This window comes from Dendropsophus ebraccatus, chromosome 2 (assembly GCF_027789765.1).
Source record: "Dendropsophus ebraccatus isolate aDenEbr1 chromosome 2, aDenEbr1.pat, whole genome shotgun sequence".
NCBI lineage: Eukaryota > Metazoa > Chordata > Amphibia > Anura > Hylidae > Dendropsophus > Dendropsophus ebraccatus.
Window position 1 is genome coordinate 107,051,411 of NC_091455.1, and position 72,089 is coordinate 107,123,499.

The following is a 72,089-nucleotide window of genomic DNA, read 5'->3' on the forward strand; positions in this document are numbered from 1 at the left end:
TAATCCTTACCAATGACAACTGTGAAATAGAAACAAACAAAAAACATACTTCGGGAGCGGTATTGTTTTTGGAGCGGGAATAGATACTCAAGATTGTAATATTCACAATTGGTGAGTGGCGATTCCTCACCACTTACTAGAACACAACGCCCAGAACTAATATCACAATGACTTGGTTAGGTTCGCTTCACCCTCCAGAAGATCACAGGCCACTCCGGTAGTAATCATTAAGAATAAAAAATATAACAAAAATGGGGAGCAATCAAATTTTTTATCCAGCCTACGTATTCATGAAGGTACTGCAATCACCATAATTGGTATTCACTTATTGAAGGGTAGCAGTGGCGTAACCACCACCATAGCAGCCATAGCGGCCGCTATGGGGTCCACCACATTGGGGGTCCATCCCTGCAATACAAAAAGCCCCCTGAGTTGTCTTCATACTACCAAGGGAGACACTATGTACTGGGGGTTGGGGGTTAGGATATAGGGGAGATGTATATTTTGGTGTTACTATATGCGGGGGGATATGAGCTGAGATGCCTACCAAGGGGGACAGGGACACTAGAGGATAAGCCTGCCATGGCGGACACTAGGGAGATGCCTACCATGGCGGACACTAGTGGAGATGACTACCATGGGGGGACACTATCTATTGGGTGGGATACCAGGGGAAAGGCTTAACATATCCTATGTACTAGAGCTAACAAACAGTGGGATGGAGGAGAGAAAGGGGGGCCCAATTTAAAAGTTTGCTATGGGGCCCAGCCCTTTCTAGTTACGCCCCTGAAGGGTAGATAAGTCCGACTCCCCTCCGTAGCCAGGAACGTTTGTAGTCTCAGCTGTGCTGCACTTTTCACACCCAGGTCTCAGTTGGGGAGAAACAGTTTCCTGTTTTATGCACTGGGAGTGTAGTAAATGTAATAGTAACAACTTTTATTATGTCCAACGCGTATCGGAAACACTTCCTTCGTCAGGGATGTGAATTAATAAGACACATTGTATACTTTTAAAACCTCCACCCCATTCCAGTTTCTCTTTCCTTTTACGTCACTTCCAGATTAACAATAAACTGTATAATACAATTAATACCCCAAAAAACACTAAAACCATGTTATAAAATATATAAATATTAGTGATGAGCGAGTACTAAAATGCTCGGGTGCTCGTTACTCGAGGCGAGTATTTCCCGATACTCGAGTGCTCGTTTCGAGTAACAACCCCCATTGAAGTCAATGGGAGACTCGAGTATTTTTGCAGGAGACTCAAGTTCGGTGGAGGGTAGGTCGTGTGAAAACCTGTCAACCTCAGAAATTGATGGAAACACAACGGAAATGGACAGGAAACAGCAGGGGCAGCATGTATGCATGCCTCTGAGGCTGCCTAATGGCAGCATTATGCCTAATTCTGTGCAACAGCCTGGTTAAATCAGAGGGACAGCAATGCATTCTGGAACCTGTAGTACTGAGTACATTTGCTTAACTAGGAAATACAGAAACACAAAACAGAACAAAAAAAACACATAACAAATGGATTTTTGGTAGTTTCAAAACTGGGATAGATAGGTAATAAATAATGCTATATGCTTCTGCAGAAGTTTCATTTTTTCTTGCCTCGATCCGGAGTTCCCCTTTAAGAAAAAATAAGAAAATATTAAATTAAGAAAAAAAGTACAATATATCTATACATGGTGTCTTAGTAAGGGGTGGTGTGGTACATCATAGTGCAAATGCTTAAGGGGGAAAGCAAACATCCTTCTAAACTATCAAAGTGGTAAAATTGAACTCAAACTGTGCAATTAAACAACAACAACTAAGGAAAAGTGAGATAAGTGTAGAACTTTAAACTTTTACAATGTGAACTATGAACCGAAAACAAACAAGACAAACAAAACAAGTGCTAACAAACAAGCATGAGCACAGCTAGATAGATTTCTCTCTCATACTGTGCAAACTTACAATATGTATAAATCCTAACAAATTAAACTGAAGGGTAACCATCATTTCCAAATTTCTGACATGTCACCAAACTTGTTAGGGTCCAAGTGCTGACCCTAACCCTACTTGCATAAAGGAAGGGGCAGAGGGCCCTCAGCAGAGTGCGGCATCTGTTCCTTCCTGATCATCACTTCCCGGATAGACAAACAGAAACAAAAAGGTGACAACCTGACCACCTCTGCCCTATTTTGGCAACTGTTGGGGGTAAGAAGGCTGACATGTCAATATGAAATTTATAGTCACGTCAATCGTTCTATGAAGTGATAGTTACCCTCCACTTTAAGGCACAAACAGCATTAACAAACTGTTAACTGTGGCGGTGTGTATCCGAAACTCCATTTCCTCACTCTCCTCCTCACTTTGAGTTACATCCATGACAACAACCTCTCTGTCTGACAACCGGGTCTCATCGTCATCATCAGACACCTCTTCCAACCCCGCTTGCAAGTCCCCACTTTCATCACCCACTGAATGCGTGAGCTGCATAGTTTGAGCATCAGGACAGATCGACTGCTCCAGTTGCTCTGACTCAGGGAAGGGTCCAGAAAAGAGTTCCTGGGAGCATGGTGGTGGATCTGAATCCCTTCTTTCCCTGGAGGGGCCAGGCTGTGATACCCCCTTTCAATGAGCAATGAAGTTTTATAAAGGTGTACTACAAATCCCAGCAATACAGTGTAGTACCCACTAGTTTAGGGGGGGCTGTACGGTACTATCTGGTAGTGGCTGGACCTAGATACACGCTGTGATACCCCCGTCCAATGAGCAGTGAAGTTTTATAAAAGGTGTACTACAAATCCCAGCAATCCAATGTAGTACACCAGCCCCAAAATAAAAAAAAGAGTACACTAAGCACTTCTTAGGGGTCTGTATGCAAAACCTAATGTCCCCTTTCTGCCAGCAGCCGATCACCACAGTGTGCTGCTGAAATCGTGGTAGCAGCACTGCAACTCCTAGCCAGCAGTCTGTAGTAATACTATTAAAAAACGATTTGAAGCCCTGAAAAGGGCTGTGTGTTTGTAGAGATGAGTGGAACTTTAGGACTTTTGATCCGAAAGCCGCTCACTCCAGTGCAATGTCTGTGATCCCGGGTGCATGGTTGCGCTCCCGGGAATCTGCGGCCGGGATCTTCCAGGGAATTCAAGATACATTCCCTGGAAATCCAGGGAATGTATCTTGAATTCCCTGGAAGATCCTGCCCGCAGATTCCCGGGAGAGCAAATATACCAAAAGTCCGACAGTTCGCTCATCCCTATTTGTTCGTATTGCTAATATTCCCTGCCTACTGGAACGCTAAAGCCTACACTGACGCTCTCCCTGAGAAGCAGCAGCTCTGTCCCTGATCTCTCACAGCATGCGTCTGAAGAGAGTACTGCTGACTGCGCGTTTTATATGGCAGGGTCATCTAATCTGGCCAACCAATCGCTGCTATCGACATGTATGTTTCCACGTGATCGCAGGATGTACCAAAGAGTCTCCTGCATGTTTATTGGCTGAAAAATAGCGCCCAAACTTACAGGCAACGGATGATGAGATTTTCTCGAGTATCGCGAGATGCTCGTCCAAGTAACGAGTACCATCGAGTACCCTAATACTCGATCGAGTACCAAGCTCGGACGAGCATACTCGCTCATCACTAATAAATATATAAAATCATGTTATACACTAAAACTATATGAGAACATTATACCCTTTCAATTATCTCTTTAAGACCATTTGGTACTGTTATTTAATTTGAAATTCCAAAAACTTTCTCTTTTACAGAGCCTAACTAACCTATGTAACTGAAAATTATTTTTCTCTATTAGATACATTTTTAAAAGGCTATAATCTGCACCATGATATTTTTCAAAATGGCTGGATACAATGTGTTTAGTAAATTTATGTTTAAAGGGAACATGTCACCCCCCGTGCCGGGGTGACAGACTCCTGACCCCCCGTTAGAGCCCCCTATACTAAGGTGATCCCGCCGGGTCCCGCTTCTGGATCCGGTCGGGTCACGGAGATATCAGCCGCTGCAGCCTGGCGCGCGCTGAGAGATGAGTCCAACGCTCATAGAGAATGACAGAGCGCTGGACTCTCCTGTCATTCTCTATGAGCGTTGGACTCATCTAAATAGCGCGCGGACCGGGCTGCAGCGGCTGATATCTCCGTGACCCGACCATCTCCAGAAGCGGGACCCGGCGGGATCACGTGAGTATAGGGGGCTCTAACGGGGGGTCAGGAGCCTGTCACCCCGTCAACGGGGGTGACAGGTCCTCTTTAATATTAAACCTAAGTGTATTTATTCTTTTTTTGCAGTGTTTGGCTTGTTCTTCCCACGTACTGGAGGTCACACAGTCACTTCAGGACGTAGATAACATATTCTGATCCACAATCCAAATAGTTAGAAATTGTTATTTCTTCTCCGCAACTTGAGCATTTAATAGTAGTAGTTCCGTTACCCACATAAGGACATGTTTTGCTTATTTTTTTTCTTACATTTAAAAATTCTAGTTCTCCCAGCTGTTTTTTGTTTTTAATATTTTTCATGCTTCCTTCTGATTTGAGTTTTGGATAAGAAGGGGCTCTCTGTTGCCCTAACGTTCAAGCTCTCCTAAAGATCATGTTAGGGCTCTGACCAATGATGTCACTTAAATAAGGATCTTGTAATAAAATAGACCATTTTTTTTTCATTTTATATATATATATATATATATATATATATATATTTATATTTCTGATTTTGTGTGGTTACTGGAGTATTTTGTAATGAAATTAATTCCATTATTCTCTCTTTTCCTCATTCCACTATTTTCTTCCCGTTTTTTTTTAATCAATGCATATTTCTATCTATCTCTCTTGCTTTCATTCTGGCTCCTTCTATAATCTTTTTCGGGAATTTTTTTTTGCAAGAACCTTTTTTCCAGAATTTTTGTCTGTTCTTTAAACACTCTTTCCTCTGTGCAATTCCTTTTTATTCTCATCATTAGCTGAGGTTCGGGTTCATATGAACCTGAACTATCGGCTTCTGATTCCTGCTGTCTGCTCCCTGCGTGGAGAGGGTAAATACAGCCTGAGGACTGCCTAGAAAACTGGGATGCAGCCCATAGCTATGGCTGTATCCCAGTTTTCCAGGCGGTCCTCAAGGTTGTATCCACCCTCTCCATGGAGCGGGCAGACAGTGGGAATCAGAAGCCGATAGTACAGGTTCATTTGAACCCGAACCTCAGCCGGTTCGCTCATCCCTACACATCATCTGTCCATATGGAATATTTTCTTTTCAAGTTTTTTTATATTCACTTTTAACTCCTAGTTGCACCAGGACGTTACTGAACGTCCTGGTGCCATTAGGGGAGTTCTGAGGGGGGTTGCGCGGTGACCCCACTCTGAACTGCCGCGATCCCGGGTGCTATATGCAGCCCGGGACCGCGGCTATTAGAGGGCACGGTCCGAGCGCTGCGCCCGCTAATTAAGTATTTAGATACAGCTGTCAAAGTTGACAGCTGCATCCAAATACTTGCTGTCCCCATACTTGGTGGTCTACTGTGGGGGTCCCTGCATCTGCTTTGAGCAGATGGATAGATCTAAAAACGCTACCTCCTCTCGACTAATATTGTCACTGAATTCCAAGCCCCATAAGTTATTATTAATAAAAACCATAAACTCTTTTAAATTATTTTCAGTCCCTTCCCAAATAAGTAACAAATCATCTATAAATTTACTACCATAGATAAAATCTCTCTCAAACATCCCCATATATAAATTTGCGAAAACGGGTGCACATTTAGCACCCATTGCGGTCCTGAGGTGCTGTAAATAAAATTCATCTTCAAAAATAAAATAGTTGTGTTTTAAAATAAATCCTATGCTATTTACAATGAATTGCTTCTGTCCCTCTGGCATTGCAATCTCCCAATAAAACATCTCTAATCGCTATTAAACCTTTATCATGGGGTATGTTTGAATAAAGGGATGCTACCTCCAATGTGACTAAAAAAATATTTTCAGGTTCCCATTTTATTACTTCAGTAAATGACCTGAATCTCTCAAGTATGATGGTAAAGACACTACGTATTTTTGCAACAAGTGATCCACATACTCCCCCTAAATGACTCGTGAAAGATCCCACTCCGGCTATAATCGGTCTTCCGGGTGGCCACTCTATATCTTTTTGTAGTTTAGGGAGAAAGTAAAAATAAAGGGTTGAAGGATTAGTGACAATCAGGTATTCCTGCTCTTCCTTAGAATTAGTGAAAGGAGTAGATACTGAAGTTTTATCTATCAGTTTTTTCTGAACACTGGTCCAGGATCACTTTCTAGACTATGATAATAAGTCTCATCCCTTATGATTATGACAGTGCTAACAGATTAGATCTACATTGTTAAAAAACATTCAATACAGCTGTGCCAGAGGTATGGAGCCACATACATGACAGGTCTGGAGTTCTTCAGAAGGCCCCAATCAAATAAGGAAAACCCACAGGCACTTGACGATTATGTCACTGGGCTGCAAAACCCACATATTCCTTACATACAGTACATTGGCCATGATTTCATTTTGGGATATAAGGGGTTAATCAATAATTATTGAAGATTTCTCCAATCCTAGTAGTGAAATCAGGAGCCTAGTTGTCATGTGACAGCAAAGTTCCTACAATTACTATGGCAGCTTATTCTGATCCCCTTATAATAAGGTATATGGGTAGAAATCAGGAGCCTAGTTGTCATATGACAACAAAGTTCCTACAATTACTATGGCAGCTTATTCTGATCCCCCTATAATAAGGTATATGGGTAGGAATAAAGCCTTTTAGTGACCTTTAGTGAACCTTAATACTAGTATTTTTGGCATCTGGGCCATTCTTAGTATTCTTTACTGGTATCATAGGCATCAAGAATAGTTGAGAGACTCCATATGATTGATTCCTTTTTACTTTCTGAATCATTTGTAATGCATCATTTTATTGCTCTCATGTCAAATCTAGTTGTTTTTGCCATTTTAAGTTGTGATTTATAATCCTATCAGATATTGTTTTCTTTAAATAAAAGTATAGTTCAGACACTTATTGTTTGATTTGATTTATTGTACATATAAATTATTATACACACTTCAGTTAACCAAACCACAATCCATAGTTTGTAACTGAATGACATATGTTTTTGTAAATAATAAAAACACTCATTTTAAATCAAATTTTCACTATAAATGACAGAAGGTTTTTTAGTCCTCGGATTAAGTAACCGATTAAAGTGAAAGATACCAGAATTCTCCAAAAGCTTGAGTTGCTGAGTATCCCAGTCTTATTACCCTAAATTGGTAAATTACCAGAGCTGACACACTACCCACCCAAAAGATGGAGGAATTACCAGTGTCCATTGTAGGATACAATGGAAAAAGGGCTAAATAGTGGTGTATAACTGAAATCTTATACAGTCACTAATTTATAACTCAAGTCCTATAAATGCACTACTGTGAAGGATAAAGAAAAATAATGTCTGTTACAGATTGCAATTCAAATATATATATATATATATATATATATATATATATATATATCCATTTATTTCATAGTTGGCGTTTAGGCAGAGAAAAAAACAGTGTAGAGTGGGGTCCCTATGGGGGGGGGTACTATTTTTTCTCTGCCTAAACACCACCTATGGAATAAAGTAATATAATATTTGAATTGCAATCGGCGATGCTTTTTTCTATGTTGATGTATATTACAAATAATCTTTCATTTTATATGGGTTCTTGACATGGGAAATTAGTTCCAAATATGTTTGATCTAAATTTCTCTAGTAACTAATATTTACTATTTTAGCACAAATCTGTTGATGAATTTGGATCTGTGAAGGTAAGGAAAGGCAGGGCAAGTAAAATCGTGATTTCTTTATTACAGGTACAAACACAAAAAAGCACTCCAAGTATATGAATAAAGAAAAAACATTGCACTCACCAATTGTAGCAAAATTTCTTACAACTTTATTTCAAAAGTCATGCAGGTCATTCAGTGTGAATAAGCAATCAGGTAATTGGTGAGTGCCACAAATGCTTTGAGTGCATCTACAAACTATTTAGCAACACATTGAGCACCACATACTGTATAGGAAGTTGTCTGTTGGAGTCACAAACATATAAAACATTGCAGAGGGTAGTATGCCAGCACACTTATCAGCTATAGCTGTTTCCCATGCAAGCACGCTTTGTCAAGGCTGTAGCTGATTAGTGTTTTAATTAATGTTTATTAATGTTTTATATGTTTGTACCTGTAATGAAGAAAAGTCACATCTTTACTCAGTGAGTGCCCTGTCTTTCCTTACCTTCACATATTGGCAACTATCAGCAGGTTAGACAAATCTAATGATAATGAATAGAGAGGGACGGTTGGGGGTGGGCTGGATCGGCGCTATGGGGGTGTGCAGTTCTCCTAATGGGTTCCCCAGTGCTCCTAACAGTCTCTAGAACAGAACCAAGGAGGAAGGTAAGAGATATACCTTCCTCCTCGGCATCTCCTGTGCAATAGAGACATATCAGCAGGTTAGATTAGTCTAATCTGCCGATAGTTCCCCTTTAAAGTGACTAATCTATGGGCTTATCATTGGGACTTTCCTAGACTGATTACATGCATAGCCTCATTGTTTGAACACTGACAATTCCTGTCTCTTTGTACTTAGTTGGGCCTCTCCTCAGGTATGAGAAATATAATGCAAAATGCACAGTTTACACTCATTTTTTTGTGTAGGCTTTGTAGTAAATTTATTAGGAAAATATAAATCCTTCTGGTCACACCTCCTTTTGGGAGCAAAAACTCTTAGCATGCATAAGTCGTAATGTGTCACTATTGTTTAAATTTTTTTGCAGAAATCAATAGCACAGGCGGTTTTAATAAACTTTGTAATTGGGGTTATTATCCGAAAAATGCATTTCTATAATGAAAAAGCAGTTTGAAGGTCTTCCCTTTGTCTTCATAATTGTTTGTGGAGAGGGGAGGGGTTGAGGGAGATGAGGCACCAAAACAGGCTACATCACTTGGTTATCTCCTTTGACGTCAGCATTGACCTCTCTGACCTCTGAATTCCAGCTTCACACAGCTCCCCACTGTGTAATCATTTTTCTTTGCTCTCTGCTGGTGGCCAATCTCCCTCCTCCCCCCTCCCCTCTCCATAGAACAGACAGGGCCCGGCTGATGTAAAAGAGTAAGGCTGCATTCCCACGTTCCTGATGGATCATGGACGTGGAATGCATGTACCGGAGCCCCCCCGCGCCCGGACAGCATCTGTAATTAGATGGTGGGAGCGGGGGGGGGACTGTATTCACAAGCGCCGCACTGTAGTAACAGCACCACGCGGCTGATTAATTACAGCGTGGTGCTTATTAATACTTCCCCCCCCTGCTCCCAGCATCTAATTACAGATGCTGTCCGGCCGCGGGGGGACTCCGGTACATGCATTCCACGTCCGTGAACCGTCAGGATCACGGAACGTGGGAATGCAGCCTAAGATTTCCTGATTATGAGCAGTGGATAAGAGAAAGGAGGAATGGGGAGGGGGACTTGGGGAAAGTCTTTTTGAATGCAGATAATGGCATATTTGCCTAATAAACCCAATTACAAAGTTTCTTAAAATCACCAGTACTATTGATTTCTGCAAAAAAAAAAAAAAAAAAACGACAGTGACAGTTTAAATACATAAATAACATAAATGCCAAGAGCATTTATTTAAATAACATAAATGCCAAGTGCCAACCTTTGGTGCAAATAGGAAGAAATATGTGGCACATGAAAAATAGTAAATTCTCCGCTTTGTAATTATTTTATGTAGCAACCAACTCCAAATTCCTCAAGAAAAATAACATATTGTCAACATAGAGCAAAATCTTATCATTATAATGCTTATAAACATATCTTCTTATGCCTTGTTTTTCACATATTGTTTGTACCCCCTTGTTGAAAAAATGGGGTACCCTTGTCTTATTTCCATTTTCAAGTTTAGAAATGAGCAATCCTTTCTATCAAAGCAAAGCTTCTGAAAGGAGTTTTAACATTTAGACACTAAAATGACCTAATATACCATATTTGACAGCATTTTAATTGTAATCTCAGCATATCTTTCCCCTGAGTTTGGGGTGCTGGTCTACTAATTTAAAATACTTTAATGTAGATAATCCCAGTCTAAAGCCAACCTTTTTTTCTAGATAGGATTTTGGATTACAGTTGAAATGGGGGGAAATTTATTTAAGGGCAAAATATTTTTTAACAGTTTTTGCAATTAGGTCAACAATTGCCTCAGGAAATTTAACTGTGAGGTTTACATGATATGATTGGTTTAAGTATGTTTTTGTAGTTATAATGCTTGAAAAAGCCCTCTATTAAAAACTGTATTCAGCCAATAGAAATTTTAAGATCTTGTCAGCCAATGCCTCACAACATCCACACAGTCACATGTCCGCTATTGGCCAATAGAAGATGCAGGAGATGGAAGGTCCTTAACGATTTTCTGTTGATTCTCATGTAACGCAGCAATGATCTTTACCATTTTAAGGCCACAAATCAGTGAAGTAGTAGAGGTCAGTCAGTGAGGTAGCAGAGCCGATACCCACATGACACAGCAGAGGTCAGTCAATGTTGTAGCAGAACTGATACCCGCATTACACATCAGAGCTGAGCCAGAGATGTGGCAGACCGATACCCATGTAACACAGCAGAGCTAAACCAGTAATGTAGCAGAGCTGATACCCACGTGACACCGTAGAGCTGAGCCATTGATGTAGCAGAGGTGATACCCACATGACACAGCAGAGCTGAGCCATTAATGTAGCAGGGCCAATACCCGCATGACACAGCAGGGCTGAGCCAGTGATGTGGCAGACGCGATACCCGCATGGCACACCAGAGCTGAGCCAGTGATGTAGCAGTTACAATACCCGCGTGACAAAGCAGAGCTGAGCCAGTGATGTAGCAGAAGCAATACCCGCATGACACAGCAGAGTTGAGCAAGTGATGTAGCAGGGCCGATACCACATGGCATAGCAGAGCTGAGCAAGTGATGTGACAGGGCCAATACCGCATGACATAGCAGATCTGAGCCAGTGACTTAGCAGGTCCAATACCCGCATAACACAGCAGAGCTGAGCCAGTGATGTAGCAGAGGCCATAGCCGCAGGACAGACCAGAGCTGAGCCAATGATGTAGCAGAGGCTGATACCCGCATTACAAGGCAGAGCTGAGACAGTGAAGTAGCAGAGGCGATACCCACATGGCACAGCAGAGCTGAGCCAGTGATGTAGCAGAGGTGATACCAGCATGACACAGCAGAGCAGAGCCTGTGATGTAGCAGATGCCTATACCAGGATGACACCGCAGACCTTAGCCAGTGATGTAGCAGAGGTGATACCCGCATGACACAGCAGACCTGAGCATGTGATGTAGCAGGGCCGATACCTGCACGACACAGCAAAGCTGAGCCAGTGATGTGGCGGGGCCGATACCAGCATGACATAGCAGATCTGACACAGTGATTTAGCAGGGCCAAAACCTGCATGACATAGCAGATCTGAAACAGTGATTAAGCAGGGCCGATACCTGCATGACACACCAGAGCTGAGCCAGTGATCTAGCAGAGGCTGGTACCTGCATTACACAGCAGAGCAGAGGCAGTGATGTAGATTAAAAGTACGGTACCAAAGTAGCTCTTTAAAGGACGGTACCAAAGTAGCTCTTAAATGGACAGTACATAAGTCACTGTTGTAGGGATAGTACATAAGTCACTCTCAAAGGAACAGTACTAAAGTAACCTTTAAAGGGACAGTATTAAAGTTGTTCTTAAAGGGCGGGGCTAAAGTCACTCTTAAAGGGACAGCACTAAGTCGCTTTTAAAGGGACAGTACTTAATCTGGTCTCAAAGAGACAGTATATTGGTCACTCTTAAATTCTTGGCACCAAATTCATTCCTTAAGGGACGGTACCAAAGTAACTCTTAGAGGGAAAGTACCAAAGTCGCTTTTAAAGGGAGGATATCAAGGATTAAAGTTTCTCTTAAAGGGAAGTCAATTTTCAATCACTATGTATTTCCCTGGAAATGCAAATCTAGTTACAAATAGTGCTCCAACATCTTTTATTGTTATACTGTTAGTTTTAATGTTATTCCCCTGGATAGGCATTTATGTGACTTAGCTATGGGCATGGACCAAAGAATCACCACACCAGTGAGAAATTACCATTACCATTACCATGCTCCCTTCCGACATCTGCCCTTACATGTCCATATGCTACATGTAAATTTTTTCTTTCACAAATAAACATAAGAATGAAGAAACAAATGAGACAAATGCCATTTTACAATCTGGTAGTTAGGTAGATAAGTATAAAGTATGGTATGAATTGGAATGCTTACTGTGAACCCAGCATTTCCACCCATTATCAAGCATATGACTTTGAAATTAAATGTTTAATAACTAGAGATGAGCGAACCTCGAGCATGCTCAAGTCGATCCCAACCCGAACTTTCGGCATTTGATTAGCAGTGGCTGCTGAACTTGGATAAAGCCCTAAGGCTATGTGGAAATCATGGATATAGTCATTGGCTGTATCCATGTTTTCCAGACAACCTTAGAGCTTCGAACCCGAACCCGGTTCGCTCATCTCTACTAATAACCTTAAGTGGATGTTGAGTTTCTTTGTCTGGATTAGAGAGCTTTTTTTAATCTATGTAATACAATAATACCATAGGTGTATCTTTTTGCATTTGCAGATGCACCTATGTTTAGTAGATAGTACTTTCAGTTTCAGTGTAAATCCATATAAATAATTAAACGGTTAAGATACGATAGATAGATAGATAGATAGATAGAAAATAGAAAACCGCAGCACTCCAGATAAATTCAAAAAACTGTGGTATTTATTTTCACCCAAAAACTTGCGACGTTTCGCTCTCACTGAGAGCTTTATCAAGCAGTGTGTCACATGTGCTCAAAACATGGTATAAATGTGTTCACATACAAATAGGATGATTGAAAAGCAATCAATAAATTAAGTGTAATACATATAAAATTCATACAATATAGAGTGTTAAAAATAAAACGTATTGGAATAAATCACAATGTGTAAAAGTGACAATCGTGAAAAAACAATACAAGTGCCAAATAATAACCTACTTTACAGAAAGATATACATAATAGAACAATTGGGTACACAGTGGGGGGGTCACTCACCAGGAGACGTTAACAGGTGTAACAATCAGGCAAGTTCATAATGCATAACATAGAGGATAATGGCGATAGTATCGTGCAGCGGTACAAGCGGCGTCTCAGTAGTACCACTGCGCATGTCCATGTGGCTAGCCAATCAGAGGCCCCGTGTACGTCACTGGGCGGTTCAACAAGTTCATTGGTGCAGCCCACATGTTTAGTAAACATAACTACATGTGTTGCCGTGAAGACTGTAGCTCATTAAATAAACATAAATTGTAAATGGACAAAAACTCGGTCATAAACACTCACACCTCCATTACCCGGCTCTCCAATTAGCATGGGAAGCGAGTCCAGCCCGCCGGCACATAACTAACCTCGGGTCAGCCATTCACCGGTACGACTAGACAAGAGAACGCATTAGTGAAAACCGCAGGAATACCGGCACCGGAACGCCATGCGATCCACTTAACATTCACCCCATGGGGGCCAGGCTTAGGAGAAAAACAAACACACCACCGAGTGGGGAGTGTAACAAATAAATAATCCAAGGTGTGGAAAAAACGCTACAGTGTGCACAGCAACATGTTTCATGCAGTCAAAATTTCTGATGTTATGTCGTCATCCTGGATCTTGTTAACCCCATGTGTCCCACAAGAAAATTGCTTGAAACTTTGAATCTAAATGAAAAAAAGAGAAAATAATTAAAAATATGGAAATATACAAATATATACAGAGCAACATGTTGGTACAATGGTGAAGTAAACCCAAGGGTAGGCAATGACAGAAGACAACAAAGGAAGGGCAGAGCGGCTATCTGAGGTATCTAGGTAGTATTTTATAATCGACATTGAGACCCTTAGGTTTAAGGGAATCAAGTTCGTGGATCCACCATAATTCTTTTTTCTTGAGCATGGCGAGCCTATCTCCCCCTCTAGTAGGTACAGCAATTTGATCGATGATCATCACTCTGAGATCACTCTCAAGGTGGTGTTTTTCAGTAAAATGCTTAGGCACAGGAAGATCCATCCGTTGTGAACGGATGGTATACCTGTGTTGGTTGAGTCGAGTCTTGGCATCATACGTGGTCTCACCAATATACAACAAGTCTCTTTTTTTCATTTAGATTCAAAGTTTCAAGCAATTTTCTTGTGGGACACATGGGGTTAACAAGATCCAAGACGACGGCATAACATCAGAAATTTTGACTGCATGAAACATGTTGCTGTGCACACTGTAGCGTTTTTTCCACACCTTGGATTATTTATTTGTTACACTCCCCACTCAGTGGTGTGTTTGTTTTTCTCCTAAGCCTGGCCCCCATGGGGTGAATGTTAAGTGGATCGCATGGCGTTCCGGTGCCGGTATTCCTGCGGTTTTCACTAATGCGTTCTCTTGTCTAGTCGTACCGGTGAATGGCTGACCCGAGGTTAGTTATGTGCCGGCGGGCTGGACTCGCTTCCCATGCTAATTGGAGAGCCGGGTAATGGAGGTGTGAGTGTTTATGACCGAGTTTTTGTCCATTTACAATTTATGTTTATTTAATGAGCTACAGTCTTCACGGCAACACATGTAGTTATGTTTACTAAACATGTGGGCTGCACCAATGAACTTGTTGAACCGCCCAGTGACGTACACGGGGCCTCTGATTGGCTAGCCACATGGACATGCGCAGTGGTACTACTGAGACGCCGCTTGTACCGCTGCACGATACTATCGCCATTATCCTCTATGTTATGCATTATGAACTTGCCTGATTGTTACACCTGTTAACGTCTCCTGGTGAGTGACCCCCCCACTGTGTACCCAATTGTTCTATTATGTATATCTTTCTGTAAAGTAGGTTATTATTTGGCACTTGTATTGTTTTTTCACGATTGTCACTTTTACACATTGTGATTTATTCCAATACGTTTTATTTTTAACACTCTATATTGTATGAATTTTATATGTATTACACTTAATTTATTGATTGCTTTTCAATCATCCTATTTGTATGTGAACACATTTATACCTGTCAGGAATGTGACTTTGCGCTCCTCGGTCTGTACTGGGCGACCGAGGAAGCGCTGAGCCTCTGGTTGTTTTTTGTTTGCAGTCCTGTCTGAATGCTGTCTTAGTTTCCCAGCCACACCCGCATTGCCTGTTACACTCTGGCAGTGCAGGGGTTACTCCTTATAGACCTGTCCAGCTGAGCTGGGTGCTGGGTTCAGGGCTGATCCAATCAAGTGCTGGACCCAGTCCCTGATTCCAGATAAAAAAGCAGCAGGCTCTTCATTTCCCTGCTGGCTATTGAGTGTTACTCAGCTAAGCGCTTCAGCTCTCCTGGTTCTGCTACTTCTGTTGCCTGACCTATTGCTTGATCTTCCAACCTGCTTTGTCTGCTGCCTGCCCTGACCTCCTTGTCTGTCTCTGACTCTTCTTCTGCCTTACGTTTTTGTACCTCGCTGACCGCCGTTGCTGACCCGGACCGTAGACTTTGCATTATTGTGTTTGTTTCGTCTGTCTTGTTTTGTGTATCACCTGGTGTAGGACAGGGACTGACACCGTGGTTGTCCACGGCCGTTTAGGGCCGTTGAGGCAAGTAGGTAGGGTCAGAAGGTGGGTTCTAGTGGTTAGGGCTCACTGTCTTGTTCTGTTCCCCACCTACGTCCGGCGAGTTTGTGACAATACCATGTTTTGAGCACATGTGACACACTGCTTGATAAAGCTCTCAGTGAGAGCGAAACGTCGCAAGTTTTTGGGTGAAAATAAATACCACAGTTTTTTGAATTTATCTGGAGTGCTGCGGTTTTCTATTTTTTATACATTTTGCACGATTGGTCCCTTGTGCTAACCGCTTGGCACCATCTGTTTTTCATTCCGATGCTGATCTCGGTGGTTCCGTATTTATGAATAAATAGGTGCATAGTGCGTCATCCCATTGAACGACAGGAACACCCACTGTAGCCGCCAGCGATCCTCCTCCCTCCGGACGAGTAATCACCAGCAGGAGCCCGACAGATCCACGGAATGCGGAGCCGCCCCCATGGATATCGGGATCCACCCCCCGGGGTTACCTCTCCAGGTACGACTAAATCGCATAGAAGACGCTGCATCTGAACATGTACCAGGATACGATCACATAGTATATTGTAATTCATGCATCGGCTTGTTTTGTAATCTTTCGGTGGAGTTGCCTTCTGTGTCACAATCACAATCTTTATATAGATCTGCAAGAGACAATTGTATCATTAGTAAAAGTATATACCCGTATATTAATTATGTTTATACCAATATTTATATCTAATATGCGTGAGTTGTTCTTGTTCACACTTGTTGACACTTCTGTCTTTCCCAAGAATTACGTGTTCGAATTACGCCGATTCAAGTTTTTTTTATTTTTTCACTATATTGTGCACTCTGACACTGGGAGTGTGTGGACTATATTTAAGGACACTTAACAATATGAATGAATATACACGGAACTGCCTGGGGGCTCGTAAAAGTTTGAGAGACACTTCATTACACCAATGGACCTTGGTGGGGCGGAGTAACTGTCCGTTAACACTTTAGTGTCTAAATTTTGTTGCACCAATCACTGTTTTGTAATAATTAACTATGATGCATTTAACCTGAGTGAGTTTGCTGTTGTACTTGCACTTGAAAATGGCGTAGGAGACGCCGAAACGTCGTGTACCACTTTTTTTTACACCATCAGTGTGCTGCAGAGTTTCTTACTCTATGTGAACTGCTCCTTGGTCTGGGACCCGTCTGCAGCCACCTATCATGAACTCTTGGGAGTGCTGCTCATCTCAACTACATATAGATAGATAGATAGATAGATAGATAGATAGATAGATAGATAGCATATTAGCTAACTATGATTAAATTAGACTATATGGGATAGATTCCTCCAGTTCAGTACATCAGTATAAGCTTTTAGTTTTCATGTGCAGATGCTTTAACAGTTACAATATACCAATATAAAATATGATGTTCCATGCTAAGCCTTTTGTAAAAACACTTTATCAATTTGTGACTCATTCCAGAAGATAAAGATCGAGAAAGCCATGTGCAACTGCATATAAAGAGTTCATCAACTATGCTATTAGACTATTGGAAAGATGATCACACACACAACGTGACATAAGCAAACTGGTATAGCTCGTTTAACATTATAAATCAATGTACTATGAATGACAGTTGGCCATGAATATGAATGACTACATTATCCATGTATTCCATATTAAACTATATTTTTTATAAATCTGAAAATCAAACCTGTCATTTTTTGTGAGTAACAAACCTTACCAACCATGGTTCTGTTTCCATCCTATAACAGTTAAAAGCATTTCTTATAATCTTTTTAATGCCCAATTATAATGCTGGAAAAGGCTTGTGTGACCCTAGTCTCAACCCAGAATCCTGTCACTGCCTACTTGGAACACTTGCACTTGAGATCATGAAGGTAGGGTACAGTCCAAAGGTCCAAAACTATGAGGTCACAAAATGGAATTGGCAAGTTATAAATCAAAAGACAGAGAGGTAAACATGATACTAAGCAGAGGATCCGATAACAGCAGATCAACACAGATATCAGGAACACTAGTGATTTTAAGAACTAACAATCAAGGGAATCTGTGGCAACCAGGTGCCTGTACAAATAGCCCTGACTGAGCCAGTATGGCATGCCAGGGCTGATCATGACTAGCCTGGTTAACATGATAGGCTGGCAATGCAATGCATTTCCGGACATGTGCGGTGCATAGAACGCATGCGGAGGGGGGAAACCCACCCCCGACAAACGGACACTGCTTCCGTGATTTCGGATAACCCAAGTGTAAACCTGATGTGTATGTGCGGGTACGGTAAGAGTAGACCAGAGTCTAATAGCTTAACCAGAATAATGTCTGTTTACGTACGAAATTCAGTGCAATAGTACTTTGGCAACTGTAGGTGCAGACAAGAGTTAGTAGTAGAAGTTTGCAGACAAGAGGAAAGTGGAGTAGAGGAGCATCTTGAGGGCCCTATCCAATGTAGCAGTGTACTCTACTGGGATAATGTAGTGAAGAACAAAAGAAGAAGAAAGAGATACTCATCCTTGTACATATAGATATCTTTGATCTGACTGCCTTGTGCCCTATAGTGTCGGGATACCCATCCTGTCAGGGTAGTACGAGGTCCCTGCACTGGGATGACCAGACTTCAGCAGGAACTGTCTCACTGTGTCCCTCTCGCTCCACTGACTAGACTAGAGGATTCCTCCACAAGGAACTAACCTTTTATAGCGGCAAACTTAACCTAAATTTGATTGGTGGGACTGTGTGTGCAAGAGAAAAAAGAGCTATAATAAGAGAAAGAAAGGAGGGGGAATACCTGCACCTCTGATAGGATAAGAACAAACATGTGACAAATACAGTTTAACCCAATGCTTCCTTCAGCTGTGTATAACATAAGACATACAAGAAAGACAGCAGTGACACCTAGTGGGCAAAAACACATAATACACTTTTCCTTCACCTCACTGTAAGAACCTGAGTGAGTTATTTTGCCCAGGTGCATAAGAAACTTAGTGGCATACCTATGCTAGGACACTACAATTACCCATTACATCATTTGTAAACACACATAGAGGGAGATTTATCAAACATGGTGAAACTGGCTCAGTTGCCCCTAGCAACCAATCAGATTCCACTTTTCTTTCCCCGCAGTCTCTTTGGAAAATGAAAGGTTGAATCTGATTGGTTGCTAGGGGCAACTGAGCCAGTTTCACTTTACACCATGTTTGATAAATCTCTCCCATAGAGTACACTGACAGAGCCCTTGGTGATATTGATTTCTGTTACTACTTTTGGTTATCTGTGCAGACTGTCTTGTGGTTATGTAGGGAGATTTATCAAACTGGTGTAAAGTAGAACTGGCTCAGTTGCCCCTAGCAACCAATGAGATTCCACTTTTCATTCCTCACAGATTCCTTGGAAAATGAAAAGTGTAATCTGATTGGTTGCTAGGGACAACTCGGCCAATTCTACTTTACACCAGTTTGATGGCATTTATGTGAATCAAATAAAATATATATTTTCTGATTATTGGACTATATTGGTGGATGCACTATTATTTGTTTCTCTTTTCTTGGTACAACATGACTAGCCTGGTGTCTCTGATTGATTGATTAACCAACCCTGCTAACAAGCAGGCTGGTAGCCGTAGCAACAGCTTTACAAAAAGCTGGTGGCTACAGATTTCTCTAGATCATAGCCAAGTAAGCATGTTACACCAATGATCTTTAAAATGGCTGTCAGGAACTTGTTTACATCATCCATCTCAGAAGGGAGGGGGATGAGGGGGAGAAAGAGAGAAAGGCTTTTTGTGTTTTCATAAGAAAGCAGCAGCTGGGAACTTGGGGAAGGAGACTGAATAGATAATAACAAGTATAGAAGGAAATGTTCGTCTCACCATGGGCAGCAACATATCAAAAGTTATGCTTGAGTGCAATACTCCTTTAAGGTTTGCAATAATTGTATAATAAATGGAGGACCTCTAGCACTTTCAGGGAAATTAGAATTCTACCCATGCTATGGCTAGGGAACTAATATTAATTTTGTGTTAGGATACACCAAATATTCAGTTTTTTATTGTTCGTATGGTAAATTTATTTATCTCCAGTACAACTTAAAGCATATATTTAAGATATAAACTTAGATATGTATACTATTTATCTAAATGTAATAAAATTTATTATTGTTTATCTACATGGCTGGTCACTTAGATGTTTGTAAGTTGGATATCTGCAGGTATTTACACAAAGCTATAGCTATACACAAAGCCATAGCTATAGTAAGGGCAGAGGTAACAATTTCACCTGAGCGATATCCATCTATGGTCCTCCAGGTTCAAACTCACAAAATGCCAGATCCAGCGTGCTTTGCTGTGTAATATAGATATCCAGTAACAACCTATTGGACGAAACTAGCTTACAGAAAATAAATCTTAGTCTTAAAAAGTAGCCATTATTGTTATATATATAAAAAAAAAACAGGAAAAAAGATAAAAACCAGCATTACCCCCACATTCTGACCCTACAACACACAAGTGCCTCCCTAAGGAAACACAGTCCTGATACAATCTGGGTTGAACTTATATCCAGTGAGAGACCACACCACCTCTGTAGCAGTACATACATGAATCGGTTAAAATATGGCTATTAGGCCCTGTACTGCCCAGGAGAGCCACTCAGACTAGAAATCCCCCTTGTAAAACCTCCTTTACGCAAAAGAGAACCCATAGATGTTTATGTGGCAGTTAATTTCTACATACATAGCACCCCAATAAATCTCCCATAATGTGCCTGACCCCAGTGCCTGAACATGGTAAAGAGTATATTGAATGGCGCTAAAATGAACATAAAAAATAGTCTTCAATGTCTCACTGAACAGCAAAGCCCACACGATGCATTGATGCAGTACCTGTTCTTAAATGTGACAAAACTGTGAGATTGTGACAGGTATAGGGGGTGGTGGTGGAAGAAAAGGAAAAGGGAAGAGTTGCTATCAATAATTAAGGTACCTGGTATATTTATTGTGTCTCTTTTTGGATTCAGCATTTTTTCTAAGTTTCCTCTCCTTTCAGTAAAATACTTCTCTGATCTGGAATTTGATGTTGAAAGGGGCATTAGTATGTTTATAAATTTTATTTTGTAGTATACCAGAGCGTAATTCCTGCGTCTGGGCTGATGATGGCACCTGTCCACAAGCAGTTTATTGTCTATTCTATGAGGTAACATGTATTATATTAAACTGTTATGTGTATTTCCCTGTACCAGTCTAACTGGCAGGCAAAGAATGGGTTACATGCTTTTCACTGCACACCACACAAAATAGCGACACCTACTGTCCTTAGTGGGAATTGCTCTAGGTAGTGTTGTGAGCCTAGAAAGTGCAAACAAGTGGGCGGAGTATGCAAAGAGGCTTCCCATAAAAAGTTAGCAGTTGTAGTGTTTAGCAGAGAGAAGAAGAGAAATACTTTGAGAGACAGTTTGTCAGGTGCACCCTCAGGAAAGGGCCAGCACACATACAGCCAGTGGGAACCCTAAAGCCAGACACCCAAGTGGAAAGACTTGACTGTAAAAGGGAGCAGAGTTAACAGAGGCCTCTGCACCCATCTTCCTGAAATTCGGGGGGTAAGCTTTACTAGGACCCCTTGATACCTCTTGGACCCGAAAGTTGTGGCCTAAGGCCCGGCCCAGTAACTAAAGCAGGAAGCTCCCAAGCAGACTGGGAGGAAAAAAAGACTCAAGCACCATTGGGGAAGAGGTCCACAGGGTCACAGTGCCCACCAGCGTCCCACACATACTGACAGACCAGGATCTGAGGCAGATCACCTCTCCACACACCACCAGACTCTCCACAAGCACAGTAACCCAGTCAAGGCCACCAGTATTAACCGTCTATGCCACAGGACTGTAAAACACCTGCAAGTCCATCAGTAAAGGAGTTATTGTTATACTGCCTCCCTCCTTGTCTCCCTGTTGTCCTGGTCTATCTGCACGACAGCACCACCAAGAGCCATTTTACCGGACAGCATTATTTGGGGTTGGCCCTGGGGGAACTACAGGTCCACACCACTGACCACCTCACACTTAGGTGCAGCCCCCTACAAGAACCTCTGCAGTAGCCCACAGAAGAGAGAGGGAACTCAGGGAAGCGCCAGAGAGTCCCCTGTACCTGCGGAAGTCCTCGAGCCCACCTGTGACCGTGACAAGACCCAGCCATCCTGCAGGTACAGCACACACTCACCCTGCAGCCCTCAGTGCGTGCCCTCACTTAGGAGCTCAGCGCCACACTCAGGAGAGGCATAGCCATCTAACAGTGAAAGACTACTACCACCATCATCATCTCCTCATTTCTCCTCACTCTCTTCCACAAGCACCCCGGTTCGCTGCAATTTGTTTGGCCAAAAGTGTGTCCCTCTGGAGATTAATGTCCCCTGGGTGTTCTACAACACGTCTTTAAAACTGTTCAGTTTTACCAACATAGCTTATTGAGCATCAGCGTTTGGCCATATAAACTACCCCGCAGTGTAAGAATTGCCAGTATTATCAAAGTATTAGCATATATTATCAAAGTATTATCATATGACCTTCCTATCTTATAGTTATATGTGAGGGTTCTGGAGATATTTACATATTTACAATTTTTAAATTGTCCACATTGGAAGATGCCATTAGGAGGCTTTAGGAGGTCAGTCCTCTCCTGTGCTGAGAATTCATAGACATACTCCAGGACCCTTCGGGGATAGCCCCTTTTCCTGAATCCCATTCTATGATAGTTGGAGTCATTTCTAAACTCTCTCAATGTGGAGCAATTACATCTAACCTTGAGAAATTACTCTTTTGGGATGCTTTGTTTTAGGTGGGTGGGATGTTTACTATCCCATTTTAGCACACTATTAACCCTTAGGGGACACAGCCAGTTTTCATTTTTGCGTTTTCGTTTTTCCCTCCTCGTGTATATAAGGCCATAGCGCCTGCATTTTTCCACCTAGAGACCCAAGTGAGCCCTTATTTTTTGCGCAACTAATTGTACTTTGCTATGGCAGATGTAATTTTTGCCTAAAATGTGCCGGGAAACCAGAAAAAAATTCAAAGTGTGGTGAAATTGAAAAAAAAAACGCATTTCTTTTATTTGGGGGAAATGTGTTTTTACGCCATTCACCCTGGGGTAAAACTGACATATTATATATGTTCCTCAAGTTGTTACGATTAAAACGATATGTAACATGTATAACTTATATTGTATCTGATGGCCTGTAAAAAATTCAAACCGTTGTTAACAAATATACGTCACTTAAAATGGCTCCATTCCCAGGCTTATAGCGCTTTTATCCTTTGATCTATGGGTCTGTGTGAGGTGTCATTTTTTGCGCCATGATGTGATCTTTCTATCGGTACCTTGATTGCGCATATATGACTTTTTGATCGCTTTTTATTACAATTATTCTGGATTTGATGCGACAGAAATTGCGCAATTTTGCACTTTGGGATTTTTTTGCGCTGACGTCGTTTACCGTGTGAGATCAGGAATGTGATTAATTAATAGTTTGGGCGATTACGTACGCGGCGATAGCAAACATGTTTGTTTATTAATTAATTAATTTATTTTTATTTATAAAATGGGGAAAGGGGGGTGATTCAGACTTTTATTAGGGGAGGGGGTTTTGTGTTATTAAAAATACATTTTTCTTTTACTTTACACATATACTAGAAGCCCCCCTGGGGGACTTCTAGTATATGTACTCTGATCTCTCATAGAGATCCATGCAGTATAGTTATACTGCATGAATCCATGAGATCGGTGTTCTATTGCTTTTGGCTGCTGCAGCCAAAAGCAATAGAATGCCGAGCCGGGATCAGCGCCATTACGGAGCAGACCCCGGCCCGGGATGGATGCAGGGATCGCCCCCCCGCAATCGCGCCGCAGGGGGGCGATCCCCCCACTAGACCACCAGGCATGTATAACAGCAAGTATTTAGAAGCAGCTGTCAACTTTGACAGCTGCTTCTAAGTACTTAATTAGCGGGCACGGCGATCGGACCGTGCCCGCTAATAGCCGCGAGCCCGGGCTACTCGCGGCACCCGGGATCGCGGCAGTTCAGAGGGTGGTCGCCGCGCGACCCCCCTCTGAACTCCCATAGCGGCACGAGGACGTTCAATAACGTCCTGGTGCAGCTATGGGTTAACAGCTATATGTTTTCTACAGATGGTAGTGTCCACATTGCCCCTATTGTTTTTGGTAACAGTGATGTCAAGGAAACTTAAACTGAACTCACTGATCTCAGGACAATGGTTTTTGGTTTAAAGTAGTTATATGTCCCCAACTAGATGATGATGTCATTGACATATTGTCCCCATAGGATGACACATTCCTTGTATTCCACTTTCTGAACAGCCAAAACAAAATCCTAGTGAATGTTCTAAAAGTTCAACACTGTTCAACAATGTAGGATGATGTTTTTGCTTTTCCCCCAATATATACTAAAAATGAAGAGACCAGTTTAAACTAAGAAAGATTTCTAAATGATCTAATTTATTAACTATGAAATTATAAGTCCTTTACTATATTTGTTTCCATCCTTAAAGTGTAATGAAAACTGCCTCTTTGAAAATCATAAAACTATGTTATTGTTCTTAGCTAGAAAAATACCTCCTATTGCGAGCCCAGACATTTATGTGCTTGTAGCACTGGTTAGTTTACAGATGAGTATTGCTGTGAGAACAACTTGAAAAATATAATTATCTCCCTAATGTAATGCTTTAAGTCAACTATTTTACTGCTTTAATTTCCCAAGAAAATTAGGAAACAAATTTGTATGATCAAAGTCTAAAAATCTGGGCTAGAAAGTAAGAAACATAAGACAGACATCACTCACTAATGAATAAAGAGCAATTTAAAAAGCAGTACCACACTCCTTATAGTCTGTTATATAACAGATTAATCATACATTTTATAATGTGTAGGTTTGCATTAAAACACACACACACACACACACACTTTAAAGGGGAACAATTAGACAATTCTAACCTGCTGATGCTCCTTATTGTTCATGGGGTGTTTAGGATGAAGGTATGTATCTTCCATTCATCATTGGCAATGTTTCTGTGCAGTTTTAATGTAGTCCTCTGTCCAGTAAAACAGTTTGAAGCAATGCTCCACTCCCAGAGGGCCAATACCCCCTTCCCCCCGGCTGGCCTTCCAATTACCTGCTGATAGTTCCCCTTTAAATTTACATATTAAACACAACTGCTCAATTTATTAAATACAGTCAGCACAGAGTGTGTGTGTGTGTGTGTGTGTGTGTTAAATATAAAGGCCCTGATCTACTAAGATTGTCTGGTTCTTTACATATTTATTATTGTATCTGATCGCTCCAGCAGTTTTGCCAAATTACTAAACTAAAACTTGACCTTCAAGCCACACGAGAGGTAGTTGATTTTTAGAATGCAAAACTACTTAAGGGAATTTTCATCTTTGTACTTTTATTTTTTCCTCCTCATGGTTAAAGGGCCATACTGTTTTCAGTTTTTCACTTACAGACAAATAAAAAGGTCTTTGTTTGTAACACCAATTGTACTTTGTAATGACATACTTACATTTTCCATAAAATATTCTGCGAAATTAACACCTAGTAAAGCATAGATGTGGTTAAATAGACAGACAATCCCAGCCACAAAGATTCATGAGGTGTTAAAAAGAATAGAAAAAGGACCAGATTCAAGAAGGCTTTATGTCTGTTTTCTGATCTAGAAAAAAGTGGAAAATTTTTCGGATCCTTCGAGTTGTAGAAGTATTTACCACTTTACTGACACTTGACTTAAATATTGTTAGATGTATTCAGGTCAGGTGTGAACACTGTCGAATTAGGCCCTAAGACAAGACATGCATAAAGAGACGCTAGTTTAATGTTCTAATCAATTGGAGTGTGCAACCCATAACATGTATGACTTGTGCTGTTTTCTATCTGTCAACAACTGGCTTGAAGTGAGAAGGAGAAAATCCCTGATGGGCTTTGGGAGGGACCTTTCCACCCTCTCTTTGGTCACTCCCTAAGGGTGTATTGAGCCTTTAAAACATGCACACAAACAAGAACCTTATGGGGAAGCATAGTGTGATATCTAACTACACTTGTTATATCATAATAATCCCAAGCACATGTCATAGTGCTTATCCATAAAAGTGGGAAACTAATAGTATTCTTTCTTGGCACAAATGGCAGGGATTGATTCCCATGGCTATCATTGACAATAAGGGAAATGTCCTCTTTGTGAAGCATAGTCATGGGGATTTGTTTCTGGATGATACTGTTCTTGGAGCATGGGTTTCATATTGCACTTTTGAGAGCCATTAATATAGTGTGGAGATACAGTACAGACCAAAAGTTTGGACACACCTTTTCATGCAAAGAGTTGTCTATATTTTCATGACTATAAAATTATAGATTGCAGTGGCATGCTATTGCGTTAAGTTGGACCATAATTTATTTTTCAACAGGAAAATGACCCCAAACACACCTCCAGGTGGTGTAAGGGCTATTTAACCAAGAAGGAGAGTGATGAGGTGCTAAGCCAGATAACCTGGCCTCCACAGTCACTAGACCTGAACCCAATCAAGATGGTTTGGGGTGAGCTGGACCACAGAGTAAAGGCAAAAGGGCCAACAAGTACTAAGCATTACTGGAAATTCCTTCAAGACTGTTGGAATACCATTTCAGGTGACTACCTCTTAAAGGCCATCAAGAGTGTGCAAAGCAGTAGTCAAAGCAAAAGGTGGCTACTTTGAAGAAGCTAGAATATAAGACATATTTTCAGTTGTTTCACACTTTCTTGAGTATATAATTCCACGTGTTAATTTATAATTTTGATGCCTTCAGTGTGAATCTACAATTATTTTATTAAAAAAAAAAAAGACTTTTTCATTGGGCTTTACTTGGATAGAGAGTTTCACAGGCGGGATCGTTGAGTGTTGATTTAGTTACTAACATCAGGCAGGGGACGTGAAATTAAGTAAGTAAGCCTCGTCATGCTGCAGCAAGACAGATTGGTTCTCTTTGGTGTGACAATCCCTCCTGCTGCACTAAATACCCTCTCTTATAGCAGGGCATGACAGCAGGGTCAAAGAGAAGGTCGGTGGTGAATACAAATAAGACACCACCAGGTGTTTCTTCTACAGTTGTTTGATGCCGGAGGTTAACTGCCACCTGCCGTTAATTGCTGGTGGGTTAATAAAGTCTCTCATGAGTAATTGCAGCCTGTTCGTTGGTTGGTTACTGTTGGACCTCATACCTCCACTATTACTCATGGGAGTTGATTGCATAGGGTCCCCCTGAGATGTTAGTGAAGACAAAAGCTTGTTTTGATGGTAGACTGTGACCAAGCAACTGCACAGTAACTCAAAGTAGTACCCATTGTGGCCTCCCTCTACATTTTGTGATGGAAGCAAGGGTTGATCAGAGTGGCCAGCAAGTAGTCATCTCTCCTGCAAATGGCTGAAATGCAACTGTGTGTGCAAGCACTCCAGTGGGCAAATCGCCATGTGCACCAGGGTCAATAAGCGCCTCCCCTCCCCATTGTCCTCAGTATACTGCCAGGGGATCGGTGCTGAAGTCCTCCTCATTGACCACCTTTTCCTTCATCTCCTCCCACTGTTGATGGTCTGTGATTCCACCCAGTGGTGTCTGAAAAGGCTGATAGCCTACATCCTCCTCCACCACCTATTTATCCATCTCTGGGTTCAGGTTGACTTTTAAAAGCCGTGCACTAAACTTGGGCCTTTCGCTAACAATGTCTGTCTGGACACTCTTCAGGACATGATGCAGCAGAATCATGTTGTTTAGTCTGTGGTCAAGACTGCTAATGAACAGAGTTTCAGAGTGGCACTAACGTCAGCTAGCATGCAGTACTAGACCCCTCAGGAGAAAAGGACTTCCTCTGAGGATTACCTTGTCCATGCCAGGAATACTCAACAAAATACAGGACAGTATCAGGGGCGTAGCTAGGATTCATAGGGCCCCATAGCAAAAAAACTGTACGGGGCCCCATGAATCCTGTACGCCCCCCCTGCCAAACACAGACAATAATGCACATATATACACACAGAGGCACCATTAACATATATACAGATAGGCCACTGACATACACACATTCACACTAGAATGTGATTACACTAGTGCAGATGTATACTCCATGAGTAGACTGTACACAGGGAAATCATCTCAGTGTAATAAGAAATACTCAACCAGAAATAAAAGAAAATGCAGCAGATATTAATGGTGGGTTCTTTTATTAGAGCACAACATTAATAAAAGCTGCTGCAGAACATTTTTGGGAGCAAACCTGTCAATCACTTGAGACACAACTTGCATACACAAACACACACATATACACCAGTGCTACAGACATTGCTGACATACACACACACATATAGCCACAGATACATACACATACTGACATATAAATATATACACAGATACATATATACACACACTGACATATACATATACCCACAGAAACATATATACACTCACTGACACAAATACACAGCACTTACAGCTCCCAGGCTTCCCCCTCCCCCTCCTCCTGTAGTCCGAGCTGATCTTCACATAGAAGTATTCAGGACCTTTGGGTCATGTGACCCAAAGGTCCTTCATCCCTCTCCTGTGCCGTGCAGGACCTGGCAGGTCCTGCTCCTGTGTTCAGCCCGCTCACCCGGCACTACAGTGAGGGGGCTGAACAGTGCAGTGGCGGGTCCCTCTTCCACTGGACCCCTGGGGGTACAGTGGTCATCAGTGTCAGTACCTACCATAAAGACAGGGCAGGCTTCCTCGGGCCCCCTTTCCGCAGGGGCCCCATAGCAGTCGCCTTCCCTGCCTTCATGGTAGCTACGCCACTGGACAGTATACCTGAGTATGGTACTTGCCCCAGCAGGACAAAGCTGTTCTGAAAAGTCCCTACACTGTAGGGTATTAAGCATTAGGTCCGTTATGCGAGTACAAGTTTCTTCTCTTCTCAACCACGCTATCCCGGCAGAGAGCACAGCTACATTGGACAGGACCCTCAAGATGCTCTTCTACTCTCATTTCTGCAGTTTCAACTTCTAACTCTTGCCTGCACCTGCAGCTACGAAAGCCTTATTTTGCACTGAAGAACTTATGTAAATGGACGTTACTCTGGTTAAGCTACTGGAATCACTGGTCATTCTGCACCTACACACCAGGTTACACTTGGGTTATCCAAACCTGCGGAAGAAGTGCTTGCCTTACCGGGGGTGGGTACCAACGTCACTCCAGGCCACCATGATAAGTGCCCAAGTGACCCACACCAACCTAGCAGCCACAATAACACCAGAGCTACCACAGCCAACAGCACCCCATACTGCTTTGCCACAAAAACATTATTGGTCACTGAAACAGCATTGTGTTACTGCGGGTGGCCAACTGACATCACAATAACGTTTGCAAGAGAATTTTATATTATTAATACATTTAAAATCTAATAAACTAGGACCTTCTATGATGTCATGTGTTCATTGGTCACATGATCTAAGTCATAGACTACCAATTACTATAGACTGGTGTCAGGAGATTCTCTGTGTTAAAAAAAAAAAGAAGAATAAAAACATAGCTGTTTGTATAAATTGTGTGTGCTGTAGAGCTGTGTGGGTACATTTTACTGTCAAATTTACTTAAAGGATACATTTACAAAAGCAATAGTGCATTACAGTGCAATATGGGTAAACATTTTAGCTTAGTGCCATCATTTTCTGACCACTGAAAACAAATGGCAATGGCGTACGTAATTAACGCATTACATTTAGTGATCCAACTTAAGCCAGTTTCACATTTAAGAATATGAGGACATTTATCATTCTGTATTACAGTCTAGGCAATGTAGCCTTAGGGTAGATGGTGCCCTGTGCAGAATTTGCTTTTGGCATGATCACATATTGTGTAGGGAGAGCACAGTTAATCATTTTTATCGCCCACATCACAACTACTTTAAGAACACACTTTAAGTCTTTCCACACAATATTATAACTCCTATAGTGCTACACACACAGTATAATGCCCTCAAAGTGCCCCCATTCAGTATCAAGCACCTCAATACATAATTAGTTATTAGAGATGAGCAAGCATGCTTGTTTGAGTATACTATACTGCAGTATACTGCATTCTGCTCAGGTTGTCGGTAAAAAAATAAAAGCTTGTTGGTCCCCATACTGACTGCAGGTCTAAGTAATTACCCATACTGACAGCATCATAGATCCCTATATTAGAGAACAATGATAATTTCAGTTTGGGTCAGTAGATACATACAGACAAGGTCATGGAGTCATGATACAAACACAGAAATGTTCCAGTATAACGCAAGTGAGGAATTGGCCTTGCAGTGGTACTGTCAATAAAAAAGTTTTTGATGTGTCCACCACAAATCTTTAGAATGAATCGGAAGAAGTGCTCAGCTAAGCACCTCTCTCTCTATATCTATTTTCGCAGTAGATGGGCTCTATAAACAAACATCCGAATGTTTGATTCGGATCCCAAACACAAACATAAAAAAAAAAAAGATCGTGATCGGTTTGTGTTTCCCGAACATTTCCGAACAAGTAACAAACATATAGTGGAAGCGTATGTTTCGGTCTACGCACATGCGTACAGATTATCAGGTGCATTTCATTTACATTCATTGGCATACACAGTTGCGTACAGATTGCGTATAGTTCATTCTAGAATTATGCACATACGTACAAATGATCAGGCGTAAAGCGTAAATTACACAGTTGCGTACGTTTGCAAGTTTGGATATGTTCCAAAATGATTGTTATAACCATTTTGATCATTGAACAAATTGTTCATGATCGGTGAACACAAACAATTAGCATCATGTTCGTTCAAACGTATGAACATTTATGAACGTGTTCGCTCATCACTAATCTCAAACTGGTAAAAACTTAAAGCTCAAGAAAAGATAAATTAGTATAGTCTGAAAAATATAGTAACTGTTTAGACTGTGGAGGGCACTGTGTCCTGCACTCACCAACTGGGACATTGGGGTTAAGGGAGAATGATGCTGTGCCACCCATCCAACAATGCAACGAAGAGCTGCCTCTGCTACACTTATACAAAACAGGAGTCCGTAGAGCCTTGGTTGCGATTCTTAAAACACGGGATAGCCAGATATCTCTAGCCTGTTACCACGGGGTGATAACTGTGTTTTGTTGGTCGATTTGCTATTGCCCCAACTAGCCAGAATCCTACTCCACACTGACGAGGGGCAAAAACCCTGAAATGGCTGTCTGTGGATGGAAGCCTGCCTTGGCAAGCCCTTGTCATGATCGCAATACTCGCACCTTGAGTTAGACATTGACAAAAAGGGGCCACCCTGGTGTTTCCCTATTTATGTTCCAATACTCGCAACCGAGTGGGACTTAAGGGGCTATTTATCAGGGTGGTGTGGTGCTCTCCCTATCATGGAGGCACCCCGTGGCAACATGCTAGAGATATCTGGCTATCCCGTGTTTTGAGACTCGCAACCGAGGTTCCACGGACTCCTGTTTTGCATATAAAAATTTTTGGGGGCATCAGTGGAGACTCTTGATTGAGTACTTCATTGGAATTTTTTTCACGGTTCTCCTTGAGTTCACTGAACTGTGTTTTGTTGGTCGATCTGCTACACTTATAGTCAGCACCCACATTGCTTGCAACTTTTTAGTATGCAGGATTCCTTGCATACTTTGTCACTGTCCCTCGATTTTAGCCTGAAGTTGATGCAATTTTTAATTACAGTCACTGTCCTTTCATGAGCTGTTTACTAAAAAAAAAATATATTTTTATTGTTAAACAGCAAACTATTGATGTGTAATGCACATTTTACACAAGAAATTACAACTATTTGTATACTAGATAGATAGATAGATAGATAGATAGATAGATAGATAGATAGATTTTGTGTTTTTGCTACTTGCAATAAATACTACTCTTTTTTTCACTACAAGCTGGTGTGCTGCAGAATTTTCTTCGGTATTTCTTCGGTAGATAGATAGATAGATAGATAGATAGATAGATAGATAGATAGATAGATAGATAGACTAATCTGTTGTAATGCCCTGAGCTTTATTAGTCATTTACATAGCTACAAGCACAATACAAGGCGTTCTTTACTTTTCCGATTTGTCTTTTCTGATTAGTTACTGCCAAAGTAGTAAAATCAATCAGAAAAGACAAGGTTTTCCTTCCCCCTAGCTACTATGATTTAAAGCTTTAAATGGGCTAATTTTCTAACCTCGGGCAAGCCTTTCCTGGCATGAAACCAAATTTTTTAAATTCTAGCTGTGCCAGTAAATTTCTGCACTCTTGGCAAAATACCCAGAGTTAATGTACATTTCAGCTGTCTTTTTATTGTAGTGACAGAGACTGTTTAAGATAATTATATCAGCCACAGTATGATTTTTACAGGTGAAATATTATCTGTATGATCACATTACGTATTAAAAATGATGCAGGAAAACATAAAATTGTAGTAATAAATCCTACTGTTTTGTCATTACTAATACAGTTTGCCCTTACTCACTGTTGAAATGTTAGTAACACTGGTGTCAGTAGATGCAGGCTTCATAACTAAACCCTGATTAACAGCTCTGCAAGTGTCTCCTGTAGTAATGTGGAGTTTTTAGTGGATTTCTAAATGAACTGGTATAGAGGTAATATCTCTGGGCTTTTTATACAATAAAATAATACAATAATACTTAAATAATCTTCTGGTCTCCTCCAATGGAGACATTAGAGGAGGCCAGCAGCAGTCAATTCAGGGACACCCATAAATAATATTTCTGGGTCCATTGCTGTTTCAAAGGGATTTGCTCATCTGCCCTGATTTATCCTGACACTGCTGTGTCCTGCTCTTGCTTTCTGGTTTGGCAGGTAGGGTAAAGGGCCGTAATGGCCCACGGGACAGGATGCAGCCAAGCTGAGCTGAATCACCTCTGTATTGCTGTGTCTCCAACTGAGATCACAGATGGCCCCAGGGACAATCTACAAGCCCTAGACCTATCTGCCAACTGAGAGAGAGAGAGAGAGAGAGAGAGAGAGAGAGAGAGAGACATAAATGGTGTAAGAGTCTACTTAACAGCTTCAACTAGCTTCAACTAGTTGTACTTTGCAATGGCAGATGTAATTTTGTTTGCCTAAAATATGCTGTGAAACCAGAAAAAAATTATATGTGTGGTGAAATTGAAAAAAAAACAACAAAAAAACACAATTTTTATGTTTGGGTTTTTTTGTTTTTACGCTGTTCGCCCTAGGGTACAACTGACTTGTAATAAATGTTCCTCAAGTTGTTATGATTACAACGATATCTAACTTGTATAACTTTTACTTTATTTGATGGCTTTTAAAAAATTAAAACCTTTTAAAAAAAATATATGTTCCTTAAAATCGCTCTATTCCCAGGCTTATAACGCTTTTATCCTTTAGTCTATGGGGCTATATGAGGTGTCATTTTTTGTGCCATGATGCGTTCTTTCTATCGGTACCTTATTTGTGCATATGCAACTTTTTGATCGCTTTTTATTACAATTTTTCGAGATTTGATGTGACCAAAAATGTGCAATTTTGCACTTTGGAATTTTTCTACGCTTACACTGTTTACCGTGCGAGATCAGAAATGTGATTTAAGTTCAGGCAATTACACATGCGGCAATACAAAATATGTTTATTTATATATTTATTTTTATTTATAAAATGGGGAAAGGGGGAAGATTCTAACTTTTATAAGGGGAGGGGATTTTGTATTAATAGTAAAAACATTTTTATTTCTTTTTACACAAAAACTAGAAGTCCCCCTGGGGGACATCTAGTATAACTACACTGATCTCTCATAAAGATCTATGGAGTATAGATATACTGCATAGATCCATGAGATAGGCACTCTATTGCTTTCGGCTGCTGCAGCCGAAAGCAATGGAGTGCCGAGCCAGGATCAGCGACATTACGGTGCAGAACCCGGCCGGGTGAGGATACAGGGATCATCCCTCCGCAATCGTGTCCCGGGGGGTGATCAGCCCACTAGACCACCAGGAAAGGGTTACAGCAAGTACTTACTAGCTAATAGCGGTCCCAGGCTGCATATACCACCCAGGATTGCGGCAATATAGTGCATGGTCCCCGTGCGACCCCCCCTCTGAACTCCCATAGCAGCATCAGGACATTCAGTATCGTCCTGGTGCAGCTATGGGTTAACCCCATAGATGCTGGGATCGGCACGACCTGCAGCCTTCTATGGGAAGTAAGAAGGTAGATCGGCTACCTCCATCACTCCTCTGAGCCATGTGAATGATCGCACATTTCTGAGGTAGCCATAGCAACCCAGAAGATCATGTGTTCTAATGTAATCTATCTCTGATCAGATGATCACATCTTGTACCCTGATAATAAAAAAAAAAAACAACAACAACTAGACAGTGACAGCATGTGTGGTGGCCGTAACACGTACCAACTATGTAGTTATGTAACAATTTGTTTTTACAGAACCACTGATTACTGTCAAGCACAGTAAAAATCTAAAGAATACTCTGGTAGCAAGTCAGTATAAAGGAAAAGAAAAATTAAGAAAAACTGTTGAAAATGCCCCTGTTGGAAACTGTAATTGGTAATACTGTTTGTCCACTAAACAGTTACATTAAATGGTGACATATAAGCTGTAGAACGACTCACCTACTATATGCATTGATGTGTCCTTGTGGCCATTTTTATATAGGCCAAACATTACATGAGAGAATACGAGTGCTCTTCTGCTCAGTGAGAACAAGGGTAGGAGCGATATGACTTCTCAGAGGTCTCAGAGAGATACATGAAAGGGATACAGGTATTCTCAAATCTGAGGTCTTGAACATATTATGAATAATCCATTTATTGATTAACAGAAAGTTTTATTACAATTGGGAGCTTAGGTGGATCATACAGACAAAAGCTTAGAGGGCACAATTACACGCCCTAGGCTGGGGTGAAATGACTATAACTACATGGTTCCACTGGTGTCTGTCCAAACTGTTCGTGTTGTACATATTTTATGGAAGATATGTTTCTAAATAAATCATTATTTCAAGAAGATTTTGGTGAATTGCGGCTTATTTCTTTATTGATACATTTTAGTTTACATTTTCATAAATAGAACTCACCTAGATTTTTTATATTCTATGCACAAAAAAACATAACAAATGCTAATCAATAGGGCCAATCTATAAATGAAAAATTATAAGAGAAAATTAGATTAAAAATTAAGTAGCATTAAATTCCATTAGCAACATGATATCCATCTTTTTTACATCTATCACATTGAGACTCTAAAGCTCTTAATACACAACTAAATGACTTGATTAGTGCTTAACTAGCATCAAAGATCAAAGGAGAAGATGAAAGTGAGCAATAAATGGAAATAATTAGAAACAGTAACGCAACATGTGACACTATATCAGTGTATAAGTAAACTACTTGATTAGAACTGGAAAAAACATTTATTTTGAAGGCAGTACATTTAAAAGCTTACATGTATTTTTACTTTAAACTCTGCATTTGGACATATATACAATATATATATATATATATATATATATATATATATATATATATATACACACTACCATTCAAAAGTTTGGGGTCACATTGAAATATCCTTATTTTTGAAGGAAAAGCACTGTACTTTTCAATGAAGATAACTTTAAACTAGTCCTAACTTTAAAGAAATACACTCTATACATTGCTAATGTGGTAAATGACTATTCTAGCTTCAAATGTCTGTTTTTTGGTGCAATATCTACATAGGTGTATAGAGGCCCATTTCCAGCAACTATCTAATGGTACAATTTGTTTCTAATGGTACAATTTGTTTGCTCATTGGCTAAGAAGGCTAATTGATGATTAGAAAACCCTTGTCAATCATGTTCACACATCTGAAAACAGTCTAGCTCGTTACAGAAGCTACAAAACTGACCTTCCTTTGAGCAGATTGAGTTTCTGGAGCATCACATTTGTGGGGTCAATTAAACGCTCAAAATGGCCAGAAAAAGAGAACTTTCATCTGAAACTCGACAGCCTATTCTTGTTCTTAGAAATGAAGTCTATTCCATACGAGAAATTGCTAAGAAATTGAAGATTTCCTACAACGGTGTGTACTACTCCCTTCAAAGGAGAGCACAAACAGGCTCTAACCAGAGTAGAAAAAGAAGTGGGAGGCCGCATTGCACAACTAAGCAAGAAGATAAGCACATTAGAGTCTCTAGTTTGAGAAACAGACGCCTCACAGGTCCCCAACTGGCATCTTCATTAAATAGTACCCGCAAAACACTAGTGTCAACATCTACAGTGAAGAGGCGGCTGCGGGATTTTGGGCTTTAGGGCAGAGTGGCAAAGAAAAAGCCATATTTGAGACTGGCCAATAATAGAAAAAGATTAAGATGGGCAAAAGAACACAGACATTGGAAAGAGGAAGACTGGAAAAAAGTGTTGTGGACGGATGAATCCAAGTTTGCGGTGTTTGGATCACAAAGAAGAACGTTTGTGAGACGCATAACAAATGAAAAGATGCTGGAAGACTGCCTGACGCCATCTGTTAAGCATGGTGGAGGTAATGTGATGGTCTGGGGTTGCTTTGGTGCTGGTAAGGTGGGAGATTTGTACAGGGTAAAAGGGATTCTGAATAAGGAAGGCTATCACTCAATTTTGCAACGCCATGCCATACCCAGTGCACAGCGCTTGATTGGAGCCAATTTCATCCTACAACAGGACAATGACCCTAAACACACCTCCAAATTGTGCAAAAAGTATTTACAGCAGAAGCAGGCAGCTGGTATTCTATCGGTAATGGAGTGGCCAGCGCAGTCACCAGATCGGAACCCCATTGAGCTGTTGTGGGAGCAGCTTGACCACATGGTATGCCAGAAGTGCCCATCCAACCAATCCAACTTGTGGGAGCTGCTTATAGAAGCGTGGGGTGCAATTTCTCCAGTTTACCTCAACAGATTAACAGCTAGAATGCCAAAGGTGTGCAATGCTGTAATTGCTGCAAAAGGAGGATTCTTTGACGAAAGCAAAGTTTGATGTAAAACTTTCTATTCATTTCATAATGTATAGTGGTGAAGAAGTGTGACTTTTCATGGAAAACACAAAATTGTTTGGGTGACCCCAAACTTTTGAACGGTAGTGTATATATATATATATATATATATATATATATATATATATATATATATATATACATCCTACAGTTACTTACAATTTAATTGCTACAGCCATGTCCCTTCAAAACAGTGTGCTCATAGCCCTGGTCCTACTTACCTCACCTAATTTTTGGGATAATAAGATCAATTCTGTAAGATATATCAAACGATTAACATCTCTTTCTTTATAACTTTCAAAATCTAAATCAACAGGGAATTTGAAATAAAGAATATTTGCAATTTATATCAATAGATATTTTCATTTTAGTTATCATGGAAAACATGGTCCCAGTCATTTAAGCGCTCACAGAGGTGGTAGTCATGTAATTGATGGGTGCATTTAGTTGTGACACTCTGTACTGACCAAGAATTTCTGCATTTAATCTTTTTTTTTCAACCAGGAGACTGGACAAAGTATTGCTTTGTCTTAAAGCATGATGAAAAAAAAAATAAAGAAATAAATATAAATTGCAAACATGCTTTATGTCAAAGCCCCTGTAGATTTTAAAAGTTACAACGACAATGACAATTTAAATAGTTTTTAACGCAAGTATTCGTTTTTTTTAAAAAACACAAGAAAATTTACTTTTTTATTAATCCAAATTGTACCACATTATGGAAGGATATACAAGGTCTAATAAACAGATAGAGGGACATGTATGAAAAGGCATAAATGCCTTTTTTAGGCACAGATGGGTAAAATCGGCGTAAAGATATTCCCAAACTGTGTTTTTGTGAATATTTTTTTTTGCATCTGCCCCATCTTCGCCAGTGGGGCAGATAGGGAGCGTTACGGGGGGTGCGGCCTGTGTGTGCACCGCATTCATAATTTTTTTCCATGAAAAAATTATACTAAAACCTACGCCAACTCTGAGCTGCATAGGTTTAAAAATTTTCGCACTTACTGGCTCTGTGTGATCGGGATTTATGTAGAGGCAATGCACCTCTACATAAATCCCCTGAGCTGCAGAGCTGCAGGGACATTTGTAAGCCCGACGTAAAAAACGCCAGACTTCATAAATGTCCCCCATAGGGTCCAGGTAGATTTTTGGGGCAATATAGTAAGTGAATGAAAGTCATTGAAAATCCCCTAAAGATTTACTTCTTTCTCCTTGGCAACATGCCGCACAGGATGGCATTCAATTTTTTTCTATTTATTCTGGTGTCTCCAAACTTTTAGACAACCATGTTCATGTAGTCAATAAGAAAGTATTTAGAAGACAGAAGGGAAACACCAGGAAAAAATGGAGAAGAGACATAGAAAGACAATAGAACATTTAAAACTGTCTGAAATAAATACAAAAAGAGCAAATTTAACAATGCTTTCACCAGAATAATACATTTTTACTCAACATATTAAATTGTTGTGCAAAACACAGGAACAGTTGCAAATTTGCGGCCATCTGTTGGGACAACCATCATTTTTGCGCCAAAAGATAGCCGTTTTTTGATCATTACGGCTGCAAATAATGATCATGGTTATTATTATATGAGGTATATGTATAACTTAGAAATATAAAAATTAGGAATATAACTTAGAAAGTAGGATGTGCTTCTGCTTAATGGGAAACATTTTTAAGTCCTTCATAAGGCACTTGTAAACAGCACATGTTATTAGTGTCCATTAGAGAGCAGAACACCCTTTTAACTTTCGATTCTCCCCTGACACAGTATCTTTATTAAAGTTTTCCTATAAACACCTGTAAACAAAAGAGTCTGGTGGCTGCTGTAGTGGTGACGAGATAAAATTGTCTGTCACTGTTATAAATCTGTATGGTGTAGGGCTGGGTGATTAATCAAATTAATTTGAATAATTCACCCTTGAATGTCCTCACAATTAGATTTTTCTTTGAAAATCGTAAATTATTTTTTTTTTCTGTCTGTGTGTGTGTTTGTTTGTGGGAAGGGGTATGTCACAAAAGCGCAAGCAGAAATGTTCCAAAGAGCTGCTTCTTACATTAAAATAATGTGACATTTTCTGAAAAAGATAGGAGAGCCTGCCAAACTGAAAAGTTTGCTCTTCTCCACATAATACACAATAAAATAGAATGGACCAGGCCTCCAAAACTTCTTATAGCCATTACATGTGACACTTATAGCACCAATATTTTGTTTTATGGGGGAGAGAGGGAATAGTAATTTTTCAAAGCTTTCATGTAACTATTACCTCTATACCATCTATGGGCTACAATAAAAATCTACTACTCCTTCCCCGCCAACTTTCTTTGCGATATCTGATAAATACAGTAAAGTTTATAACCTTTTTATCCGCACTGAGAACTTTTTTTTCTTAATTAAGTCTTAATTATTTAAGTTTGCAAACTGGAATCTCAATCAAATATATTTTTCTTCACAGGCCTCATCTGTTTCATTAGGCTGGAAAGAAAAATATTTCCATCTAAAGACAATTTAGTGATGTGGCTGTACACATACAAAACATTATATCCACAGTGAGACTAGCAGTTACAGTCACTGCCCTTCGCAGCTGCACACCGATTATGTTCAAACATTTTCATATTAATGAACAAATGGAGTGCTTACATTTTTAGTATCTTCTTATAATTACTGTAATTAAGACATTCATATGAATGAAGCATGGCATAAATGCCAATAAGTTTCACTTTGTCAGTAAGATAAATATTTTTTTTACTTGAGTCGACATTTATTAGAGCACGGTCCTGCAATTTTAATATCCTACTCTAATAAATCTTTGGCTAAAAATTAAAAATAACTGACATTTTAATATTTCAAAGTACAAAGTGACTACCAATAGTGAAAAAAAAAAAAATTCTGGCATTATAAAACCGGTACTACTGTAAATGGAGGTTAGTTTAGTATTTTTAAATTCAATATGAAAGTGATAAATTGTTAAAATATAGTGATGTACTGTACTGCAACAGCACAGTCTTAGTTTTTGTTGCGTAGTGATTGTACGCACTGCTTCTCTAATGATCTCCCCCAGAAATGTTGTCACAAATGTCATATATGGTAAGAACAAAGCAAATGCTATTAAAATGGAAATACACTGACTTTATCATTAAAAGTAAGACTATATATATACATATATTATAAATTGTTCTGACATCAGACAAGAATAGCTTTCCAGAATCTGTATATTACATTTTTGTTAAGGAGCACCCCGGTGTGCTTTTATTGTCTTAGAATAATCATCTAATGTGAACAGTGCCAGTGGTCACACATGCTCAGTAGTTTGGATATTTGGACAAAGGAAGCATAGTGATTTTTCTTTTGCACAATAATCCACAGTACTCTTCACTCCAGCACTAGAAACATTAGGTTTATACTTTGAGGACAAACAGGACACAAAAGCATATAATAACTATGTAACAGCAATATCTAGGCACAGAAGAATGGTTTTAATTATTAAAATTGGATACTTGTTAGATTTTGCATAAATAAGTGAACATACAGACATATATGAGTCAAATCAACTGTTATCAGAAAGATATGTTTGTATTTTACTTCTGTTTAAAAAATCTCAAAGCTTTCAGTACTTGTGTAAGTTGTGTATTCTTTCCAGTCTGACACAGTGCTCTCTGTCGCCACCTCTGCCAGTGATAGGAACTGTCTAAAGCAGTAGCAAATTCCCATAGAAAACCTCTTCTGTTTTCACCTTAAGTTTTCTGTTTATTTTCTTATCTTTTTTCTGAATTAGCTATAATTACATATACGATGATATCACATACAGACTCACTATATCCTCATGCATATTTTGATAGACATGCTATCTTATACATGTTACGTTATTGTTAACTTTACCTTAGCTATATTTCTTATTCCATTTGTGAAAACTGTTTTATCTGTTGTACTTTCGATGTACTATTGTTATACTTTTGTTTGCCAAACTTTACTTTTGTTCTGGACATTTGTCTAAAGCGGTAGGCAAATTCCCATAGAAAACCTCTTCTGTTCTGGACATTTCCTGTCATGGACAAAGGTTACAGCGGAGAGCACTGTGTAAGACTGGAAAGAATACACCACTTCCTGCAGGACAAGGAGCTAAAGTACTGGAAGACTTGAGATTTTTAAATAGAAGTAAATTACAAATATATATAAATTCATTATGCCAGTTGATTTGAAACGACAAAAAACCAAAACATTTTGACCTTTAAAACAATTAAAGCATACTGTCACGTCCGGGGCAGGGAAGAGTGAGCCCTATTCTGAACCCAGACCCCTATCCCTACCTGCTTGGACGACCTGCTCTAAACAGCAGTCCCCAACTGGGCGGCGTTCCCTACACTGGCTAAGTGCAGGAGGGGAGATGAAACAGTACTGGAGGAAGCAAGGGCAACAACAAAAACAGGAGAACTACAAGTCCCAGCAGACCTAACCGTTAAGGCTAGACAAAGGAGAAAGATAAACCAAATACCAACAAGCCAGGTCAAACCAGGAAGTCACGTCATACACAGAATCACAATCCAGAAGTACCACAAGTCCAAGCCAGAAGTCAAACAGAGAAAGCAGTCCAGGGAAACAAAGAACAAACCAAACAAGCCGAGTCAGAACCAGGAGGTCACGTCAAATCCAAATCAGAATCCAAAAGGCAAGTCCACAATATAGATTAAGAGGTCAAACACAGAAAGGAGCACACAATAAACGCACAAGCCAGCCAAAAGACTTGATCACGGGCGAGGCATGGAAGCCTCCACCTGTTTAAATCAGAGCAGGGAGGGAGTAAGGAGGGAGCATCAGCTCTGATTGGACCGGCGTGTCTGTACTCTGACAGGCTGAACAGCATGACTGTCAGACAGTCCAGACGCCTCCCCCCTTTCCAGCTGGTGTGCTCTGTTCACATAATGTTGTAATTTAGTGGATGGCCGTCATTTAATGGCAAATATTTGCTGTTATCTTAAAACAACGGCTGTCGTATTGAAATAATAGCAGTCATTTACCGTTATATGGCGGCCATCCACTCAATTTCAACATTGTGTGAACATAGCCTTTCTGTGTTTTTAATCCACTCCTGGTTTTGGTTGCTATGAGGACCAAATACTGCCTGAAATATACTGTGTGTGAACCCCGCCTTATGATGCAATATTTTACATGCCGTCTTTATACAGTAAGTAAAACAAATTCTTTATGTTACACAGTTAGTTCTGTTGAAAAGAGACACATGTCCATCACGTTTTGCCAAACAGCGGATGGATGAAGGGAAGGGGATAGATGGATAGATTTCATATTCCTACATAGGCTTTAATGTTATTTTGTTCTAAGAACTTGTCTAAGCCTGTTTTGAATCCCTCTACTATCAAGTGCTGATGACAAGACAAGGGTGGTTTGTAGGATGTGCCGCGAGGAAGGGGTAGAGGGCTGAAAACCGAAGTAAAATAAGGGTTACAACCGAGATATGGATAGATATCAACTGGGTTAGGTATAGGTAACAACTGGGGCATGGTTAGGTAACAACTGGGATAAGGATAGGTAACAATTAGGGTAAGGGAAAGCACAGTAGTTAAAATAGTAACACCAAAATTAAACTAGAACATATAAACTTTAAAAAATACAACAAAAAATGAAGAGCACAGAAATGAAGGGATGTGACACTGATATGACGGTATCAACATTACAAACCAGTATCTCCACACTGCGAGAAGAGCTCAGCTTTTTATTTCCCAAACAGGGGTGTTAAAGCAAAAGTAGCACCATTCACAACCACAAGCCCTGGATCAAAATGGGAGGATTTAAAAAAGTCTGGCTTTTGAAATGCTTCTATTCCAGATGCAAGAGATGTAATATGAAAAAAAAAAAAAAAAAAAAAAGATGGCGGCAGCCGCCTACTATTAATGTTTTCCTCATATAGCAGTCTACATATTCCACAGCACTTCTTCCACTACAATTCTTTAACCCCTTAACGACCGTGGGCGTATATTTACACCCTGCGGTCGGTAAGGGTGTTCAGAGCGGGGCTGCGCGGCGACCCCGCTCTGAACCGCTGCGATCCCAGGTGCCGCGTGTAACCCAGGACTGCGGCTATTAGCGGGCATGGTGCGATCGCCGTGCCCGCTAATAAGGTAATCAGATGCAGCTGTCAAAGATGACACCAGCAGTGTGACTGTGGGGGTTCAGATCATTGTATCTGACTGCTAGAGGTCCCTATACCTCCCCCCCCCCCCAGCAGTCGGATCGGCGAACCATGTATAGAGTCTGCCATAGGCATTCTCTATGCAAAGAACGCATATAACACTGATCAATGCTATACTATGACATAGCAATTATCAGTGTAGTAAATGAAATGTAAAAATGTTAAAGACCCCTAAGGGGACATTATTTTTATTTTTTAAGTTTTAAAAAACATGCCATAGCCCCCCCCCCCTATAAAAGTTTAAATCACCCCCTTTCCCATTTTATAAATAAAACACATAAAAATAAATAGACAAATTGATTATTTTTATTACATTTTATTTATTTTTTTAAATTGATCAATAGGTCTCATCTACGCAAATATGGTACTATTAAAAACTAGAGATCATGGCACAATAAATGATACACCATGCAGCCCCATATGTGAAAAGAAAAGCGCTATAAGCGTAAAAAAAGGCCATTTTAATCACACCTATTTGCAAAAGTTTTTTTACTGTTAATAAAAATAGTAAAAAATTAGAAAAGCCATATAAATTGCATATCGCTGTATTCAGACTGACCTATAGACTAAAGATATCATGTCAGTTTTACTGTAAAGTGCATTACGTAAACACAGAACCCTACAAAATTTGCTGAATTTAATTTTTTTTCCCCAATTTCACCCCATGAATATTTTGGGGGTTCCAGCCCATGTCGGGGTTCCAGTCCAGTTCTAAAATTATTGGCCGCCGACCGCACATTGCTACAAGTAATAGCAATGCATGGCCGAAACAGTTAATATACTCAATGATTGCTCAAACTGTTAATAATTTACCTGTCCAGGCTCCTAGTCTTCTCCTGTGCTCTGTATGCATCCTGGCAGCGCGTGGCGGCAGCAGAGCAGCCTATCTGAGTTGACAGGCCACTCAGCTAATCACTGACCGGGACTATTACATTGATTTACTACATTACATACACTGATCAGTGCTATGCCATACCAATCTATGGGGGAGATTTATTAAACATGGTGTCAAGTGAAACTGGCTGAGTTGCCTCTAGCAACCAATCAGATTCCACCTTTCATTTTCCATAGAGCCTGTGAGGAAGGAAAGGTGGAATCTGATTGGTTGCTAGGGGCAACTGAGACAGTTTCACTTTACACCATGTTTGATAAATCTCCCCCTATGTGGGCATACAAAAGGCTGGGACTTCCTGTGTTTGATCTCTTTTTTGAACAGAGAAAAAAAAAACAAATAGCAGGGGGGAAGCATGTCCAGCAGTTTGACAGGAAGGGGAATACCTAGTGACCATATGTATAAAGATTTTAACATAGAAAACCTAAAGAAAAAATAAAGAGTTTTGCAAAACTGCTTGCGATGCCAAACACTGATGACAGTGCCTTCTTAAGACTGTAGATCCTGTGAAGGGGTCTACATGTAGCCATTCCCAAGGCCGCCATCAGGAATTTTGGGGCCCCATAAAGCCAAAATGTCTGGGCCCCCCTACCAAAATCTGGACATATTATTGGCCTTTTCAGCCCAAAGTATGTGCTGATTTGCAAGCCAAAATATAGTGTACCGTATCTTTTCTACAACCTCTGATATGTCATACTAACAGTAATCAGTATTGCAGCAGATCTCACTGCTAGAAAATTGCAGTGAAATCCGCTACGATACAATATGTGTGAATGTACCCGAAACCCAAAAAAAGAAATGTTAAGACATCCAAAGCCACAAATGATAAGACAAAACACCTACATGCAGTGAAATGGCTCAAAAAAAAGCATAAATATTAACTATGAGACTATAAAGCAGTACCCAGAATACCAACCAAATCCATAGTAGGCGGGAGGCCCTGCCCTCCACACAGCTTCTATAAAACATGGCTGCCATGGCACAGAGAAATCTGCAAATGTGCAAATAGGCAATGCCCACCTCTCATAGACCTCAGAGGTTAGTGTGAGCCACTCATCCAATGATAAAATAGTCTTGAATTGGCGTGGATAGCCAAGCCCCCATGCCATAAGCTGCCAATGTAAATTACAGGGAACCATTCAGCACGATTGTGGTGATATGGTTCCCTCCAGCACCTAAGGGTCCTTTTACACAGAAAGATTATCTGACAGATTATCTGCCAAAGATTTGAAGCCAAAGCCAGGAATGGATTTGAAAAGAGGAGAAATCTCAGGCTTTCCTTTATGACCTGATTTCTGTTTATAGTCTGTTTCTGGTTTTGGCTTCAAATCTTTGGCAGATAATCTGTCAGATAACCTTTCTGTGTAAAAGGGCCCTAAGGGTCCATTTACACAGAAAGATTATCTGACAGATTATCTGCGAAAGATTTAAAGCCAAAGCCAGACACAGACTGTAAACAGAGATCAGGTCATAAAGGAAAGTCTGAGATTTCTCCTCTTTTCACATCCATTCCTGGCTTTGGCTTCAGATAATTTGTCAGATAATCTTTCTGTGTAAATGGACCCTTATGCTACGTTTAGACGGAATGATTATCAGGAAAATTTTCGCGATAACGATCTCATTGAGCGATAATTGTTCCGTGTAAACGCAGTGAACGATCAAGCGATTAGCTAAAAATCGTTCATTTTGATCTTTGAACATGTTAATAGATCGTCGTTGATCGTTCACAAAAACTTCGCAGATTGTTCCGTGTAAACAGTCGTTCACTGATTTTTCCTATGTGCGAGATAGGCTTAAGCGATCGCAAAACGAATTTTCTGTACGATATATCGTTTCATCTAAACGCTGATCATTATAAAAAGAAAAATCGTTACTTTGAAATCGTTAATCGTACGATCGGGCGAATTATCGCTTCGTGTAAACGTAGCATTACAGTGCAGCTCACGGCACCTACCAGTCACAGCTGTAGCAGCAGCTTTACTAAGCAGGAGAAGTTTCTGCCTGTCAATCATCCCTACACTGCGCACTGACAGGCAGAGAGCCGTGACTAGTCCTGTGCAGCTCTCCGCCCAAAGGAATAGTTGCCACCCCTCTCCCTGCCTCAAGCAGAATTAAAACTTATTTTCCTGCTTAGTAAAGCTATTGGTTCAGCTGTTGCCGGTACCTGCCGTGAGCTGCGTAGTAGCAGAGATGAGCGAACTTTTTGAAAGTTCGCTCCGACGGGACATCCGGAAAGTTTGTTTCGTCCGAATTTCAGATTTCTTCAGAATTCATAGATAAAGCATTTATATGATATGGGGGTAGTGCATTTGGTTGAATTTAGGGCTCTATATACAGTATCAGTAACATTGTTATCTTTTCGATATCTCAAAGTCAATTTTTTTTTTTTAGACTTCAATATTCACCATTTCAGGGTGTATGAAGGAAATTCACCATTACTGGGTCTATGCAGGAAAAAGGTCACAAATGCAGTGAAGGAGCAGCAGTAGTCATTGGAGGTCACAAATGCAGTGAAGGAGCAGCAGTAGTCATTGGAGGCCAGTGGAGGTCCAACAATAGTCATTTGAGGCCAGTACCGGAGCAGCAGTAGTCAATATGGAGGACAGGCATCAGCAACAGTAGTCAACATGGAGGACAGGCATCAGCAACAGTAGTCAACATGTAGGCCAGGCAGGAGCAGCAGTAGCCAACATGGAGGCCAGGCAGGAGCAGCAGTAGCCAACATGGAGGACAGGCATCAGCAACAGTAGTCAACATGGAGTTCAGGCAGGAGCAGCAGTAGCCAACATGGATGCCAGTGAAGGCCCAGCAGCAGCCAACATGGAGGACAGGCATCAGCAACAGTAGTCAACATGGAGGCAAGGGCAGGCATAGTAGTAGTCAACATGGATGCCAGTGAAGGCCCAGCAGTAGTCAACATGGATTTCAGTTAATGCCCAGTAGTAGCCAACATGGAGGCAAGGGCAGGCACAGCAGTAGTCAAGATGGAGGCCAGTGAAGGCCCAGCAGTAGCCAATATGGAGGCCAGTGAAGGCCCAGCAGTAGCCAATATGGAGGCCAGTGAAGGCACAGCAGTAGTCAACATGGATGCCAGTTAAGGCAAAGCAGTAGCCAACATGGAGCCAAGGGAAGGCACAGCAGTAGTCAAGATGGAGGCCATTGAAGGCCCAACAGTAGCCAATAAGGAGGCCAGTGAAGGCCCAGCAGTAGCCAATATGGAGGCCAGTGAAGGCATAGCAATAGTCAACATGGATGCCAGTGAAGGCCCAGCAGTAGCCAAGATGGGGGCCAGGGCAGAAGCAGCAGTAGCCAACATGGAGGCCAGGGCAGGAGCGGCAGTAGCATAAATGGAGGCCAGTGAAGGCCCAGCAGTAGCCAATATGGAGGCCAGAGAAGGCCTAGCAGTAGCCAATATGGAGGTCAGTGAAGGCCCAGCAATAGCCAAGATGGAGGCCAGTGAAGGCACAGCAGTAGTCAACATGGATGCCAGTTAAGGCACAGCAGTAGCCAACATGGAGGCAAGGGCAGGCACAGCAGTAGTCAAGATGGAGGCCAGTGAAGGCCCAGCAGTAGCCAATATGGAGGCCAGTGAAGGCCCAGTAGTAGCCAACATGGAGGCCAGTGAAGGCACAGCAGTAGTCAACATGGATGCCAGGTAAGGCACAGCAGTAGCCAACATGGAGGCAACAGCAGGCACAGCAGCAGTCAAGATGGAGGCCAGTGAAGGCCCAGCAGTAATCAACATGGATGCCAGTTAAGGCACAGCAGTAGCCAACCTAGAGGCCAGTGAAGGCCCAGCAGTAGCCAATATGGAGGCCAGTGAAGGCCCAGCAGTAGCCAATATGGAGGCCAGTGAAGACCCAGCAGTAGCCAATATGGAGGCCACTAAAGGCCCAGCAGTAGCCAAGATGGAGGCCAGGGCAGGAGCGGCAGTAGTCAACATGGAGGCCAGGGCAGGAGTAGCAGTTGTAATGGGGTGACATGAGCAGCAGAAGCAGAATAATGAGGTCCATGGACAGGCGAGAGGTAGCAGGGCAGCAGGAATGGTGGAATGACCAGTAACGTCTAGTTCACATATAGGCCATAATAGATGCAGAAAAGGTCCTACATCTTTGTGACAACAGGACCAAATCTCACTCTGTGGTATCAGGAGCAGGTGTCACAAAGTTTTTATCGATCCATGTGGCGTTCATTTTGATGAAAGTCAGACGTTCTACACTATCACAGGACAATCTGGTTCTCCTGGGACTGACAATATGACCTGCTGTGCTGAAAACTCACTCGGATGACTCACTGCTGGGCGGACAGGAGAGTATGTCCAAAGCAAATTCAGCGAGTTGTGGCCAGACATCTTATTTTCCCACCCAGTAGTCCAGGGGTTCCGGCACGTTAGGTGGCAATGTAGAGTCCAAAAACATCTGGACTTGCTGTTTGAGGTGTGCCGCCATGTCCTGCTGCTGTGCGGGTGCTCCTGTTACCCCGGCCTGTGGCTGCATGAAAGCGTGCATCATGGACATAAGGCTCAGACTGGTGTCGCTGCTCATGCCACCCAAGCGGCTAGAGGAGGATGTGGAGGAGGCAGCATTGCTGGTGTGGCAAGGGACTCCATGATGACAGGCTGCCTACTGCTAGCAACACAGGGGCCACCAGCCGAAGAAGGGAGTGAAGACCCACTCCCTTCTACAGAGGAGGTCTGTCTCTGTGAAAGGCCCCCCTGACTACAGCTGCTTCCTGCTGCTGTTGACCACGAGTTTGCCTGGGCCTGCTGTAACCCACTATCACTCCGTTTCTCCCAGGCGGAAAGGTGATGGCGCTTCATATGGGCAGCCATGGCGCTGGTGCCAGGATGGCAACTCTTGCCTCTTTTAATGCGCCTGTCGCACAGGCGATAGATGACCACATAGGTATCCTCCGGGCACTTTTTAAAAAACTGCCACACAGCCGAGGTGTAGAGTCTAGTACCGACAGGCTGCAATGATTGGTGGATGCTGCCGATACTAGGACCTGCAGTGGAGGAGGTTTCCCCAGCGGTCATCTGCTTGTCCCGGCTACGCTTCCGACTAGTTAGTTGACTACTGCTGCCTGTCTGCTTTTTAGTTGTGGCAGGCCTGCTGGCGGATGTGATATACACACTATCAGAAAGGTCCAAGTATAGAAATTGTCTAAATGATAGCACTTTTTTAAAGACTTTTATGCTATACACCTGCACCAGGTATTTTTGTCTCTCAGGATAAGACGAATGTGAAATACACACTATTAGAAGTATAGGACTTGTATATCTGTAGAGCACGTTTTTGTTCTGTACACACTTTGCTCTCCTATGCCTAATCTATCTATCTTTCACCCTCTCTATATTTCTCTCTCAATCACTAGATGTTTCTCCTCGCTGCTTTCCTAATATTTCCTTTCCTACAATATCTTCTCAGTAGTCTGTAGTAGTACACAACAGCAGCAGCAGCAGCACCAGCAGCGTTTTTATAATCACTAGCTGTGTGCGCTGCAGCCAGTAACAACCTCCTTCCTCTCTCTGTGCAGACTGTGTGGTGCGGTCATGTGATCGCTCCTCTTAAAGCAATACCGACATCACACAGGGGGTGGGCTAGTGCAAGATCCCTGCTGATTGGATGTGTTCTGGGCATCATGGGAAAGCACTTTTCCCGCACGGAACACTTCCTGCTTTCTAGAATGGCGGCTGTCATTTTAGAAAGCAAGGGGAAAAAAAATCGGAGTGGATCCAATACCGGCCGAACCGGTTCGCTCATCTCTACACAGTAGTTCTATATGGTGCTGGAGGGAACCATATAACCCCAATGGTGCTGATTGGTTCCCTTTTAAAGGGAAACTGACAGTATATATCTGGGCTTCCAGTTTCCCGTGGCTGCTCACACAAGCAGTGCATACAGTACATGCCTTCCCCGATCCTGTGTGATTCAGGGTATTGTTTAAAAAAAAAAAAAAAAATCAATCCCAGGCTAAGAGTGTCACAGAGATGGGTCTGTGACGATAACTGTGCACCCCCTTCTCTCTGGCCGCTGCTGTATCTTCAGGTCATCTCCACTCATCCAGCTGTCACTTATTCTGGAGGAGGTGGCAGCTTGAAGATACAGCAGTGGCCAGATAGCAGGGCGTGCACAGACATTGTCACAGACCCGCCTCCTTGACACTCTCAGCTTGGGATAAAAATGTTTTTTTAGCAAGACATGTACTGTATGCACTGCTTGCATGAGCTGCTACAGGAAACTGGCAGCCCGGATAGCTACATAACCCAGAACTCAGTATATGCATATCCATGCTGTCAGTTTCCTCTCCCTTGTATAGGCCACATTAAGGCCAAGTTCACAATATGTAAAAACAATGGCCATATTCCATAACAACGGCCATAGTTATTCAAACAACAGCTGTTATTTCACAAATAACGACAGTTGTTATGAAATTTGGCCGCTGTTTTACATAGTGTGAACCTGGCCTAAATGTGAACCTGTCTTTTTAAAAATGATGTTTGAGACAGCAACTGTATTGCTTCCCACTGTACCAGTTCTCCTCCTGTGCCACCATGTAGTAAACAAGCCCCCTCCCTGCCCCCATGTAGAAGTCAAGTCCCCTCTGTACCCCCATGTAGTAGACAAGCCCCCAAAGCACCCCATATAAATAGGTTTGCCAAATATGTGCCCCCATATCGTATAGGAGATCTTCTTTGTGCCTCCATCTAGGTAGGGTGTAGTAGTGGATGTATAGTGGATAAGGGGTGTAGTAGTTCAGGTATAGATAAGGGGTGTAGTCGTGGAGGAAGAGTGGATAAGGGGTGTAGTAGTACAGGTATAGATGAGTGTTGTGTCAGTACATGCTGGGGTTTGTAGTGTTGTTGCAGGCTAGCTGTCAGTGCATTCCGGAAGTTGTAGTGTAATCGCCGGTTAGCTGTCGGTACATGCTGGGAGTTGTAGTGTAGTCGCAGGTTAGCTGTCAGTACATGCTGGGAGTTATAGTGTTGTCACAAGCTGACAGGTAACCTGCGTAAACACTAGAACTCCCAGCATGTACTGACAGTCTGTGACAACACTACAACTCCCAGGATGCTCAGTCAGTACATGCTGGGAGTTGTAATGTTGTCACTGGCTGTCAGTACATGCTTGGAGTTGTAGTGTTGCCCCAGCTGGATACACACAGAATTGGAGAACACTCTTATGGTGCTTTTAGACGGAACAATTATAGTTTGAATTTGCACGATAATGATCTGATTCGAACGATAATCGTACGTGTAAACACTGCGAACGATCAAGCGACGAGCAATAAATCGTTCATTTTGATCTTTCAACATGTTAAATTGTCGTTCGTCGTTCGCAAAAAATTTGCAGATCGCTCCGTCTAAACAGTCGTTCACCGATTCACCCTATGTGTGAGATAGGCTTAAGCGATCACAAAACGATTTTTCTGTACGATGTGTTGTTCCGTCTAAACGCTGATCGTTTTAAAAAACATATCGTTCATTCAACATCGTTAATCATGCGATCGGGCGAATTATCGCTCTGTCTAAAAGGACCATTAGACACCACATGACAGTCCTCCAGCACCCAGCATGTTTACTAACTCAGCTCTGCTACACCAACCCAGCACATGTTTCTCTCAAGTGCCTCTCACTTCTGACCTCTTCAGTGTACGCCAGTGTGGGTGACACCGGGGGAGCATGATCTCAGCATGTGCGGCCACACGGGACACAGTGCCTGCTGGACTCACAGGACACGCTCACCGGGCCGCCATGTTTGAATTAGGCAGCACCAACAGCTGCAGCATCCCTATCAGCAAATGAGCGCGCCAATGAACTCTTCATCCCGTAACACTTAGTAGCCTTCCTATGAATTGCTCTGCAGTGATCTTGTGGGATGAGGTGATGGGGGCACCCGGGGGTTCTGGTTTCCTGGGGGAGGGCAGGCGGCCCAGCAGCGGGTGCCCTGACCTGCAGGAGGAGCAGCTTGCCCGGAGTGCTACTGTTCCCCCTGCAGGTCAGAGCACACTTCTTTTTTTTTTATCGAATTTATGATTTTCGAAGAAATTGAAATAGATTTTTAAAATCTATGCAAATTAATCAAATTGATTTAAATAATCGCCCAGCCCTACTTTACTCTCACACATACATACACACACACACACACACACACACACACACACACACATTCACTCTCTCACAAACACACATATACATTCATTAGCTCACTCTCACACACATTCATTCTCACACATACATACATGCAAACATTCATTAACTCTCACATAGATACATTCACTCTCACACACTCATTCACTCACTCTCACACACTCATTCACTCACTCTCACACACTCATTCACTCACTCTCACACATTCATTCACTCACAACACACACACACACTTACATTTTATGAGGAAGCTCCTGCTATCTCCACAGCACCTGCAGATCCTCTGTCCTCCCTTCTCACCAGCACCAGTCTCTCCCACCCCTCCCCCTCCTCCCTGCACTGGACAGCAGAGAAGACCAGGAAAGAGTCAGTAAAAGCCATGAGAAGAGCCGTGGAGACCTCCACACAGCACAGGGGAGGGAGAAGGACCCCCAGACTGCAGCTTAGTGAGAACAACAGGTCTATAAAAGTCTGTTCTTGTCACTAAGCATTGCAGTGTACTGGCAGCAGCCGGGCCCCCCTCTGTGAGTCACCTGGTCCGGGCCCCTTACAGCACTACCGTCAATACTGCCCTGATGGCGGCCCTGCCCATTCCACAAACTTCTCGTAGGCTTACCAGCAGCAATAAAATGCTACAGCGTGCCCACTCAGCTTTCATTTTAAGATGCTCGCATACAAAAATACCATTTTCATCATATTTGATGTACTTATAAATAAGAAAACGTCTTGCCAAATTTATTATTCTGCAAGCTGTTTTCTTCAATATATAATTATATTCTGTATGTGCCCTTATTTCTGCCTGATAAACCTCTTATTGGAACCAAACTGCTCACTGTGTTGTGTCAGTTAACATTTGTTTTAGCCTGTACTACTTTTGTTATTCAGTGGTTAATATAATTAATTGGCTGCCCTTTCACGCAGGAAATTGCTTGCAGAGAGAATGCTTCCAATTGGATTGCTTGTTTTTGAGGTTTTCACATATAATACAGAAAAAAAGTTTCCTTTGACAAGCTGCTAATAGAGTTGCTCAGTCAATATTTGATAGATGAAATGAAGTATTTGCTAGCACATCTGGTTCCATTTCAAAGTGCAGTAATGGACAATAATCTCAGAATTTTATGAACTGTCTTTTTATAAAAAAAAAAAAATCATTATGGATACTATACATAGTGTTATTAAATTACATTTTTTGATACAGAGTTGAAAATCCCTCATTTCATTTCACACAGGCATAAAATAATTATATCCTATACAAAGCAGTGGTAAATAATTATTTCTTCTAACCTAATTGACCTCTCTCTTTATTGTAAATGAAGGTTTGGCTTGAAGATAACTATAGGGGTTGCAAAGGTTGCAGTCACATCTGGTCTTTGCAGTTTGAAAAGGTTCAAATAATTTCCCTGCCCCAAAAAAGGAGATCAGCATTTATTATCTTTATTATACAACTGATTCTCTTTTGCTAGTGTAATATTGCACATTTTATTGTAAATCTTGAGTGTGCATTGGTTTTAGCATGACAATATCAATTTTATTTTCATTTTATGAGCTACAATTTGCCATTAAAGGGGTATTTTGCTTTAATATTATTTAAGAATGCAAAGTGAGTGAAAAGTTTCATTACTTTGTGATTGTACATTATTACTAGTGATGAGCGAGTAATAAAATGCTCGGGTGCTCGTTACTCGAGACGAGTATTTCCTGATACTCAAGTGCTCGTTTCGAGTAATGAACCCTATTGAAGTCAATGGGAGACTCGAGCATTTTTTGAGGGGACTCAAGTTCGGTAGAGAGAAGGTTGTGTGAAAACCTGTCAACCTCAGAAATTGATAGAAACACAACGAAAATGGAAAGGAAACAGCAGGGGCAGCATGTATGCATGCCTCTGAGGCTGCCTAATGGCACCATTATGCCTAATTTTGTGCAACAGCCTGGTTAAAACAGAGGTAGGCATAGGGACCACCCAAAAACTCAGCCTGACACAGCATAGCAGTGAGAACACAGGGAACCATTAAAACTGATGTAGCTTATCATGAACCACCCAAAAATTCAGCCTGACACAACATGGCGGTGAGAACAGAGCGAACAAGGTAGAAGCGGTAGCCAGTTACAGTCAGTGAGGAAGCAAGTGAGCCTTCCAAAAATTGGAGTAAGTCCAGGGGCTGGGATATGTAGTGGACATGAACCCAGGTGCTGACAGCTAACTGGCTAGGTGAGTTGTCAGTCAGCACTCACCATCAAGGGTACACTTGATGCCTCTCGACCGGGGGTGGTGAGGCCCCGGCTACACAAAAAAAAAAATAGCAGGCTGGTTGGCGGGGGCGCGATCGGCGGGCCCCCGTCAACCAGTTCCGCTACTCCGCAGACGCAGTGTGACGTCAGAGCATGGCAGTGAGGACACAGAGAACCATTAGGAGTGAGGAAGCAATTGAGCCTCCCAGTAATTAGGCCAGACCCTGCATGGCGGAAGAAGACTTGGCAGTTGGCTGAGAATTGTAGGAAGAGGAGGAGGAGGAGGAGAGGAGATACCAAGAATCTTCATGTTCAGCTGCTTTCCCCGGGTGGACAGTTGGATTCGGGTGAAATCCAGGCTTTGTTCATTTTTATAAACGTCAGCCTGTCAGCGATGTCAGTGGATAGGCGGGTGCGCTTATCAGTGATGATGGCACCAGCTGCACTGAAGACCCGCTCTGACAACAAGCTAGCGGCAGGGCAGACCAGCACCTCTATGGCGTAAAGCGCCAGTTGGGGACACGTATCCAGCTTTGAAACCCAGTAGTTGTAGGTAGCAGAGTGATCGGAAAGGACCGTGGTATGGTCAGCAAGGTACTCCCTCACCATCTTCCTGAAGGCTTCCCACCTACTCTGTCTAGACTGGGGACGGTTGACATAGTCTTGCTGGGGTGCCATGAAACTGTCAAAGGCCTTGGAGAGTGTTCCCCTGCCCCTTGACAAGCTGCCTGCTCTACCGCTCCTCTCCCCCGCTCTTTGGCCCACAGAACTACGTCCTCTGGCGCTAGTGGTGTCAGATAGGAAGTACATTTTCAGCTTCTGCACCAGGGCCTCTTGATATTGATTCACACTCATACTGCGTTCCTCGGCAGGAATGACAGTGGAAAAGTTCGGTTTCTACCATGGGTCCAGGAGAGTGAACACCCAGTAATCTGTGTTGTCCAAAACCAGTAGTCAACATGGATGCCAGTTAAGGCCCGGCAGTAGTCAACATGGATGCCAGTTAAGGAGCAGTAACAAGGATGCAAGGGCAGGCACACCAGTAGTCAACATGGATGCCAGTTAAGGCCCAGCAGTAGTCCACATGGATGCCAGTTAAGGCCCAGCAGTAGTCAACATGGATGCCAGTTAAGGACCAGCAACAAGGATGCAAGGGCAAGCACACCAGTAGTCAACATGGATGCCAGTTAGGGCCCAGCAGTAGTCAACATGGATGCCAGTTAAGGACCAGCAACAAGGATGCAAGGGCAGACACAGTAGTCAACATGGATGCCAGTTGACTTGCGGAAATGCGCACTACAAGGGTACTACAAATCCAGCAATACAGTGTAGTACACTCTAGTTTAGGGGGTGCTTGATGGTGCTATCTGGCATGGGCACCAACTGTATACACTTTCTGTCACCCCAATACAATGAGCAGTGAAGTTCTATGCAGGATGTACTAAATATCCCAGCTATACAGTGCAGTACACACTATTTTAGGGGGGGGGGGGGGGGGTTGACAGTGCTATCTGGTATGGGCAACAACTGTACACACTTTGTCACCCAAATACAATGAGCAGTGAAGTAAGTTCTATGCAGGATGCACTACAAATCCCAGCTATACAGTGCAGTACACACTAGTTGAGGGGGGGGGGGGGGGGCTTGACGGTGCTATCTGGTATGGGCAACAACTGTACACACTGTCACCCCAATACAATGAGCAGTAAAGTAAGTTCTATGCAGGATGCACTACAAATGCACCAGCCCCAAAAATCGAAAAGGAGTACACTGAGCACTTCTTAGGGGTGTGTATGCCACACCTAATGTCACCTTTCTGCCAGCAGCCGGCTACCACAGTGTGCTGGTTAAATCGCGGTAGCAGCACTACAACTCCCAGCCAGCAGTCTGTAGTAATAGTATTAATAAAAGCTTTTACCCTGATAAGGGCTGTTTGTTTATATTGCTAGTATATACCCTGCCTACTGGAACGCTAAATCCTACACTGACACTCTCCCTGACCAGCAGCAGCTCTGTCCCCGATCTCTCACAGCATTCGTCTGAAGCGAGCACTGCTGGCGCCGAGTTTTATATGGCAGTGCAGTGTCCCAGAACAGCCCTCTTATCCTCACACTTTTATTATAACCAGTTCTGTTCTGGAAAGCTATGGTTCACTGCAAACTGTGTGTATTGTGTCACCCCTCTCAGTATTCAGGTCTATTTCATTCATTTCTTGTCTGCATATTCAGGTATCAGTGCCTAAGGGTATTATGTCGCCCCCCAGTGTTCAAGTATGGTACTTCTCATGTATATTTCACTGTATATGCCTAATGGTGTGATGATGCAATGGCTGGATGTCACGTTACTGCCCCTGCTTATATGGTAACTCCAATGGCCATGGAGCTTTGGCTGAGGATACCATGTGACTTCCTGTCTGCCTCAGTCTTGTCCTCGACCATCAGGGGAACAAGTTCTGTGTCTGTCAGGAGAGAGATACGTGTGCTCTGCTGCTCCAGTTCCACAAGAAGTGCTCCTGGCTGTGTGCTATTCTCAAGTTCTCAAGATTCTCATCTATTCTCCAGATCTGGGTGCCGTTCTTCAGTCATTCCTCTCATCATCATCTTCTCTAATCATCAACAGCAAGTATCTCATTCAAGTCTCATTCCACCCAGCATCTCATCTTCAGTTTCACTACTACTCCCATCATTCAGCACGCTACTCTCACAGCCTATTGCAGCATCACCCATTACTTTGCTTTATTCAAGTTTGCCTTATTCTTGGTTGCATCCGGAGAGACTGTTGTTACTAGTTACCACTGTGACAATAAATATACAACTACCGTTGTTTCTGAACCTTGGCATTGGTGTGATAATTGGTGCCCTGACTAAGAACAACAAAGAATCGCATGCCCAGCATCCCTGGATGGTCAGGAACCCGGTTTCCAGCTGTATCACCCTCGTGCCTACACTGTGACAACACTATACCCTACAGCTGCCCCGGTTCCTGCCTGTTAGCACCATCTACACTGCGGAGTGGCCCCTAGTTGCCTGGGGCATCGCGGCAGGGTCATCTGATCTGGCCAAGCAATCGCTGCTATCAACATGTATGGGTCCCGCGTCATCGCAGGATGTACCAAAGAGTCTCCTGCATGTTTATTGGCTGCGAAAAAGTGCGCAAACTTACAGGAAAAGGATGATGAGATTTCCTCAAGTATCGCGAGATGCTCGTCCGAGTAACGAGTACCACCGAGTACCCTAATGATCGAGTACCAAGCTCGGACGATCACGTTCGCTCATCTCTAGTGATGATGATGATGTCGCTGATCAGAAGTCGCGCGCTCAAACAGCATTATCCTCGGCATCATCAGGGGAGGAAATAGAGGTGCTACCCACACAGCAACATCCCACTGTTGCAAGGAACCAAGGCACAAGAGGGAGGGGTAGAAGACAACCTACCAGGCAGAGTTCATTACCTCAAAGCCTTGGTGCTGAGAGGGCACCCTTAGGCAGCAGTGGCAGTGAACAGCCAGCAAGACCCCCCGTGGCTGTCAGCAAACCACGGTCCTCTGTCGTCTGGCAGTTCTTCCGTCTGGGAACAGATAAACACATTGCTCTCTGCCTAGTGTGCAATGAGAGGGTCAGTCATGGTAGGGGTGATAATCTTGAGACAACATCGATGTGAAAGCATATAGAAAGGCAACACCAACAGGCCTGGAAGAACCGTGACCCCAATACCACCTCCTGTCAGGATGCACTATATACTGCAGATCCCATCATGCAACATCATTTCAGTGGAACTCTGGGCTCGTCAGCCTCAGGTGCCAGCAGCAGCACAGCAGTGTCACTGCCATCTACATCCCTAATGAGGCAGCAATCCCTGACCGAGTCCATGGCCAGATGTCATGTGCTGGTGCTTCAGTCCCCGCCATTCAACCTTGTGGACTCCCAGCCTTTCAGGGATTTAATGGCGTGTGCGCACGCCAGATGGCGAGTCCCCAGCCGCCACTACATCTCTGGCAAAGCTGTCCCATCACTGCACAATTACGTGAAGAAAAAGGTTGGCGACTCATTGGGACTCTCGGTGTCCAAGACAGTGCACCTGAGTGCTGATGTCTGGTCCTCTAATTATGGGCAAGGGCAGCACATGTCCGTTACTGCCCATTGGGTCAACATCCTCCCAGAAGATCATTAGGAAGTTGGCCCATTCTTGCCACTGGCACCTCTACAGGGCTTTAGGGGGCCAGCAGTGGGAAGCAGAAGTTCTGCCTCCACCACCACTGCAGTCCAACTTGCCCCAGTGTTTTACCACCGATGTCAGGCCCGGCTCTCTCAGGCTGTCCTCCATTTGGTGAGTCTGGGTGAACGGAGCCACAGTGGGCAGGAGCTCCTACGGACCATCAGGGAGGAGACAGTTGAATGCCTGACCCCACATCGACTAACGGTGGGACGTGTTGTAGCGGACAATGGGAGGAACATTGTCTCTGCAGTACAGCGGGGAGGGCCGAGTCATACACCTTGTATGACTCATGGTATAAAGCTCATAGTGCACAGATTTCTCCAATCATTTCCTGCTCTACAAGACCTTATGAGGATGTCAGGCAGACTGTGCTAACATTTCAGCCACTCCTACACTGCAAGGAACACCCTGCTCAGAATCAAGAGACAGCACAGTATGCCCCAACATCGGCTAATCTGCGACATGCCAACACGCTGGAATTCTGCCCTCCATATGCTGGACCACCTGTACGAACAAAGGTCAGCCATTACAGACTACCTCATGGGGCAATCAGGCAGCTTCATGCCACACTGCAACTTCCGAGTGACACACTGGAAGTTATTGCGGGAAGTCTGCCAATTGTTGATCCCTTTTGAGGACGCGACTCTCTTTGTGAGCAGGCAGGACTATGGGATCAACGACATCATCCCACTCCTCCATGTTCTGGAAAGTGCGCTGAACAACATCATCTGCGAGGGTTCCCAGGTCACCACTCCAAGGCTGAACATCACCTTGAGCCCAGAGCTGGATAAAGTGCAGATGGAGGGTGAGGAGGAGGAGAAGGAGGAAGATGTCTACACCCAGCCATTCCACACACCGCCACCTGGCTTCTCTGCCTCTAGATCACAGGAGGAGATGGAGGATGAGGTGGTAGAGGAAGAGGAAGAAGACCCCAGCAGACCATGGAACTATACCGAGGACAGTGGAGAGGCGCTCATTGTCCTTGGTGCAGATGGCAAGGTGCCTGCGGGATTGTCTCCGTAATGACAGACGGATTGTGGACATCCGCCAGAGGGACCCATACTGGCTGCCCATCCTGGTGGACCCTCGCTTCTGCTGCAAAATGGCTGAATTTTTTCCGCTGTCACAGAGGGAGGCAAAACTGATGTACTACCAGGACCTACTGACCAGTCAGTTGGTCTGAACTTACCGGCGAGACCAGCAAGGTCCCCGACATCCTCTCGGGGGGACCAGCGCGCTCCACTCCCACCACCACTAGTGGAGGCGTTAGAAATCGCTACAGCCTACAATCCCTGATGAGCGATTTTTTGCAGCCAGCTTCTAAAGAGGGGACCCAACACTGGAATCATGGCTTGGACCAGCATGAGCTCTCCCACCAGGTCACTGCCTACCTGGATTGTACCCTGCCTCAAAGAGTCACCGACCCGTGCAGTACTGGGCAGAGTAACTGGACATTTGGCCTCAACTGTTTTATTTGGGTCTGCTGTGCTGCCCAGCCAGTAGTGTGGCATCAGAGAGGGTGTTCTGTGTGGCTGGTAACATCGTAACACCGCAAAGAACGAGGCTCCCTTCTACAGTGTGAGATGCTGACTTTTGTGAAGACGAATCGTGCCTGGATCACATTATTCCACCCCCCTGCCTGATGTGAATAACTAGCATGGCAATCTGTGTGTCCAAGAAACTGTCCTTAACCCCTTCCCGTATGAGGGCGTAACTGTACGTCCTCGCGCAGGTGATGTAGTTCAGAGAGGGGCGGAACGTAGCAATTAGCAGGCACGGTCCATTTGCTGTGCCTGCTATTTAAGTCTTCAGATGCAGCTGTCAAAGTTGACAGCTGCATCTGAAGACTTGCTGTCAGCCATCCCTGGTGGTCTAGTGGGGAGATCGCCCCCCCCATTGCGTTGTCAAGGAGGAATGATCTCCGCATCTGGTGCCGGCCGGGGTCTTCTCTATAATGGCGCTGATCCCGGCTCGGCATTCTATTGCTTTTGGCTGCAGCAGCCAAAAGCAATACAACACTGATCTCATCGACATATGCAGTATAAATATACAGCATAGATCTCTATGAGAGATCAGTGTGCTTATACTAGAAGTCCCCCAGGGGGGCTTCTAGTATATGTGTAAAAAAAAAAAGTTGAATATTAAACAAATAATCCCCTCCCCTAATAAAAGTTTAAATCAACCACCTTTTCCCATGTTATAAATAAAAATAAATAAACAAACATGTTTGGTATCGCCTCATGCGTAATCGCCCGAACTATTAATTTATCACATTCCTCATCTCGCACGGTAAACAGCATAAGCGCGAAAAAGAGCAAAATTGTGCATTTTTGGTTGCATCAAATCCCGAAAAATAGTAATAAAAAGCGATTAAAAAGTCGTATATGCGCAATCAAGGTACCGATAGAAAGTACACACCATGGCGCAAAAAATTACACCTCACACAGCCCCATAGACCAAAAAATAAAAGCGCTATAAGCATGATAATAGAGAGATTTTAAGGAACATATATTTGTTAACAATGGCTTGAATTTTTTACAAGCCATCAAATAAAATAAAAGTTATGCAAGTTGCATATCAGTTTAATCGTACCGACTTGAGGAACATATATAACATGTCAGTTTTTCCATAGGAGACACGGCGTAAAAACAAATCCCCCCCCCCCCAATTTCACAGAGCATATATTTTTTTTCCCAGTTTCGCAGCATATTGTATGCAAAAATTCAGCCTCTCATTGCAAAGAACAATTAGTGATGCAAAAAATAAGGGCTCATGCAACTGCTATGGCCTTTTAAGAACACAAAACACAAAACGAAAACATAAAAACGAAAATTAGCCCGGTCCAGAAGGGGTTAATATCCTAAATATGTGCCCAACGTAAAAATCCGTAATTTAACTTATTAGGTAATGTTCCCCCTTTAGACCCTAAATTTAAAAAAATCACCTTAAAAATCCCCTACTTAATTTGGCTACATTTGAATAAACAGATCCCCAGCTTCAAATGTAATGCCCATGGTGTGTTGGCCATTTAACGTCTCGACACCAGCTTAATGCCTCACACCGGTGCACCGTCCAATCCATACCACAAGAACAGTACCATCTCTAAAATAATCCCCATGACTATGCTTCAAAAAGTGGGAATTTCACCTTTTGTGAACTATAGCCGTGGGGTTCTATCCCTGGCACCCGTGCCAAGGAACACTACTCACCTTTTTGTGAGTGGGTACTAACTGTTCTTGAGGTATTTTGTTGATATCATGAGAGTAGTAAAATCTTGCACCGCAAATCCCGATGAGGTTCTTCTCTGTGCAAATTATTTTACGCCTCTCATGCAGTCACGCGTGGAATAAGGCTGTCTATGGGGTATATATCACGGAGGCTGCTGTCCTTCAACTGTGACATAAAAAACCTCCACAGTTAGTTAAACAGTTGCTGAAAGGCAGGTTATCTTGCCTTATTTACAGGTGCCTTTACAATGGGATGCTTTTTTGGGGTTCTCTGCTGCCTAAAATCCACAGCGCATTGTTGGCTGATTTTATGCCACCTTCAGTACTATGGGGCTGGACGCAAATACTCAGTTCAGCGGAGAACTGCGTATGTCCGGACGACACCATTGTACTGAATGCCATTTGGTGAACGGTATAAAAATGCCCTGTGGATTTTACTCACCAGACCCGCAATCAGATGTGAACTTACTGTAAGGGTGAGGTTTTTTTGGGGTGACCAAAGCGAGGGTGGGAGGTCACTTCCATACCCCATCAGGGATTTTTTTCCTACCCACTTTAAAAGATAAGTCCAGGCAATCAATAACTTTCTGTGCCCTTACTTGACCCAGAAACGTCTAAATTGCCCGGACTTGTCCTTTAAGCCAGCTGGTGACAGTACTAAAAAAAAACACAAAAGCATACATCCATTGGGTTGGGCGCTACACTCGGTTAGCACATCAAACTGGTGTAACAAAGATATAGGCCCAGATTCAACAGGTTTGACACCAGAGTAGTTGCCTTAATTTGTAAAGCAAGTGCCAGTGAGGTTTCTATTTCATGAAAATTGGACACATATTTTTGGATAATGGAACTGGCGTAAAGCCTTCTTGAATCTGTGCCTTTTCAAATGTCCTTTCTTCACCTCATGGATTCTGTGTGTGAGTTTATCTATTTAACCGTATCCGTATCCTACTAGACTAGCTGTAATGTTAGAGGGTTTTTTTTTTACGTTGACTGTCCTGTGCTGAACTCTACATCAACATTTTGTCATGTATAAAAAATGATTTTTACAAGCGTGTATATTCTTAGCTTCCAACTTCAGTTCTCTGTACTAGGCCCTTCTGGGTCTAAAAGAATACTGCTCCTACTAATGCCCCCACCGTCAATTGTCTATTTGGAAACATACTGGATGCAATCAAGAGCTGTTGAAGCTGCCTCCTCAAATTTTCTGTTCTCAACAATACTGGCCTGGGAACAATCAAGCGCTGCCTCCTGCTCCTCAACTTGTCTTTTCTCAACAATACTGGCCTGGGTGCAATCAAGTGCTGTCTCCTCCTCCTGCTCCTCAATTTGTCTCTTCTCAACAATGGCTAAAAGTAGAAAGCAGGTTGCAGTCAGCTCACCCTTGTATCTTGTGCTTAGTCCTCTGTTTGTGTGGCGGTATCCTGGGAAGGAGCAGGTAGATGAAAACACCTGGTGCCAACAGGTTTGAAGCAGGAGTCATAAGATAATAGATTGTCCACTGCTCCAGTTGAATAAAAGTTGAATCTTTATTACACATCTTTAAAATGGATAACAAAACAATAAAAACATGCGCCAACGCGTTTCAGGATGTAGGCCCTTAATAGTGCCATGATTAAGGGACTACATCCTGAAAGGAGTCGGCGCATGTTTTTATTGTTTGTCATCCATTTTAAAGATGTGAAATAAAGATTCAACTTTTATTCAACTGGAGCGGTGGACAATCCATTTTTTTATTACTTCTCATTTATACTGGCCTGGGTGCAATCAAGTGCTACCTCCTCCTCCTCAATTTGTCTCTTCTCAACTATACTGGCCTGGGTGCAATCAAGTGCTGCCTCCTCCTCCTGCTCCTCAACTTTTCTGTTCTCAACAATACTGGCCTGGGTGCAATCAAGTGCTTCCTCCTCCTCCTGCTCTTCAACTTGTCTCTTCTCAACTATACTGGCCTGGGTGCAATCCAGTGCTGCCTCCTCCTGCTCCTCAACTTGTCTCTTCTCAACTATACTGTAATGGGTGCAATTAAGTGCTGCCGCCTCCTCCTTAACTTTTTTTTTCATTATTATTTTTTATTTTTTGATCACTATTTTTATTCACTATTTTTGCACTTTGAATTTTTCCACTTTTTTCATTGTAATAGCAACTGAAACTAAACGAAACTATACCCTATCAGACTCCCACTATTGTAGCTGTAATTATTCAGCCGTTTTAGCAAGGTTCGTTTTGTGCGGATCTGAACTTCACGAAAGTTCGCCAGATCAAACCGAACCAAACGTTTCAAAATTTCACTCATCCCTAATCAAAACCTTATGGCTCTTAGAAGGTGAGCAGGAACATTGCTTCAATTTGACCTTGGCACCAATGACCCTGGTCACGAAGGGGTTAACCCCTTAGCGACCTATGACGTACCTGGTACGTCATGGTACTGCGGGGGGAGTTCAGAGAGGGGTCCCGCCGGGAACAACGCAGCTCCCGGCTGATATCTGCAGCCAGGGAGCGTCTCTACTAGCCGGCTCGGGTCCCGTTGCCGCGCCGGCTAATTAAGCACTTCAGTGCAGCTGTCAAACCTGACAGCTGCATTGAAGTGCTTCAGACCTCACATCCCTGGTGTTTAGTGGGATTGATCTCCCCCCCGCGATGCGATCGCGATGACGCTGATCCCTGCAGCAGGCCAGTGCAGTCTATCAACGATCAAATGGATCTTTGCTGGGGACTTCTAGTTACAGTATAAAAAAAAAAGTAAAAAAGTGTTTTTATTAATAAAAAATCCCCTCCCTTAATAAAAGTCCAAATCACCCTTTTCCCATTTTATAAATATAAATAAATAATCAAATAAATAAACATGTTTAGTATTGCCACGCACGTAATCACCTGATCTATTAAATTATCACATTCCTGATACCGCACAGTAAACGGCGTAAGCACAAAAAAATTCCAAAGTGCAAAATTGCGCATTTTTGGTTGCATAAAAAAAATTACACCTCACACAGGACCAAAGCAAAAAAGCGCTATTAGCATGGGAATAGAGCGATTTTAAGGAACATATATTTGTTAACAATGGTTCGAATTTTTTAAAAGCCATCAGATAAAATTAAAGTTATACATGTTACATATCGTGGTAATCGTAACGACTTGAGGAACATGCATAATTAGTCAGTTTTACCCTAGGGCAAACGGCGTAAATGCAGAAATCCCCGAAATCCAAACAAATTCTGTTTTTTTTTTTTCAATTTGACAGCGCAAATGATTTTTTTCCGGTTTCGCAGCATATTTCATGGGAAAATAAAATCTGTCATTGCAAAGTACAATTGGTTTAGCAAAAATTAAGGGCTTATATGGGTCTCTCAGTGAAAAAATGCAAGTGCTATGGCCTTTTAAACATAAAGTGGAAAAAGTAAAAGTGCAAAAACGAAAATTGGCTTTGACCTTAAGGGGTTAACCCCTTAGTGACCGACGATACGGCTTTTTACGGCGGTCACTAAGGGTCCTTATTCTGCTGCCATCAGCTTTTTACGGCGATGGCAGAGAATAAGGCTGCGGGGCCGGGACGGCCCCCACCCCATCCCCCCAGCTACCGGAGGTAGCTGAGGGGTTGGGGCAGTGTGTGGGGTCCGTCCCGCCCCCCCCCCCCCTAACCGACGATCGCCGCTATTAACGTTATAGCGGCGGCCGTCGGTAAAGGGGATTACCGGTGCCGCCGCCACCTTTCATCTCCCCCCGCTGTGAATCTACGGCGGGGGAAGATGAAATAAGTGTCCCCCAGACCTCAGATTAGCCCCCCTAGTAGGGCGATCACTAACCCCCCTCCCCCGGCGGCCATCATTTCCAAGATGGCCGCCGCCATTGCTGTGAACAGACTAATGTCTGTTCACAGTGATGGAAAAGTTAAAATGAATGAAAACCCCATGCTCTCCACCACCGGAGGTAGCGGAGAGCATGGGGCAGTGATCAGGGACCCCCTGTGGGGTCCCGGTACAAGCGATCAGTGGTATATATTATATACCGCTGATCGCTTGTGCCACGTGCATCCCGTCACTTTTTATCCCCTGTCACCATGAATGATTGGTGACAGGGGATAAAAAGTGATGTCCCCCTACCCCCCAAGTCGCCCCCCACCCCCCCTGTCACCCCCGTCCCCCAGTCAACCCCCCTACCCCTTATACGTTTCCTGATCCTGGAGCTCCTTCCTCTTCGGCGTCCTGACTGGTTGTGAAGTGCGCATGCCAATTCTGAAAATTTAAAGTGACAGAGACCAATTTGGTCTCTGTCACTGAACTATGATTACTGTGATAGAAAATATCACAGTAATCATAGTAATACAGTGAAAATGAATGTATAAAGTACAAAAAGTGACAAACATACAAAAAAATAAAACACACACTTTTTATTATAGTAATAATTGCAGTTTACTCCCAAATTACCCCTAACCCCCCCCAGATTACCCGTAACCACGCACGTTGCCCATAACAACCGCACGTTGTCCGTAACCACCACACGTTGCCCGTAACCACCGCACGTTGCCTGTAACCACCGCACGTTGCCTGTAACCACCGCACATTGCCTGTAACCACCGCACATTGCCCGTAACCACCCCAAATTACATGTACCCACCCCAGATTACCTATAAGCACTTATCAGTAACAATCCCAGATTGTCTGTAACCCTTCCAGGTTGCACATAATCCCCCCAGGTTCCCCGTAATCACGACAGATTACATGTATCCCCCCCAGTTTTCAAGTAACCACCGCACGTTGCCTCTGACCACGCCACGATGCCTCTGACCACCGCACCTTGCCTCTGACCACCGCACGTTGCCTCTGACCACCACACGTCGCCTCTGACCACGCCACGTCGCCTTTGACCACCACACGTCACCTCTGACCACGCCACGGCGCCTCTGACCACCCCAAATTGCCAATGACCCCCTCCAGATTGCGGTGCCCATGCCAGATTACAGGTACCCACCTCAGATTGCCTATAAGAACTTCAGTTTATCCGTAACCACCCCACATTGCCCGAAACCACCCCACGTTGCCCGTAACCACCCCAGATTGTCTGTAAGCACACCAGGTTGCCCATAACCAGCCCACGTTGCCTGTAACCACCCCACGTTGCCTGTAACAACCCCACGTTGCCTGTAACCACCCCACGTTGCCTGTAACCACAGCAGGTTGCCCGTGACCACCGCACGTTGCCTCTGACCACCCCAAATTGCCAATGACCCCCTCCAGATTGCGGTAACCATGCCAGATTACAGGTACCCACCCGAGATTACCTATAAGCACTTCAGTTTATCCGTAACCACCCCACATTGCCCGAAACCACCCCACGTTGCCCGTAACCACCCCAGATTGTCTGTAAGCACTGCAGGTTGCCTGTAACCACCACACGTTGCCCATAACCACCACACGTTGCCCGTAACCACCCCACGTTGCCTGTAACCACCTCAGATTGTCTGTAAGCACTGCAGGTTGCCCGTAACCACCACACGTTGCCCATAACCACCACACGTTGCCCATAACCACCCCACGTTGCCTGTAACCACCTCAGATTGTCTGTAACCACAGCTGGTTGCCCGTGACCACCCCATGTTGTCCGTAACCACCCCAGATTACCTGTAACTACCTCAGGTTGCACATAACCACCCAAGACTGTCCGTAACCACCCCACATTACCTCTAATCTCATTTTTTTTTATTTTATTTTAGTAACTGCGGTATTCTAATAACCATTACTAGCTGCGGTTTTGTTCCAGTAAATTGGCGCTCCTTCCCTTCTGAGCCCTGCTGTGTGCCCATACAGTGGTTTATGCCCACATATGGGGTATCGTTTTACTCAGAAGAACCTGCGTTACAGATTTTTGGGTACGTTTTCTCTCCTGTTCCTCGACAAATTGAGAAATTTCAAACTAAACCAACATATTATTGGAAAAATTCGAGTTTTTCATTTTTACTGGCCAATTTTGAATACTTTCCTCTAATACCTGTGGGGTAAAAATGGTCACCACACCCCAAAATGAATTCTTTGAGGGGTGAACTTTCCAAAATGGGGAGACTTTGGGGGGAATCTATTCTGCTCACACTACAGGGGCTCTGCAAATGCACCTGGTGCTCAGAAACTTCTTCAGAAAAATCTGCACTGAAAATGCTAATTGCCGCTCCTTCCCTTCTGAGCCTGGCTGTGTGCCCATGCAGTGGTTTATGCCCACATATGGGGTACTGTTCTACTCAGGAGAACCTGCGTTACATATATTGGGGTGACATTTCTCTCCTGTTCCTCGTGAAATTGAGAAATTTCAATCTAAACGAACATATTATTGGAAAAATTCTAGTTTTTCATTTTTACTGTCTACTTTTGAATACTTTCCTGTAATACCTGTGAGGTCAAAATGGTCACCACACACCAAGATGAATTCTTTGAGGGGTGTACTTTCCAAAATGGAGTGACTTATTGGGAGATTTTACTCTGCGGCCACTACAGGGGCACTGCAAACGCACCTGGCGCTCAGAAACTTCTGCAGCAAAATCTGCATTGGAAAAGCTAATTGGCTCTCCCTTCCTTCTGAGCCAGGCTGTGTGCCCATACATTGGTTTACGCCCACATATGGGGTACCGTTGTACTCAAGAGAACCTGCGTTAAAAATTTTGGGGTGCTTTTTGTCTCATATTCCTTTTGAAAATGAGAAAATTTAATCTAAACGTATATATTATTGGAAAATTTTAATTTTCCATTTTTTTACTGCCTAATTGTGAATACTTTCCTCCAGCCCCTGTAGGGTTAAAATTCTAACTATACCCCTAGATTAATTCTTTAAGGTGTGTAGTTTCCAAAATGGGGTCACTTATGGGGGTTTTCAGGATACCAGACTTCTAAATTCATTTAAAAAAAGAACTGGTCCCTAAAAAAAAATCAGTTTTGGAAACTTTCACGAAAATGTGATAATTTGCTGATAAATTTCTAAGCCCCATAACACCCTAAAAAAGTAAAATATGTTTACCAAATTATGCCAGAATAAAGAAGACATATTGGTAATGTGACTTAGTAACTAATTTATGTGCTACGAATTTCTTTTTTTAGAAGCAGAGAATTTCAAAGTTCATAAAATGCAATTTTTTTTATTTTTTCATGATATTTTGATGTTTTTCACAAAAAACACACAAAGTAGTGACCAAATTTTGCCACTAACATAAAGTGCCATATGTGATGAAAAAAAATCTCAGAATCGCTAGCATACATTAAAGCATCGCTGAGCTATAAGAGCATAAAGTGAGACAGGTCAGATTTTGAAAAATTAGCCTGGTCATTAAGGCCCAAAATAGCTGCAGCACGAAGGGGTTAAAGACCCCTAATTTCCCATAGAAAATATTGGCCCATTGGAAAAAATGGCCACACTGTAAACGCTAACATCCAATCACAGCACATATGCAAATAGCTGAAATATAGCAGCCAATAGAAATTCTAAGGTCTTGTCAGTCAATGCCTCACAACATCCATACAGTCACATGTCCACTATTGGCCAATAGAAGATGTAATGATGAAGATGGAAGGTCCTTAACAATTTTGTCTCACTGACATGACTAAGATTGTCATGGTAACCGAGCAATAATTTTTACCATTATAAGTAGCAGAGTTCAGTTAGTAAAATGGAAGAGCTGAGCCAGCCATGTAGCAGCGATGGTACCCAAGCCATTCTTAAAGGGACGGTACCTGAGTCGCTCTTAAAGGGTCGGTACCCGAGTCGCTCTTAAAGGGTCGGTACCCGAGTCGCTCTTAAAGGGACGGTACCCAAATCGCTATTAAAATGACGGCACCCAAATTTCTCTTAAAGGGACGGTACCCGTGTCCCTCTTAAAGGGACGATACTAAAGCCGCTCTTAAAGGGACGGTACCCGAGCCGCTCTTAAAGGGGCTGCACCCAAGTCGCTCTTAACCCCTAGACGACCTGGGACGTACCGGTACATCCTGGAAGTCTGTCCCCCATCTGCGCCCTTCATAGCAGATGGGGGCCGGCTGCAGTCAGCAGCCGACACCTCACCGTTAATGACACACTGCAGCGTGACATTAACTCCTTAAAAGCCGAGATAGTGGTCGCGGCGTTTAATTGTAAGTGACAGGAAGACCGCCGGAGGTCTCTCACCTGCCTCCTTGCAGTCCGATCGGCGCTCTGGTCACTGAGCCTGCACAGGCAGGCTCAATGAGCAGAGCGCTGATAACACTGATCAATGCTATGCCTATGGCATAGCAATGATCAGTGTGTAAAATGAAAGTAATCAATGTAGAAGTCCCCCAAAGGGACCGAAAATGTATAAAAAAAAAAGTTAAAATCACTAACACACTGCCCCAAAACTGCCCCAAAATAACTAACACAACTGCCCTCCCCCAATAAAAGTCTAAATCACCCCCATTTCCCATTATATAAATAAAACATATAACAATTAATAAATAAACAAAACATATAATATACCGTAGCGGGCATAATTGTCCGATCTATTAAAATATAACAAGCGGCTTTGCGAACTGCGAACACGAGGGAAAAAAGTGAGCGGATTATAGATTTTATGTTACATTATATATATAAAAAAATTAATAAAAAGTGATCATAACGTCCCATCTTCACAAATATGGAATTATTAAAAACTAGAGATCATGGCGGAAAAAATAACACCCCATACAGCCCCGTAGGTGCAAAAATAAAACTGTTATAAGCGTCACAATAGGCCCATTTTATTAATAATTAATTGCCAAAAAAAAGGATTTCATTAAAAAAATATATATAACATTAGAGAATCTGTATAAACCTGCATATGGTTGTGTTCGGGCTGACCTATAGAATAATAGCACAATGTCGATTTTACCATATAGTGCATTACATAGACACAGGAACCCCCCCAAACGTTACCATATTGCATTATTTTTTTACAATTTCACCTATATATATCTTCATAAATAATATAGTTGGGATTCCGTCATAAATGATATGGTAAAATGAAAGACGCCATTACAAAGTACAACTATTTCTGTAACAAACAAGCCATTACATGGCCCTGTAGATAAAAAACTGAAAGTGCTAGAGCTCTTAGAAGGGGAGGAGGGAAAAACGAAAGTGCAAAGATCAAAATTTGCGAGGTCCACTGGGTCATTTTGGGCCTGGTCCTCAAAGGGTTAAAGGGACTGTACCAAAGTTGCTCTTAAAGGGACTGTACCAAAGTTACTCTTAAAGGGACTGTACCAAAGTCGCTCTTAAAGGTAGGGAATTAGGGTTAAATTTTCTCTTAAAGGAAAGTCACTGTTAAAAATGCGCTCTTTTCAAGCACTATGTTTTAATTGATGTTGTTGAAACACCATAACCAGGAGTTGATATGTTTTACATTGTAAGCATTAGGCATTCAAATAGGATAAATATATTAACCCCTTAAGGACAGAGCCTGAAATGGCCTTAAAGACAGAGACAAATTTTATGAATATGACCAGTGTCACTTTATTCATTAATAACTTAGGGATGCTTTTACCTATCCAGCCGATTCTGAGATTGTTTTCTCGTGACATATTGTACTTTACATTTCTGGTAAAATGGAGTCGATACTCATAACGAATCTTTATGAAAAACACCAAAATAGCGTGAAAAATTGTGAAAAAATATGCATTTTTCCAACTTTGAAACCTTTCTGCTTATACAGAAAATGCGGTTCAGGGAAGAAAAAGAGTGCTGCACCTCACACCTATGGCTGATACTTGTACCTCTCGGCTGCATTAACAACATCAGAATTCTGTATGTGAATTGATCAAGCCACACTGCCCCATGTACCGCGTGCAGGTATCTGATACACATGGGTCCACACTGTGCCGGTCAGCGACCACCACCCCCGCAGGCAGAAAATGGTTATGCCACATAAATTATATATTAAATAGCATTAGCAACATGTCTACTTTGTGTTGGTAGCTTTTATTAAACTATATTTTATTTTTTTTAGACAATAGAAAGCTTAAAACATTAGCAGCAATTTTCCAAATTTTCAGTACAGTAAAATTTCAAAATCAGATATTTTTAGGGACCTGTGCAGGTGGGGGCAAGGTTCACACTATGTAACTGTGCGGCTGTATTTTTTATGCGGCTGTAAATGTGCGGATGAAACTACGGCCGTGGGAAAAAATAGACATGCGGCTGAAAACATACGGTCATTTACTTGGAAATCTGGTTCAACTAAAAATAACAAATAAAATCTTAAGAAAGTGATGCAAACACCTCTGGATGCATCTGGGAAAGCAGGGAAACAGTTTACATGAATTGCTATTACCGGGGTTTGCGATCCTCTGCAGTATGCAGATGCCGATGCCTCTCATGGTTAATATATTGAATTAATAAAACA